The sequence below is a fragment of the Spermophilus citellus genome (assembly GCF_964194105.1).
Source record: "Spermophilus citellus genome assembly, chromosome: 1".
Classification (NCBI taxonomy): domain Eukaryota; kingdom Metazoa; phylum Chordata; class Mammalia; order Rodentia; family Sciuridae; genus Spermophilus; species Spermophilus citellus.
The window spans coordinates 37,828,852-37,900,940 of NC_138182.1; the positions used below are offsets into that span (position 1 = coordinate 37,828,852).

The 72,089-nt window shown below is 43.1% G+C and overlaps 1 protein-coding gene across 1 annotated transcript; it reads left to right on the forward strand.

Annotated features, from left to right (window-relative positions):
• Positions 1–5,435: 5,435 nt before the first annotated feature.
• LOC308646671 (guanylate cyclase soluble subunit beta-2-like) lies at positions 5,436–51,080 on the forward strand (the record flags this gene model as incomplete). Its single annotated transcript, XM_081289925.1, has 14 exons — positions 5,436–5,503; positions 18,133–18,227; positions 28,392–28,552; positions 32,325–32,424; positions 34,408–34,604; positions 35,672–35,783; positions 37,020–37,123; positions 38,819–39,035; positions 40,812–41,132; positions 44,035–44,183; positions 44,833–44,979; positions 49,128–49,282; positions 50,480–50,631; positions 50,977–51,080. The coding sequence occupies exons 2-14, from the start codon at positions 18,161–18,163 to the stop codon at positions 51,078–51,080; spliced, it is 1,986 nt and encodes a 661-aa protein (XP_081146051.1). The 5' UTR covers positions 5,436–5,503; positions 18,133–18,160.
• Between the last annotated feature and the right edge of the window lie 21,009 nt (positions 51,081–72,089).

Sequence of the window (72,089 nt, forward strand, 5' to 3'; positions counted from 1 at the left end):
GACCAAGGGCCTGCGTTTTAATACAAGCTCTGACCCCAGCTAATTTTGTAGCCTTCAGGAAGCTTCTTAGCTTCTTTGAACCTCCAAGTTCTCATCTTTCAAGGGGGTTAACAATAATAGCACCCACGTTACAGCATTGTGGTAAGAAGGCATGAATAGCAAGAAGGACCAAAGGTAAGTGACAATATTCTTTAGTCTGTGACCTGTAAAAACAGTCATTTCATGCAATTCACCCTTAAACAGTATAGGTGCCATTGCAGGCATGTACAGAAGCTTGGTAAAAGTGAACTATCCTTACCACAGTGGAGTACAGCAAGTGTTTACTGTGAACAGACTGCCCTTCCTTCTGGAATCCCCCGCCCCGGAGATTCTTACTGATATTCACCCCCTAGTTTGTGCATTCTGAAGTTCCAACTAGGAAAATATGTCTAAAAGAAATCAGTCTATTCTTTTTTTTTTTTTTTTTTTTTTTTTTTTAAGAGACGGGGTCTCCCTGTGTGGCCCAGGCTGGATTTTAAGATTCTGGTTTCAAAGGATCCTTTGCTTCAGCTGCCAGAGTAGCTGGGATATAGGTGAGAGCCACCGCACCTGGGTCAGATGATCACAGCTCTCCCTTTAGCCACATCATTTCCACCTGGAACCACCTTTCCATGGGAGTCCCACCAAGGGAGAAAATCAGCATAACTCAGTGCTACACAAGTAAAGTTGTGCTACTTTTCATCTTTTCCCTCCACTGTCCCTGGCTCCTAGAGAGCACTCTATGCCTTGGCCTGATGAGGAAACGGGCCCTGTCCGTGTGTCTGGTATGAGCACATCAAAGTTCATCTGTTCCATGTCTCCTGACTTCTTAGGTGAACAGCAGCAAGTCTGATTCATCAAAGGAATAGATAATATTGTTATTATGGCAGAAGTTTCCAAAGCTGTAGCCTAAAGGAATGAGAATTTCAGATGCTTGGAAACTGTGTATTGGGGCGGGGGTGGGGTGGGGGTGGATTTTGATCCGAAGAGCCTCTGGGACTCCACCTCCAGGCCTGGGACCCTGCTGCTGCTGCTGCAGGACTGGTAGGAAGCCAGGAAGTCGGAGGTAGACAAGAGGAACAAATCCACTCCCTGGGGCTCCCGGCCTGGAGGAAGGCAGCTGCTGTCCTAGGAAAGCAAAACGCACTGGGGAAAGGGGATATTTTTCTGTCCTGATGCTTCACCATGCATTTCCCCCTCTTGTTTCTTTCCTTAAATGATAGAGATTTATCTAGTGACCTCCGTATGGTATCTTGCCCTTTCCTGCTTTGTCCTATGAAAAATAAGAGGTTTGTGTTTTCCCTCTTGCATATCGTACATAGACTGCCTTGTGGGGGCTCCTTTACGTGTTGTGGAAGATGTATCAAAAAAGGCTGCATTGACTTACCCAGGTGTAATTTGGAAAATGATATCTGAATGCAATGCTCCAAACATACGTTAAAAGCTAAGAATGCAGACGCAGCAGAGAGCACACCGTGTGCTTCAGTGTATATGAAGTTCAAGAGCCAGCAAAGCTGATCGATGGTGACAGTCATCAGGACAGTGGGGAGCTGGGGTGGTGGGGCTGGTTGAGAAGAGGCCCCAGGAAACTTCCTGTGATGACGGAGATGTTCTGTATCTTCACTGGGGCGTGAGTTACATGGGTGTATGCATTTGTCAAGGTTCATGGAACTGTCCACTTAAGATTCATGAAGATAGCAGTGAAAAAACGTCTCTGAAAACCATGATCCCAGACAGGGTGGGCAGGAAGGCCTGTGATGTCATGGAAGAGAGAGGGCATTTCCAGATCGTCCAAGTTCCTCCCCGGCTGTTTATGCCATTGAAAAACATATAAAACGTCAGCCAATTTTCCAGACAGTTTCAAAATCCAGGGACGCTTTTCTTCATGCATATGCTGTCGATGTCTTTTCAAATGTTTACAGAGTATTTACGAAAAGTAGTCCTTTGGGTGGCAGTTGTAATTAGGGAAACTGGCAGGGAAAATTAACACATACCATAAAAGAGGGATAATTACTCCGCTGCCATATACAATATTATTATCAAACGGTATTCACCCAGGAATCCAATTGGTTCATACATGCTAGACCTCATTGTTATAGCAGAGATCCTCCCGTCCTTGTTACCCTGAGTATGAAGCTGCCACGTTCCACGGATGATGTGCCATATGGTACTTAACATCAGAATCAAAATGAGCTTGTGCTTTTTGTGTGAGATGCTGAAATTTATTAGAAAATCAGAAAGCCTAATTTCCACCAAGTTCCTGAGACCTGCCATCTGCTGCATGAAAAAGAAAAAGGGAGATTTTTTTTAACCATTTACTTATTGTGAAGTGTGAGCATGTGGGTGTATGTGTTTGAAAAAGCAGGGTGGGGGCTGGGGGCTGTAAGAGAGAGCCAGAGCAAGCCCACTTGGCAGGGCCAAAAGAAGGACTGTCAGCTGGATGGTGGCAAAGGCTTGGGAAGCATAATTATGGAAATCACCTATTCCAGAGGCTTTTTTTTCTCTTGCTCCAGACCACATGTCCCTTCCACATAGGAACAGCATGTGGAGAGTCCAGCTTCTGGGAGTAAGCAAATTCCCTGTTTCGGAAAAAAGGGAGGACTTATGCCAGGTGCAGTTGTGTACGCCTGTGGTCCCAGCCAATCAGGAGGCTGAGGCAGGAGGATTGCAAATTCGAGGCCAGCCTCGGCAACTTAGAGACACCCTGTCTCAAAATAAAGTAAAAATAAAAAGGGGTGGGGACGTAGATCAGTGGTAAAGCACCTGGGTTCAATCCTTAGTACCAAAAGAAAGGAGAGAGAGAGAGAGAGAGAGAGAGAGAGAGAGAGAGAGAGAGAGAGAGAGAGAACATGCAAGAGAGGCCCTAACCATCTCTTGTCTCTCCAAGAGGAGGTGGTAATGAGTTCAGACAGGACTGTAATCAACTAGGCTTGATGGATGGAGAAACCTTTCTAAGAGAAGCATAGAAGATGGGTTCAAGCAGGAAAGAGCCATGAAGGGAAGTCTTTCAGCAAGCTGGGATGCTGAGATAAAGATTCTGGAGGACCCCCAAGGGCATCTGATGTCCACACATGCATCCCAGTGGATTGCCTCAGTCTCTGGCTTTGTCAGGGTCACGAGATGCTGTCTTAACCATGAGTCGCCTCCAGATTCCTGCCCTACATCTCTCTACTGCAGCCTGGAGAGCTTACCACCCCCACTTGATTTTATGGTATTTATTTACTTTTACTCTTGTTTTTACACCAAAGCTGGCAGTCTGTTAGAACCGCTGCAGGCAACATTCATGGGACCTGGTTGGTGGCTGGGTTTCTCACCTCTGACCGCAAATGATACTTAGGAAATAGACCTCTGGCAATAGCCTACAGAGCCTGAAATGGAACAGTTGGGTTTGGAGGAGAAATGTAACAGTTGGGTTTTCAGGCACCGGAGGCCTCCACATTATAACATTATAGGGTCAAGTGCTGGTCCAGGCAGGCCTTTCTTGGCTGGTATCCAAAGTGGTTCCATTAAAGTCCCCTCAATAGACAATCTCATATAAAAGGCAGCTTCCTGCAGGAGTCTAGCAGTAATTTCCAAAGTCAAGTTCAGGGTCCCAGGAATGCTTTCAAGATCTGTTCTCTGGGAGCAGAACTGATACCTTTAGTTCCTCTCGTCCCCAGGTGCTCATGTTGATGACATTACACAGGTAGGTGACTAACAGTGATGTGTCCAATGGAAAGATGAGTGACTTTGCAGAAGCCTGCCAGGTTTCGGGAATCCTGGCTTCCCTCTTTAGCCAGCCTCTCAGTAGGGAATCGAGAGGGAGGGGCACAGGGAGTTTATGAATTTGTGGATGGATTCAGTGGGAGGAGCCAAAAAACCCCAGGGTCTAGCAGGACCAGGATGTTCCTTTCCTCCAAGCTGCCTGTCTCCCCACCCAGGAGGCAAACTGGCAGGACCCATCTCCCAGTGCTCTGTGGATCTCTGCCGCACAGGGCAGCAGCTCTGGGCTGGCACGATGAGGCCATGGTTTGTTGGCACCACAGGGAGGTGCTTCAGGCTTCAGGCTGGTCTCCCAAGAGTAGACATATGAGAGGTGCACCCCTTGGGGTGCCACTCACTCCTGGGCAGGGGCAACCTTACTTTTTACTCCCTGGGCGACTGAGTGTTCAGCTTGGTGTTTGCTCCTTGCTTGGAGGCCAGTGAGCACATCCTGATTTCCCTGTGGACTACCCAGACCGCTATAAGATGGGCTGCTGGATATGCCAATCCACTGAACTACCAGGTTGGGAGCTTGGGGCTCTGCTGTGATCTCTCAGGCCTGCAGAAAAGCCAGTGGCAACATGGTAAGCGGTTCTCTGCATCCTTCCTTCGGACTCCTCCCAGCTTCCGCATGTTAGCACTTGTTATTTGAGATGTATATTCTCTAAAGGCATGGTTATAAGCTTTTGGTCACTTACCATGTGCCATGTGCTCATACCAATGTTGTCATTTGACCCTAAGAGGACAGGATCATTCTCACAGCCGTTTTCCAGATGAAATAACTGAAAGTGAGTGAGATTTGGTGAAAGGCCAGAGTCAAACAGAGAATAAGGCTTGGGGTTAGCAATCAGCCCTCCTTGTCTAAATCCGGACCCATTCCTATATAACCCTACAATATTCTTCCAATAGAACAAGTGCTATTATTTCCAGTTTAGCTCCTGAGAAGACTGGGCCCAGAGAGGCTAGGCAATTTACCCAAAGACACACTGCTGTCAGGCACAGAGACAGAAACCCATTTGTCTCCAGAGCTCAAGCCCTTTCCTCTAAGCTGCATACCTTCCCTGGGCTCCCTGAGGCTGTATTACAATATGGAGCCCCATTCCCCAGCCAACAGATGGCAGGCCCAGTAAGCAGGACTGGGATGTGGCAAGTCTTCTTTATAAGAGAAAGATTTGGTAACCCTTAACATTTTCAGATATTTAGTATTTCTTTGGTGCACTGACATTTCTCAGGAGTGCCCCAGCTATGACTTGTGTGGCCCCTGGAAGATTCAAGTGTGTGCCCAGCCTCCTCCAAGTTTAAATATCTGCCTTGGTCACCTGTGTTTTTCAACTTTTCTTTCTAACCAATTTCAATTTCTAACCAATTCCCGGTTCCAGAGAGGATTGCAATGAGCCATAGCACCTTCTTCAACCTCCTGTAATAATAATCTGTTGGAAATTTAGCTCAAATGTTTTCTCCTTGGAAATAACACTAGTTGAGGGCTGCAAGGGTGTCCCTGAGTTGGGAATGAGCACAGCTATTGAGCAAATAAAGTCAAGAGAAACAAGGAAGAGGTATAACGGGTTTGCTGTAGGATTCCACTGCCACAAAGATGCCACTTAGATGTCTACGACTGCAGATTTCATGCTTCATCATACAGATTTCTTTGTACTTGCTTTGTGTTCTAGTATGGATTTATCAACACTTGTCTGCAGTCTCTCGTGATAGAGAAATTTGGTGAAGAGACGTGGGAAAAATTGAAGTAAGTATATTAAAGGAAAGATGAAGCATCCCTGGAGCAACAGGGTTTTGACAGTTACAACTCTTTACTCTTGATTAAGCCAGTTAGTTGAGTAAGATTCATTAAAATATTATCATTAGAACTCTCCAAGAGGTTCAGTTACTAGGGAGATGAATTCAAGTGCTTTAAACATACTAACTTGAAAAAACTTCATAAATCATACCTGTGCTTAAGGATACTATCAATCTCTATTCCTAAAATCAACCTTAAGACAGAGCCCCAGTGTAAATAATGCCAACGTCATTCTCATTTTTAGCTCATGAGTGAACTCTCATTTGCTGTTTTTGGTCCCTGAAGAGAAATCACTTATACCATTTCTACTGCACAGGACAGCAGCTGCTGGTCAGAAGAGGGGCATCTTTTCTCAGTTTGGCCAGAATCCCACTTTTAGATATTCTTTAGTTAATTCTTGATCTTTCTTCCAAGCCTGGTAACTTCTTGATACTGTCATTTACATCTCCAAATAGTTCCCTATATGATTCCTGTATCCTTGGGCTCTCTGGCTGCTCTTTGGAATCTTTCAGCCTTAAAATATTATAAGTTGGGATTGAAAGGGTTCTAACAACCTCCCTGGCCCTATGAAGAGAGGGGAATATAAAAATATGGAAAGATGATTGGCTTCCTCAGTTAATCAGTGACATGCAAATCAAAGCAATTAGGTGCCACTTTGCCTATTAAATCTCCAAAAATTTAAATGATAATGACCAATTCTGGTTAAGTTGCAACAAAAATGGGTAATTGCTGATGGTATTGTCAATCAGGGCAGCCCTTTTAGAAAGCAGTTAGACAACTAAAAACTACGAAAATTATCAACTCCTTGGAAGTAGTAAGTCCATTCTTGAGAATCTTTTCTCTTGGAAACACACACACACACACACACACACGCAAAAAGATATAAGGGAGTCTTGCATTTCTAAATAATAAAACAAAAACTGTCTTCCGTGGTGCAAAACAGACCAAAGAACAAATGGAATGACTAAAGAAATACGAATTGCTATATGTGGTGGCAGCTCACACAAATGAAACAAAAAGACAAAACTAAGAGAAAGGCCAAAATAATAACTAATAGGGATAGAATGATGAAATGCTGATTTTTTTCCCCTTTTCAATTTTTCCTATTTTCTCAACTTTGCTGTTGTAAAATAAAAACTTAATATGCTTAATGCAAAGTTTCCCTCTTTCCCCCTATGTTTCAAATAAAATAGAACTGAGACTGCAGTGATCCTCCGAGAACTCTGTGGCTGCCTTGAGGCAGAGCCAGGTCGGCCGGCAGCCCTGGGTCCATGAAGTACTGCAGTGTCCTGACCCCCTTGTGTTAAAGTCCAGGGCCGTTTCCTCAGCTTCTCCAGGACAGTTTACTTAGATCTCTACATGTTTGGATGAGAAAAAAGAACTTCTGGTGTCCCCGAGGCAAGAAATACTCATTTCTGAATATATCACTGAATAATTATGATTAAAGAGACCTTGGGCTGGTGGGCCCCTGGGAGATTGTTTAGCCCAAATCTTCATTTTATAGGTGAGAAAACAGGCCTAGGGAAGTTAAAGTGAGTTGGCCAAGACTGCACAGTCAGAGGGCCACAGGGCCAGGGTGAGATGGCAGTATCTTCAAGGGCTCCTTCTCTACCCCCTAAGCGGCCTTGGGGAGAGAAGGATCTGAATACTTGGGGCCTTTTATTATAGCCATTATATGTAAAGGGAAACGCAATAACAGGGTTCTTCTATTAAGAACTTTCAGCAAGGACACTGCAAGGCAAATTACTGTTTTGTTTTGCTAAGAAGGAGACTGAGTCCCAGCTAGAGGCTCACAGTAGGTGACAGGCCAGGGACACAAGCCCATGTGTGTGACCACAGACTCTTCTCTGTTAGGCCAAGCTGCCTGAGGAAAAGAAGCAGGACAGCCCCGGAATGCATCTTCATGTCTATCAAGTATCTGGGTGAATTAATAGGAGCATCTTATTAAACATATACTTATTGAGCTCCTGGTGCTGTAAAAAACATGGGAGAACCAAGAACCAAATAAGTCATCTGCCCTCATGGTTTAATTTTTTTTAAATTTATTTTGATCTATTTCTTGGCAGCACTGGGGATTGACCCCAGGGCCTCGTGCTTGTTAAGCAAGTACGCTACTACTGACCTACAGCCCAGGCCAGCCTGCATGGCTTTATGATGTGCACAAAAAGTTTACATATATACCTGGAACCTAGGAATTAGGGCACAGAGGACCCACGTTTGATGAAACAATGGGATTATTTGCTCTGCCACAAGCAGGACAGCTGTGCCCCTCTGCCTGCTGGAAGATCAGCTGTCCCTACCCAGGGGCCGTCAGTCTTAGGAGGAGGAAGAAGAGTTGGTGAGTGTAGGCAGGCTATGGTGTGGACATTGCAAGGTGGCATAGGGAACCATTTTAGGAAATAGGACATTTGTATTCTCAGAAGTCACTGGACATAGTTGCAAGTCCCTAGGAAGCTGTAGTTGAATTCAACAGGGGATCTGGGGCTACAACCTTTGGCATCAAAGCCCACAATCTTTTCTTCCTATCTGTATGACACAGGGCATGGCACTTAACCACTCTGTGACCCAATTGTTTCATCATAAAAGAATACTAGGTCTAGTTAGCCTTGTAGAAATTTTACAAGTGTTAAATTAAATTATACTAAGCAGACACACACACACACACACACACACACACACACACACACACACACATATGCCTGGAGTAGGCACTCAACAGATGCCAGCCGCTGTTTTGGAAACTGATGTTTGCTGTTGGCTTATTTTCACAATGTGGGTTCTTGACGGGGGGGGGGGGGTTGGGGAGAAGTGGAGGGTCAACAGGACGTGCATCCCACTGGATGGATTTGAGCCCGGCTCTGCTGCACAAGAACCGAGAATGTTGCTTCCCTTCTCTGCAGCTCTGACTCTCGTGGATAAAAGGGGAATAATGCCCCTATCTCCTAGGGCTAAGGGGAGGATTGAGTGGAACAATCTACACCAAAGAACCTCGTAGGAAGTCAATAAGCATCATTCTCCCCCTCCTCCAGTACATAGCTGCAACATCAGGACTCGGCTATACTTGATTTTTCTTCTGGGCAGATATAACTGCCTTCCATCCTGAGGAAGCAGATTTTTCTCAAAGTCTTCCTTCCTCCGTGCCCAGGGAGACCTGGCTTCCTGAGGTCAGCCTGATGTATTGATGGGTGGCTTTGTCTCTGCTCATCTTTTCAGACTCACCTTTCTGATGCCCAATGTGGGTCACCCTCCTGGAGGGACCTTCAGAGCCTCTGTGTGGGGAGGTTGTTTTTGTTTGCTGATTTTTGATCCGTGGACCTTGTACCGTCTGATTTCCTGATTCAGACTTTTAATCTCAGCTTAGCTGCCACTGGTCAGGAGTTAGTCCTGCCTGGGAGGGAGGCAAAGGCTGGCTCTGGAAATAGCCAGAAATAGGCAAATACCTGGAACCAATAGAACAGCAGCGTGTTCAGCCTGCCTATGGCCAGTAGCTGAGATGAGCATTATCAAGCAGGTGTAGTGTGACCAGGTACCAGAACTCCAATTGGTTGAGGAATTCAGCTTACTGTTCCAAGCCCAGGTTCCCATGTGTGATTTGGGTAAAATCACTTTTTCCTTTTTGGATCCTGGATGTGGACTCCTGAAAGGATAGAATACTATCCCTTCCCACCCTTAGAGATGGAAACCTGGAGTCCCCAAGAACTCCAAGGTGACCAAGGGCATTTGAACAAGGGTGCAAGCTTGCAGGGAATCAGAGAACCATGACTGGAAGCAGAGGACCCAGCAGGGCCATGTCCTGAGTCTGTGTGGCTAGCTTTTATCGCTTTAATTTTGAAGTATCTATTGAATTGAGTCTTAGAGTGTCTGTCCATATCTTAACACTAGACACCTATGAGATGGAATTGGAAATGCATCTTTAAGCCAAAAGTCAAGTCTATCTTAAAGTCCAACTAGCTATAATAATTGCATATTAGAACTCATTCTTAAAAAAAAGTAGAGTACAGAAAACTGAACTTATAAAACACAAATTAAGGCAAGATTATTTGCTGTGCAGCAGGATTTGCTTCAGGCTACATTCAAATAACAAGCTCCCTAGTGCTTTTAAAATAGAATTTTTGCTAAAAAGGAAAACCCATCAATTCCTACACAAATTTGAAGAAGAAATGATTAAGTCAAATGAACTATGTCTCCAGACCTTATGACATAGATTTTATTTTATATGAAACAATCAGAAACAGATGTTTCTTCTCCTTTGCCCACATTGTTGATTTCCCTCTCATAGAGTCTAGATTATAAATTTCTAATCAGGAACCACTCTTTTATAGTCTCCTGGCTAAAATCTTTATCAAAACTTAATCACGAGAAGCACCTAAGAGATTGGAAAGAGCAAGGTCTTTGGAATCCAATAAACCTTTACATTGCACCTGGATCATCAGTTACTAGCTATTTGACTTACGCAAGCTCATTGATTCAATCAATGCGTTTTTAGCTTCTTGTAAGCAGAGTGCCAGTGTGTGGGGATAGAAATGAAGGAAACAGATGAGGGAAGTTCTCTGGAAATGTATTTAAATGTGGGGGACAGAAAGTGAAAAAGTGAATAGGCAGATAAACAAAAGCCTTTCAGATTGTGCCAAGTGCTATTCAAATATGGATGATTTGATAGTGACTTAGGAGAGAAGATGCTGGTTTCCCAGAAGTGGTCAGAACAAGTCTTTTTGCAAAGGTTATGTTGAACTAAAGGGAAGGAAGGAGGCCACCTTGAGTCAGGGAAGTATGTGTGTTCCAGGCAGAGAGAGCAGTCCAGTGCAAAGGACCTAGGTAAGACTGAGATTGGTGAATTGGAGGCCCAGAAAATTATCCAGTGTGCGTGGGGTATCAGAGATGAAAATGTCTGATAGAAAATGAAAGTGGAAAAGTTATTGGGGACCAGAATAGCTACACTTGTAGAAAATGGGAAGGAGTTGATATGTAATTATAATTGCATTGGTTTGTTGAGGTCTCTGGCCTCCCTTGTAAATGTAGATAATCATGGCCTTCACCTCGTCCACTTGTGAGGCCTGGGGTGGCTAGGAGATGAGAAGGTTATCACTCCTGGCACTTTGGTAGTAGAACCTGATCCAGGATCTTGCTTGTAAGGATAAGCAGTCACCATATAAACCAAAGTATAAAAGCTTAGTGTAAGGGTTCTAAAGAATCTCAGAGCCTAGGAGCAGGAGGTACCCAGCAACTTGAGAGGAAATGGAAGGTCAGTGATCCCTGTGTCTCCGCATCTTTCTTCATGTTTACTCTATTTTCCTGGTTCTCTTTGCAAGTCTCTTCATTTCTGTTTCTTCCAAAATTTTCTACATGTCCTTTTGATTCAAGAGCTCACCATCATCTGACCTGCTCACTTTCTGAGTGTCTCCATCCAGATGCCTGAGACAGAGGGTTTGATAGGGGGCCGTGGTCAGGTGTCCTTTGTAGGACAGAAGAGGTTATGGGTACAACATCAGGGTTGGCGTGTGTTCCCCACTGTAGAAACAAATGCACGGAGAAGGGGTAAATAGTTGGGGGATTCGGATGTGTATGAATGGAGGTGAATGAATGAAAGGGAGCTGGATGGATGAGTGCTGAGCCTAAACCAGTTGATGTAGGAGAGTGGTTACTCAGTTCTCCCTGTGTCAGGGGGTCTTCACAGAGATTCATGGATAGGTCTGAGAGGGCCTGAGAATTTTCTGAAATCATGAATGAAAATGTTGTGAGCATGTGTTTTCTGGGGAGAAGATTCATAGTATTCATCAGCATCCCTAAGAGCTCTACAAGCTAAAAAATTCAAGGACCCTTACTTGTGCATGCATAGGATTTTTTATTTTTTTATTTTTTTGCTAAATAGGAAGTGCTATTTTGTTTATCTGCTTATTCGCTTTTTCACTTTCTCTGAAAAAGAAATTGACATTCTGAAAGGCATCCTTTCAAGTACAGTTGGTCCCCAGATTATGATGGTTTGACCTAGGACTTTTCAACTTTATAGCGGTACAAAAGCAATATGTGTCCAGTAGAAATTGGACTTCACATGTTGAATTTGGATCTTTTCCCAGGCAAGCAACATTGGGTGTGATAATCTCTCACCATGTGGGGCAGTAGCAGGAAGCATCAGGCCCCAGTCAGCCCCTTGATTCTAAGGGTGGACAACCAATACTGGACTCTACGGTGTACTGTATTCAGTAAATTTCAAGAGATATTCAGCACTTTATTACAAAATGGGCTTTGTGTTAGAAGATTTTACTCAACTGTAGGGTGATTTAAGTGTTCTGGGCCCTTAAGGTAGGCTAGGTTAAGCAATAATGTTGGTGGGTTGGATACATTATGTGCATTTTTGATTTAACAATATTTTTGTTTAACAGTAGGTGTGTTGGGAAGCAATCCCACAATAAGTCAAGGAGAATTTCTATATTGAGAAATGAGATGAGCCAGAACAAATCGAAACAGCTCCCATTCACCATTTCCCCCCTTCTTCATCCTGTGGACTCACCAAATTTCTTACCCCTTTCTCTCTTTTTTTTAAATTAGTTGCTCATGACAATACAACGATCTTTTTTTTTTTTTTTTTAGAAAGAGGAGAGAGAGAGAGAATTTTAATATTTATTTTTTAGTTATTGGCGGACACAACATCTTTCTTTGTATGTGGTGCTGAGGATTGAACCCGGGCCGCACGCATACAACGATCTTGACATATCATACATTTGAAACAAATGGTTACCCCTTTCTTTGATACCGCAAGTTTCCCTTTCCTTCACATCTCCTAGTTTTCCTCCAAATAAAGTCTAGTTTAAAAGTGGCTGGAAGCAAAGAGCTATTATTTTTTTTACTTGTATCTGAGAATGTCCCCTGGCCTTCCACTCCTGCTTCATTCCTGGCCATAAACAGGTTTGCTGGTTTCACCGACCTGCCTCAAACTCTGGGCCATCAGAGGGCCCTCAAGAATCCATTTGGCCAGAGTATTTCAACTGCAGGACTCAACCTCCAAAAGATCATATTGAAGCTTCCAAGAATATATGACATTTAAAAAATACAGTTCATTTTATAATATTACATACATAAAGTAGAAACTTTTTCTCTAATAAAAAATCCTCAAAGGTAAAGTTCGAGAAATATTTTTGTTTAGTGAGATTGTATGGAAGATATGTAAGAATGGAAGTAGATATTTTGAGGTCTAAAGTTTATATCCTTTAGGTATCTTTCTTTAAAAATCATATAAAACAGAGCCGGGCACTATGGCAAGTAACTGTAATACCGGTGGCTAGGGAGGCTGAGGCAGGAGGATTACATAATTTAGCAAGGTCCTAAGCAACTTAGAGAGACCCTGTCTCAAAATAAAAAGTAAAAAGAGCCTGGGATGTGGCTCAGTGCTAAAGTTCCTCTGAGTTTAATCCCTAGTACCCACCTTCCCCACAAAATATAAAATGGGGCTGGGGATGTAGCTCAGCGGTAGAGCATTAGCCTAACATGTGTGAGGCCATGGGTTCAATCCCCAGTATTGAAAAAAATTATAAATAGGAATTTAGCTACAAAAAATGAGTTTGTATTTATTAGAAGGAAGGAAAAAATTAAAGCTGACAGATAACAGAAACACTAAAAGCTCAAAGAGAATGTTTTTATTGTTACTGTCATTCATTAACCAACTGACTCACTTTGGTAATGTTACTTTGTATCTTTGGCTCCATTTAATTTCCTGTTCATATGGCAATGATTTTATGTCATTTTCTGTAAAGATAATAATAATTCCTTTAGCATGACTGGATGGAAATTGTGTGTATTGTATTTTATTTTTATTGATAGAGTAGAGAACTTATTTGTTCTCAGCAGTGTCTTGTGGAGGTGTTCTCACCTGGTAGCTGTTGTGATAGAACCTCAGCCGTGATCTCCCTCTACCTTCCACCCCTCCTCCCCACCTCCAGGGCAAGGTGGTACTCTGGGACCAGGTGGTCCCCACGGGAATCATGCAGCCTTTCCTTAGAAGACTTTCTTTGGAGGTCAGGGTCTAGTTGCAGGTTGAGGCTACCAGGGGCAGATGGTGCTAGGCTGGATGTTCGAGAGCTCCATCCATAGATATTCAGGACCACTGCCAGGACAGGTAAGGTGACTCCCCAGGCTGAGATGGCCTAAACTGGCCGGCCATGGCAGGGCTCTTCTTTTTTGTTCCCCAGATTCATTAGCTTTCAAAGAGAATATGACCCATTCTTGGTTTAAATCGGACATTCTCAAACATCTCCATCTTAGGAAACCTTCCTTCTCTTTAAGAATACTCCAAAGAGCTTTTTTTTTTTTTTAAAATCTATTGTTATTTAAAGTCATAGTAATAAAAACTGAAAAAATTTTACAAATGGTTGTTAATTCATCTAAAATAATACTAATAATAAGCCTATTATGTGTTAGCACAGAAACACATTTTAATGACAAATGACTTTATTGTCCCAGTAAAAAAATTAGCAAAAAAGAAAGGAATAAATGATGTTGCATATTTGGAAATCTCCTGAGTGTATGTCTGTCTTAATAGAAAATAGCTGGACTCTCTGTTTTGTATTCTGTTGTGCTGTGTGGTTTTATTTGAAATACATGAAGAGTATGTAGAAGGAAGGACTTTAATCCTCTTTTCAGATCATCATGGCTCTTGTCTCTAAGGTTCACAAAAGTTTGAAAAGTGGTAGTTTCTCAAAGGCCAGTTGCAATGTTGAACCCGAAACTGTGCCCATAACTTTCTTCATTGCATGTTATGCTAAAATGCCTTGGTCTGCATTACACTTTGAAATAAATCTGTTGCCATTATTTTGCTCCATCATGCTTTAGGCAGTGGGAAGCATTTCGTACTGTCTTGCATTGGTTAGGCTTTATCTCACCAAATTGGTCAGTTCTTACGAATATTATCATTTCCTTATTTGATATGAAAATCATGTTGGTCCATATCATCATCTCAATCTTACCAGAGAAGCTTGTAAGAATGGGAAGCTCGTTAGCTCACAGCAGCAGATGCATGTTTTCCAAAGTTCTCATTTCATTTGAAAGCTGGAGTTTTAACACTGGCAATACATTCTGCCAGTTATTTTCTTCGAAGTGATATGCTAACTTTGTTATCTCTGTCTTTTTGTACTGGGAGTTGAACCCAGGGGCGCTCCACCATTGAGCTACCTACAGTCTTCTTCTCTTCTTCTTCTCCTTCTTCTTCCTTCTCTCCCTCTCTTGCTCCTCCTTTTTTTTTTTTAAGAAAATCTTTGTCACATATCCAAGCCTGAGCAGCCACAGTTCATCCGTCAGTGGTTCTTTCAAATAGTAATGATGTTCTTAAGAAAGTTGCTAATTCAGCTCGTAGCTCATGATGTCAGTGCTTTCCCCGGAGGTGACCGTCCACATCCCTGTACGTAGTACTTTCCGGGTCCATATACTTCCTATTCATCCCAAAGTGGTCAGAAGATGTGTGCTGAGGATGCACACTTAATAAAATCGATCACCTCTTCTCCTCTACAAGAACAATCTGTAGAGAAACTGGCATTCTTTTTCTTTCTGCATGCTTGTGGCAGCAAAAGCGTCAATGACAATAAAGGATATAATGAAGACTCGATTCATGAGTCACCAGCAGTTTTACCCTCTCATGCTTTTGCACCACAACCAGTTAAAAAGGCAAAAAAAAAAAAAAAATGTCTGAGTTTTATTATGAAAATAGTTTTCACCTCATGGATCCTTAAAAACACGTTAGGGACCTCCCATAGGGGTTCTATAAATCATGCTTTGAGAACTGCTGTTTTAAGTGCCAGATTCTTTCTCTGTGAATCAGAGGTCAGGATTGATGTATCTTTATATATATATATATATATATATATATTTTTTTTTTTTTGAGAGAGAGAGAGAGAGAGAGAGAGAGAGAGAGATTTTAATATTTATTTTTTAGTTTTCGGCGGACACAACATCTTTGTTGGTATGTGGTGCTGAGGATCGAATCCGGGCCGCACGCATGCCAGGCGAGCGCGCTACCGCTTGAGCCACATCCCTAGCCCCAAGAGCGATGTATCTTTGGTGGTTGGCGCGGGAGCATTGGATACCATGATCTCCATGGAAACATTGACAGAATCCAATGCTATCTCTGCAAAGATGAGGAAAAAGAGGTGTAAGGAGATTTGTTCTGTGTCACCCAGGTCGTCCGTGCTAGAGCCAGGATTCACTCTCAGGTCCCTTCCTGACTCACACACTGTAAGTATGTAAGCCTCTGCCCAATTAGGTCTCTCATCTAAATTGCTAATTTCTCTTTTCAGAGTATTGATCCGGCTCCTATTGTGCACCAGGTACAATGTTAGGTATTGACGATAGGAAATCAAATGACGTTTCCTGATCTTTAGATGGTCCCATGCAGATGGGTGCATCAAAGCTCACAGGCACAATTGGTGCTCAGAGATGTAGTATTTGGAGCCTCAGAATCCAGAAGGGAAAAGTGTGATGACTAGACCCTGTGATTTTTCAACCGAGTCGGGAAGGAGGAAGGAAGGCAGGCAGCCAGGGGAGGAAAGAAGCAGGAGGAGCAGAGGATGGAGGGGCAGGGGAGCTGGCTGGAGGGAGAGCTAGGTCATGCAGGCAGGCGTGTGAGCCAGGGAATCTGGACTTCACCGTGGAGGTGCGGGGAGCTGGCAAAGGACAGGCAGGAAGGAGCTGGTGCTTTCTCCAACCTCCAGATAGCCATGACACCAGGACAGACCTTTGACTCTCTAGGCCTTCTTGTCCCCAGCTACACCTTATGTCACATAGCTACATGCAAGTTTGAGACCTGAATTCCTCATCCACCGTGAAGAACCTGGTGAAGGAACAATTTCCCATCACTTAAATTTTCTTGCTCTGAAATGTGCTGCGAAGGTTCTTTTATTTCGCCTCTGGACTCTTAGGAACCACAGCTTAGTAAGGTTGAACAGTGTAAGATCCACCATTTTCATAGTCTATTGCCTTGCAGGATTGAATCTAGAAGTGCTCCTGAGCAGTGGTTTCCAAATCTGGAGAGTCAAGAGGCAAATGGTTAAAACCTACAGACAAACCTCCTGGGGCTCAGGAGTCCATGTGCTTATTCTACTCCCGAAGTTATTCTGATTCAGGCAACTCCGGCCTTGGTTTCCTGCCCTGGTATTTTGGGTATCACTAGTTGAAACTAACTAAAGAAGAACACATTTAGTGCCTTATTCCAACTAAATATTGATTCCTCACTCTCATGCCTATGAGTGCATGAATACCTACGTGGCTGATGTTTTCATGCTGTAAGAAATATGCTCCTCTCTGTGTGAACTGGAAACAGTTCTTACTTCATTTCTCACCATTGTTGCTTTTCCAAATCCCAATGTCTTCAAAATGTTTTCGGATAGTCATTTTCCTCCCCCTCCTCCTCCTCCTCCTCCTCTTCCTTCTTTTTGTTGCGGGGGGGGGGGTACTAGGGATTGAACTCAGGGGCACTCAACCACTGAGCCACATCCCCAGCCCTATTTTGTATTTTATTTAGAGACAGGGTCTCACTGAGTTGCTTAGCGCCTTGCTTTTGCTGAGGCTGGCTTTGAACTCATGATCCTCTTTCCTCAGCTGCCTGAGCCACTGGGATTACAGGCATGTACCCCCATGCCCGGCAGATAGTAGTTTTCCTATCTTTCCCTTCTTCTTCACAGGAACTTTGCCATCTTATTAGAAACGTGGATTGGTCTATTTTTAAAGTAAATTCTTGATGAACATTCTGTTTTACCAAAGTGGTTTGAATGAGTCTGTGTATGTGTGCACTGATCCAGGGAGCTGTATGCAAAGGTCGTGAGGATCAGTGAAGGAGGCTAGAGATCCCTGTGTAGTGCTAACAGCCTGAGCGAGCCTGGCAAGGCAGCAACGTGCAGCACATAGACAAGCCCAAATAAATGTTTGACAGCAGAGAGCTTGCAGGAAAGAAGAGGCTGTCCAGCCTAGAGGGAGCGAATGGGTGGCCTCATCAGAGTGCTGGGGAAAGTTTGATACATTCCCAGGTGTACTGGAGATCACATCATTCTCTCTGGAGTCTTGAGAACCCATGATGACAATGTCAGGTTTAAGCTGGGGTCTTGCCCATTGTGTCTTTATTTTATTCATAGGCACCAAAGGAGGGCACAAGTTTTTGTCTGTTTTGTTTCACAAAGGACTACAGGCCCGTGGGGAGCCAGTAGAAGTTTCCTGTCCCAATATGACAGAGAGTACACCACTTAATGGAGTGATAGTTTATGACACTCCTTGTCTGTTCCAGGGTTCCCACCTGGCTCTTCTGAACAGCTACATCTAATAATGATTAGAAACCACTGGACCGAAACTAGAAATCTTACAGTTGGAGGAAAATTCAGAGAACTTCTAATCCATTGATTCTCAATTCTGGGCACAAGGTCCCTTAGACTGTTGGTCCATACTGGTGTTCAGGGAAGTCTTGTAGGAACACACATGAACTTCAGTGCCTCACGTGCCTTACGATTAGGAGTGTGTGGCTGTACCATGTCTTGCTGAGTCATTATATACATTCCTGAATTAAACTCCATTGCTGGGTGTTCATGGCACCTTGATTTGCCTTCCAGAGCTTCTGCAGAAGTTCAAGATGCCTTCATGACCTACACAGTGTATGATGACATCATCACCATTAAGCTCATCCAAGAGGCCTGCAAGGTTCTAGGTAAGCAGGAAAGGGCTCATTTTGGGTCCTAAGGGCTGCTGTAGCAAAATACAGGTGGCTGTCATTATTCATGGTAGTTATGTTCTAGGAGGTTGTGCAAATTCTGAATTAGTGAATACTGAATCAGTGCTCCTCAGTGAAATATAAAATACAGGGCTAGGTTCCTGAAAGTATTGAGTCACAATGTTTTTGTTAACTGATCAAAGTATAATATTAATTTATGTGTGCTTCTGTTTAAAGACACAATATTTAACATATATATACACACATACTGAGTATCTCCTTATGCCAACCATACTTGTATTTATCTGGAAATGGACCTGGAGTGCTGTGCTTTCTCTCATCTTCTCTACCATGGCTCATTTTGTCTATCTTCACAGACCCTCAAATGCCACAATAGGTTCATAAGGGGGTGCGGAGGACCTACATGTGCCTGGTCCTGCTAACAACGCACATATTCCTGGATGTTTCTCCCATAGGTTTATCAACAGGGATGGTTTATTTTATGAACCAGTTCACTCTCCACACCCAAAGGGAAGGAGGTACAGGACAAAAGCAAGTTTTAGCTTGATCTTTTTCTGCTTTAATGACCAAGGACAAGTTACTTAAGCAGTCATGGCTTTCTTGTTGGTCAGATGAAAATAGTAACATTTACCTTTCAGAGATGTTTCAAGGTTTGAGGCAATGTATGTGAAAATATCCAGTGTGATATCTGGCACATAGTAGTTTCTTGAAAGACATGTCCTGTCACTCAGGGCCTGCAAGCTGGTTCCTGTGCAGTTCACAAAGGGTCAAGGAGCAGCGACTCTGGTTTTAAGCTAGTTTTCATAGTGCCTCTGGGAGCCCAGCAAACTGACTGCTGTCTTCAAGAGCAATTTGTGAGATGGTTATCAGTTATAGCCAGTCTGAGCCTTTGCAATAACCAGCCCTGCAGGTGTGCCTCCCCTCAGAACCCACCTGGGAAAGCTAGTTAACTCTGAGTCCACAGGGACAGGTGGCTTCTCCAGAGCACAGCCGTGATGAGTAACATGCAACCTGTATTGGGTGAGGCATTGCACTTATTTCCCTCTCTTTTGAATTTCAGAAAAATTCTCTAATTAAAAAGATTGGACCAGTTTTAACTCATGCACCTGGAACTGATCGATTGGAGGGCTTTCCCCTTGATTTTCACATGGTAATTTGACTGACATCTGCATCTCTTCTCACGTTCCCAGTTGTCTACTGTATGCAGAATACCTTCCGGGGATTTGCATGCAGGAGAGGCCAAAAGTCTCTGCCAATCCAGGAGGGGGAAGGCACTGAAGCTTAGGAAGCTGGGTTCATGTGACAATCAGAGTCCTTTTCCAGTAAGAGGCAGTCACCTGCTTCTCTTGCCAACTTTGCCACCTGCTGCCCTGGCTCATCAGGCTGCTCTGATCTGTGGTGGAGCCATAGAGGGGCCAGAGGGGGCAATAAGGCCTGGCAAGATGATGGCGATTGGAGCTCGGAGGAATTCGGGCACCATTTGGTCATTAAAATAATTTCCGCCCAGATGTGTGGTAGCCCCTAGTCACTTGGCTTCTGCACCTTTCATAAAAAGAGACAAGGTTGGGCCTGAGATTGGAGATAGTGAACAGGAGTGAAACAGAGGTTTATTCCTTCAGCTTCTGGAACTCACACTCCAAGAGCACCAGCACCTTGAGGACCCTCCTAATGCCAGTGGCCTCCCAGCAATAATAGCTGGACATCCCGCACCCTCTAAGATTCCAAAGAATCTTAGAGAGAGAGATTCTAGGAAAAGCTGGGCTGGAAACTGTGGGCGTTCATAGTACCTGCAACCCCATCCCTTCCTGCCCAGCCTGTTTTGTTTCCCCCACAACTGACAGTGTGGGAGGTTTGTGCAGGACATGGGCTAGCAACAAGCAGATGACATTAGGCTTTCGACATGGAGCCTTGAATCCAAGATGCATGTTCTTTACAGTGCCACATTGTCCCCTCTGGGCTGGGAGTCAGGGGACCCGGGTTCTGGCCTCAGCTCTGCTTCCCAGGAGCACCTTCTCTCTCAACATGTAGTATCTGTCAGTCCCCTTGCTTGATGCACCTGCCAAAGAGCTTCTGCTCTATTTTCTGAGACATTGCTTTCTTACACAATTTAAATTGTGTAACTATGATGTCACAGATGCTTTTCCAAACCACACAGTCAGACTTCTTGATCTTAAAGTGCACCACCCCACATAGGCGAGGCCCAGGTGCTGCTCCTCTGGGGACAATTCTGCAGGTTTGTGATTCCCAGTAAGGGCTGGTGACCCACAAGCAAGTTCAATTATGTCCAACTATACCCTCTCATCTATGTTCTCTCCCTGGAAAGAATACAAAATAGTAGGTGAAAATTCTGCAACGAGAGGTGGTCATTTCTGATCTGAAAAACTGGAGTTCGGGCTGAGCTTAGAAAATAGAAAAGGGCAATAGAGGGCTGGGGATGTGGCTTAAGCGGTAGCGCGCTCGTCTGGCATGCATGCGGTCCAGGTTCGATCCTCAGCACCACATACAAATAAAGATATTGTGTCTGCCAATAACTAAAAAATAAATATTAAAAAATTCTCTCTCTCTCTCTTAAAAAAAAGAAAGAAGGAAAGAAAAGGGCAATAGATCTGGGAATGGATGGTAAAAATTAAGCCAGTTCTTTCTGGCTTTTATTTCAGGGGATTAAGCAACGGGAAGAGATGGGTGTCTGTATGAAGTTGACTTGGTTTGGTTTCTAGCCCTCTGCCATAGGGCAGCTTGTTGTTATTCTAGAAGGAGCAGGAGGGGTTGGATTCTGCTCTGTCACACCAGCTGTGTGACTTTGGTCTAGAATTTCCTTGAGAGTTGATCTCCAAAAAAAGGAACATACCTCAAAGTGTAGTGGGAAGGAATGAATTAAATCAGAAAACAAAGGTAAGGTGTATTGTAATGTACAGGGTGACAGCAAATATGGAATTCAGCAAATACAAGCTGACGTTGAAACTGAAAGGAAGGCAGGGGCTATTTCTGTTTTGTATCTCTTAATGCTGTCCTTGAGAAGTAGACACAGGCTTCACTGTTCCCTTCAAATGGCCGTGATAAAAAATAACATTGTGAGTCCTTTGATCCCGGGTCAGCAAACTACTTACAGCCAATGGGTTAAATCTGAGCCTCTGCCTGTTTTTGTAAATAAAGTCTTACTGTAACATAGTCATGTCCATTTTTGTTTTATAACGTATTGTCTATGCCCCTTATTGTGGTAAAATGGTAGAGTTGAGCCGTCGAGAGACCACTGCATGACCTGCAAGGGTTCAATTATTCTCTAATATTTTAGGTCTCCAGAAAGAAATGTTCTTTGTATCTTGTATCCTCCCAGTCTGTCTTTGTCATTGTGCATGCTTGTAGACACCGAGTGAGTGTGTGGTGGCACCTTTAGCAGAGAAATGCCCTCTCACACCTGCTGTATGGGAATCATAGTCCCAGCCCCAACAACACATTTAGAGTCAGCAGCAAGTTTTTAGACCCATGTGTGGACTGACTTTCTACCCAAAGCCAAAGTATATCCCTGTGATTTCTTTCTGCCTCTCTTAGAATATCAGGAACCTTTTCCTTGTTTATCTTCAAAACATGTTGGCCCATACCTAAAATGGCAGAACACATTTTTCAAATAAAAAGTTGGGATTTGGAATTAGGATGCCCGTAAGAAGCCTGGGCCATGTGGTTTCTCTGTGTATATATACAACTCTCATGATTTGGAGAGAGTGAGGCGTAGCCAAAGGAAGACTTCAAGAAGGGCATTTTACTGTTCAATAAAATATACTGGTCAGTGGAGGCCGACTCCTCCCTTGGACAAAGAGAGAGCATGCTTCTTCTCCCCGGTGGGTGCTTTGCTCTCTCAGTGGGCCCCAGGATGCGGTTTCCCTACTTTGAAGCAATTGCTGGGACTTTTCCAGACCCCTCTGCCACTGCATAGCTCTGTGCTTTCTAATTAGCATAATTCAGGATGGGACCAGATGGCAGGTTGAGCGTTGCATAAGGAATTGTTCTGTATGTGAATAAGTGCCTACTTAGTGTGTAAGTGGGTTATTAGTGATCTGAAGTGACAAAATTCAAAACAACACCCAACAGCCATTTGGCACAGCTGTGTCTGTCTAGACTTTGCCTGCGAAGAAACCCGTAGTAAAGTATGTTTCAACAGTTAGCCTTCAGCAAATGCCAACAGCCCGTTTTTGCACTTACTTCTTCAAAAACAAGAGTAATGACTTAAAATTTACAAATTTAAAATATACAATGACCGAAAGCAGGCATTCTGACATTTATTCTTTACTATAGCCCTCTGAGGGTGGGACGAGTAACCCAGACTGGGCAACCAACTGAAAGTTTGGTTCCAATCCGATTCCCAGGCCAGTTCTGAATTCCGCGCAGACGAGAGGAGATGTTGGTGATGTCGCTGGTGAGGGTTTTGGAATCAGGCCGACGTGGGTGGGCCTCCTGGCCATCTCCTCCCTTCATCAGGTCACCTGGTGCCAGTTCCCCTGGGGTAAAACAGCGGTGACGTCAGCGACCCCGCCCTCAAGCTTCATCCTTTGGATAGTAAAGCTATGGAAAACATTCTAAGATGTAGAGCATGTTTCCCTGTCTTGTGGAACAGCATGTGCTCTTTGGGGGGGACCTAGAAGGTCACATAACGAATAACTCCCATTGCCTATATTTTGGAGGTGGGAGCTGGGGAGGGGTTATGAGACATCCAGCCCCATGCAGACCCTTTGCCAAGAAGGCTGAGTGTAGGTGGCAGTGATTTTGCTGCATTCAGCCAGCCACATGCCAGTCCTCATTGGGGCCTTAGCAGGTGGCCCCTCTCTCGCTGCCCTGGACGGTGCACCTCTGCTTTTTCCAGTCCATGGAGCTGTAACCCAGCAAAAAATAAACATTTCCTGGCAACACCGAAGAGCCAAGCTTGTTAAGTCAGAAAGTTCAAGTTCATACATCATTCCAATTTAAAAGCCTGTTAGGAGGCTCTGCACCGCTCCTGGGAAGCCAAGCCTAGATGCTTTGTGATGGTTATTTCCCTTCTAACAAAGAAGCCTTTCATTGAAACAAAATCAAAACCACTTTTTAACAGAACTTTTAATACATATCCCAAAGTAGAGAGTCGTATACTGCAGGCCACAGGCCCATAGCCCGGTTACACTAATTGTCAGGATTTTGACAATCTTATTTCATCTATCTGGTCTCTCCACCCCTTTTCTGTTTTTATTTTTGCTGGAATGTCTGAAGGCAAATCTCAGGTTTCCCATAATTTTTCCCATAAATATTTCAGTATGAGTCTCTAACAAGATAAAGACATTTTAAAATGTAATGATAATGCTCTGATTATATCCAACAAAATTTATAATATTATGGAGATTCAGGTTCCAGCTGTATCTCAGCTGGCCTTGGATAAGCAGTCTTATTATATAAGATTTCCTAAGGTCTTTTCAGGGCAATCAGCAAAAACTTTTCATTTTGACATAAATTCAAACCCGCAAAAGATTTGTAAGAATAGCACAAAGAATTCCCATATACTTTTCCATCCGTGTTTCCCAGATGTTAGCATCTAACCATATTGGCTCTGTCTTTGTTCCATATCTGTATCTATAATCCATCTCCCCTCCCCAAATTGTTACTGTGTTACAGACATGATGCTTCTTTGTTGGTAAAAAAAAAATATCTTACATAACTGCAGTACAACATGAAACTCAGGAAATGGGCATTGATATGATTCTATGAAATAATCTACAGACTTTATGGAGTATTTTCCCCACTTGACACATATGTCCTTTAAAACAGAAGAAAACTTGAATGATGCCAATTGTCATGTGTTTTCATTGTTCTTTAACCTAGATGTGTTCCAGAATCTCTGTATTTTATAACATTAATATCTTTGGGAGCTTCTGCTCAGCTATTTGGTAGCATGTTCCTTCATTCAGGATTTATTTAAAGTTGATTATTTAATAGTTTCTCATAATATAATTTCAATTATGCTTTCTTAGTAGAAAGACCACAGAAGTGGTCTTTTTTGTTTGTTTTTTCTCTTTTGTTTTTGTGGTGCTGGGGGCTTGAACCTGAGATACTCAACTACTGAGCTATAACCATAATCCCTTTTATTATTTCTATTTTGAGACAGGGTCTCACTAAGTTGCTGAGGCTGACCTCAAACTTATGATCCTCCTGTCTCAGCCTCCTGAGTTGCTGGGACTGCAGGTATCCACCAGTGTGCCTGGCTCAGAAGAGATCCTTCCCAATTCATCATTGAGCTGTCCTATTATTACTGTCAACATTGATCACTCTGTGAAAGTGGAATCTGCCAGCTTGCTCCACTGTAAAATTACTATTTTTCCCTTTGTAATTCAGACAATGAAAATATCGTACTGCTTTTCAAACCTCTTCTTCTGGGATTTTCGTATTCAGTTATGATTTTTATCTGGGTCAATACTTATGATGTTGGTAAAATGGTTATATTCTAAGTACAGAATTTCTTGCATTTGTTAGTTGGAATTCTGTAAGGAAGAATTTTCTCCCTCCCGAGTTTATTTATATCAATTTAAATAAGCAAGACTCTTGAAACTTAATTTTTTAAAAAAATAGGTTGCAATCCTTTACTTTCACTATTTATTTTGATGCTCAAATTCTCCAAGATTTAGTTAGTGGGAATCCCTTTCAATTGGCCCCTGTGCCCTTTTGATATGTCCCTATCATTCTTTGATCTCCTCTTTATTTTCTGGAATGAAACAATGGTATAGGTTCATCTCATTCTTTCCACCATGCCCCATTTCTCTAAGTAGAGAAATGGCTTCTTTTGGCAGAGTGGTACTTAAGGACCAATATCTGATTGCTAGGTGAGCTCATCACGACCGAGGTGTCACTACTTTCAGGCTCTCTCAGTAAACAGACTTGGAAAACAGATGCTAATATACATATCTATCTATCTATCTATCTATCTATCATCTATCTCTATCTATACCATGATGAATTGTGTGGTCTTATTATGTTAATTTTTTTCTAATTCAACACTGCGGGGTTCTTTCTCTTCTCCTATTTGTAACCACTTTCTCAGGGAGAAATCTGTCTCCCACTGGCTCTAAGATGTTTACTTATATGCTCAGTTCTTGAATATTCAGGAAGTATTTTCAGAATTGTTAACCTAAATGATGGAAGAAAGCTGAACTCCAATTAAATATTTGTTCACATTCTTTTTGTCTATGGCCTGGGGACAAAGCAATCTAAATACTGTGTTCAAATATTAACAGGTTACTTTTTTTCCCCTGGGTATTTGTGTTATTCAAAACTGTTCAGTCTGAAATATCTTTCTGTTAATTTGTTTCTGTTTGTATTCCTTCTTAGGGTTTTTCCCTCTCCTTATTGATCTTGCTTATTTTAAGCATATGAAACATTAACATGATTCTTTAAGCCAAACTATTCAAAGTTATGTTCAGAGAAGTAGCATCCCCCATCACAGTTTTTCCATCCCATTCCCACCAAAATCCCATAGGTAGCCAATCTTCATAGCTCCTGGTTTATTCTTCTGTTGTTTAATTTTGCACAAATAAGCAGATAGATACACATTTCTCTATTTCCCTTTCTTTCTTACACAAAAGGTAGAAAACTATGCCTACTATGGATTTTCTCTTGCACTATCAAATAACATTTTAAAGCACCTCAGATGTGTGCTGATTTTGTTCTTGCATTTTCTTATCATTTTCAATATGTCCCTGACACCCTGTGACTTAGGAGGCCCTTGGAATTCTAAATTCACTGAGGTGAAACCGTATCAAAAAAACAAGACAGGTGTTGAATTTAAGAACAGGCCTTTGTCCTGTGCTGGACAAGCATTCTGAACCAAGAATCCTAGCAGCAGCCCCAAACCCAGCACAGATGGAAAGCACCACACCCGAGCCCAAGATTGTTGTTTAAGGAACAGTTAGTCTCTCAGCCAGATGTCCTTTCCTGTTAACAGAGCTGGGTGCCCAGAAACAAAATAACCAGGGTCTGGAACGAGCAGCTTCATGGATTTTTGTAAATTTTCAGATATAAAAGAAAAGTCAAGCAGGCAGCTTTTCTACACAAAGCTGCCACTGTCACTTGAACATAACTTTGCTTGGCCTGCACACAGCCTGGTCCTCCTGGGAGAGGTCCCGGGGAGAAGGAAGGCTTTAGGGACCTGGGCTTTTCCTGGTGGGTAACAGGATGCACCTGTTCAGAGCTCCAGGCTGCCGGCTGTAAGGAACAGCTGTTTTTCTTTTTCGTTTTTCCCAGCCAGAATAAGCTAGATTTAGAAGGAAAGGAAAGGAAAGGAAAGGTGGAAGGAGAAGGGAAGGAACAATTTCCCACCTGTTCATTTATTTTTCAGGAGTTCTTCCAGGAATTCAGAAGTATTGGAAAGAACCTGAGTAGAATTTATGTCAGTTAACTTAAGAGTTGGCATGGCTCCTGGTGTCGACAAGCCTGCCTGCATCCAGCTAGGATGGACCCCAAACAAAGGATGCAATGGAGGCCAGGACCACCTCCCACCCTACCATCCCAAGCTTTATCTAGATACAGATGCAGCTAACAAATTGTGAAAAATATGTATATAACTCAGTCAGACAAGACCAGACCAACTCAGTGGGGACTTTGTCCTGCTCGGATTACAGAACAATTATCTGCTCAGAGGTCTAGCTAAGGACAAAGAACTGTAGAGAAACTGCTGTTCCTGGCTTCCATCTTAGGAAGCCAGGACAGGCTGAAAAGTGCTCAGGACTCCTCTCATCCCCTGTCCCTTTGTATGACCCAGTTCCAGAGAGCTCAGCAGACCTAGAAGTCCCCTTGTTGTGAGTTCCAGATCCAGCTAGCATCCTAGAGTTCATAAGCATATGAAACACTAACATGATTTCATATGCAGTAGAGGAATTGTGAATCCTATAAATTTGAGTATTCTGGACCTTCTCCCTGGCCCCTAGCATGCACATGAGTCCCAAGTCCACCATAAGTAAGAGTGTTCCTTCCAGGAGCTCTAGGTCAGTAGGATGAATAGATGTCCTTCCTCCTTTGCCAATGGTGACAGTCCATAGGTAGCCATTGCCTTGGGGAGACACTTGTTTCCCTAACTGCTACTCCAAAGACTGTGGGTTATAGTAGAAGGAGGCACTGACTCTAGATTTATAGCCTCTTCAGCAAATCTGGTCTCTGCAATTCACAAAGATGACTTAACCTTAATGGGCTCATGTGGAAAAAGGGGGACATGAAAATAACATTATCTACCTTCCAAGAAATTGACAAGCATTGGTAAAATAACTTTGACAATGGGTGCTGCAGGAACTACGGACTATTCTTTAAAACTATTTACTACACAAACAGTACAGGTGGGGAGTGGGAGAAGTGGGCAGCATTTCTCACCTGGTGCAGCAAACCCAACCCCAGAAATTCATCAAGCACCCACTTTGTGTCCAGTTCAGAAAACATGGAAGGCGAGGTTGCTGCCTAACCCTAGAAATAGGAGGGAAAAAGTGCAACATTTAGGAAAAGTGAAGTCAGCAGGACATGGGATATTCAGACAGATCTTCGTGGAGAATGTGATGTGAAAACTGAATGTTGAAGGGCAACCATGATCTGGTGAGGCCCAGAGAGAGAGGGAGTCTTTGCAGGCGTTTGTTATCATCTTTTGGGTAAATTATGATAAAAACTTTGGTGGAATTGATTTTGCACTGCTACATTAGCCATTTATAAGAGCTGAACTTTGCACTTTAGACCATGTATTTGAAGATGTAGGAGTGGTAGAAAAGATTGCAGAGGGCTGCTCTGTGCCCTTGACCTGACCACTGGAGGCAGTGGTCAAGGGGGAACAATAGCTCTGAATCCCCTCCTGGACCATAGGAAAATATTTGCCATGGATGTCATGAAAAAGACTGGGATTGGGTGGGGTTGGAAAGAACTCATGGTTAATGAGCACCCAGAAGGTTCCAGGATTGCACTGAGCTCCTCACAAGGGCCTCATGACATTGACGTTATTGATGACATTTCACTGATGAGGAAGGTGAAGACTTGGATGGTGGCTCAGAAAGTCTCACAGAGCCAGGATTTGGACACTTTGAAAATAAATGAATACCAAGGGAGGACGAACACCTTGCAGGGACTTTATGGCAGGGTATGCTTTGGATTTCACAGGTGTGTCCATGGAAGCCATTCTGAAACTCTTTGGAGAATACTTCTTTAAATTCTGTAAGATGTCTGGCTATGACAGAATGCTGAGGACCCTGGGAGGAAATCTCACGGAGTTTATTGAAAACCTGGATGCCCTCCACAGTTACCTTGCACTCTCTTACCAGGTAAGACCACCTGGGCCTGGTAATCTTGGTGATCCTGAGAAGAAGCAAATTCTGAGCCATCTCCTCCCTCCCTGCAAAGAAGAGTGGGTGGAAGGGAACTGCTGCTTGTCTGTTGCACTGCAGAACCCTTGGTCCCTGGTACAAGAGTTCTCATGGGAAAGAAAAGGAAAATAAATACCTGTTGGCCACCTTTATAAACTGCCTGGCCCAAAAAAAAAAAAAAAAAAAAAAAAAAAAAAAAAAAAAAAGAGAGAGAGAGAGAGAGAGAGAGAGAGAGAGAGAGAGAGGTACAGTTTTTTGTGATGGGGGAAGGCCTCTGCAGTAGAGCTGGCTTGGAATTCAATCTAGGAGGCTGATCACAATGGCAACAAAGACTGGAAAACAATCAGGTTTCAGTGGATTTGCAAAATCTCTCCTAAGGTTTCCTGGTCTGGATGGAGCTGATAAATAGCTTATGCAGCCAGATTCGTGTTATTCAAGTATCAGAAGGAAAGACAGGGCCAAGAGCCAGAATCGGAAACCATCCAACTCTGATTAACCCATGGGGTGACTGACGGAGGTGTTAAGAAACTAATTTCCCTTCTGGGATAGGTCCTTCTGGAGTTCGTGCCTTGCTTTTCTTCTTTGGAGAGATCATTGGAAATTCAAATGCCTAGACCCCCCACCACCACCTTTTTTTTTTTCTTTAGACAAAGTACTTTATGGAAACGATCAAGTAGCATTTCACATAGCATGATAACAGTTTCTTATTTTATGTAAAATATTTTATTTTTAGGACACCTTTACTTTACCAACCTCGTCACTATTTCTAGACTTAGCGTTCATAGTGACAACCTTTGCAGGGTTGTCATGAGGATAAAAACGTTATGTATATTAAAGCACGTCACTATTATGTGCACTTGTACGTATCTGTAAAATTGGGGGAAAAAGGTTATTTTCTCTATATTTTGAATAAGTAATCAGAGGCTTGGAAACATCCTACTTCAGGAAGAGTGAGTTTGTGAGCCTGTTCTATTGTTGTCACATGAACTTCTTGAGGTGGTGGGAGTGGAAAGAGTCTGGGCAATGAGGCCAGATGTCACTGTCTGAGCAGAACTGCGACTTACCAGCTGTGTGATCCCGGGCAAGTTGCTGCCCACTTATTTATTTAATTAAATTTATTTAATTAGCACCTAGTATGTACTAAACAATTTTTAAGTCATTAGACACAAAGACAAAAAGGAAATAGGAATAAATAACCTACCTCATAGAGTTGGGCATATTAAAAGAGAGAGCATATAAAAGTCCTTAGTGTTATGATGGGCTCAGAACAGGCATTTCATAAGCAACTCTTTCTTCTCCTTTTCTTTCTTTCTGTTCAATAGGAACAGTTTTAAAAGTCTGATAATTTGCATGGCAACTTTCTATCAGGTTTCTTAGCTAAAGGCACAACTATTAGAATAGAAAGAAATACAGTTAGGATCCTTTAATAAACTTCCATAATATTTTTAATATCACCTGAAATTTGGTTAATATATTGAGTCATGGTTCTGGAGGTGTCAATATTTAATTTATTTATTAAATAAAAATATTATGGAATGTTTTTACTGTTTCAGATATTGTTTCCTTGATATTACTCTCACTTTCATGAATGAGAGTGAAAGGAATTGAGATTCTGAAGTCCCATGGCTGTGATTTTTATACCCAACACTGATACCCTTCCTATACTAGTTAACCACCTCTTACCCCACATATGCCAAAACCATACTAATAGAGAAGTATTAGACTAGAACCTCTCTGGGGTATGTCAGGACATTTAGCCTATAATCGGATAAATAAAATATTAAATTGCTATAACACACAAGTTAGGATGAACTTTATGCAATGATACCTGATAGCTATATAGTGGTTTATACTAGACAAAGGATTAAAGATTGTCTCTTTAGGCAAAAATAAATAAAATGATTCCAACTTTAAGGAACACATCCCTGGTTAAAACTGTGCCTTTAGTCTTGTTATTTTTTTTTTTTTAAGAGAGAGTGAGGAGAGAGAGAGAGAGAGAATTTTTAATAATTATTTTTTTTATTTTGGCGGACACAACATCTTTGTATGTGGTGCTGAGGATCGAACCCGGGCCGCACGCATGCCAGGCAAGCGCGCTACCGCTTGAGCCACATCCCCAGTCTTGTTATTTTTTAGCTAACCTTCATTGACTGGTAATTATTGTACTAAATGAACTGTCCTCTTAACGCCTGTAAGATTAAGCACTCTTATTTTCCCCACTATACAAATAAGAAAACTGAGGCCCAGAAGGGTCAAGACACTCTCCAAACTCACCCATACTGTGGGTGGTTGAGCAATAACCTACACCCAGCCACGTCTGTCTGAAAAAGGCCTTGCTTTCGGCTGCTTGGCATCATTTTTTCCTTTGCCTTATTCTCCATTTTTAAAAAAATGTTTTATGTTAATCAATAAGTAAAACTATAACTGCATTATTTAGAAACTTGGAGACATCAACCATAAGAACCAAAAGCATGAACTTCTGGAAATGTCTGGGAAGAGGTCTGGCTTGGAGATGGCTTCAGGGGGATGTTGGCAGGAGCACGTGGATCTCTATTTCAGCCCCTCTGTACTGAATTGCTTTACTTTCACTGTAGAATTTGGATATAGTTTTTAAATGAACTTTTAATTTCCTCTTTATGCATACTTCATCAAATCCTCTTTAGATTTGGTAATGATATAATAAACACACATACCAACAAATGTTTTTATCTATATACATACTTTTGGGAATATGGAAATTTATTTGGAAAGGCAAAAAAAAAAAAACATTTTAACTAGCAACCCTCTACTAGGAAACAGGACAAAGATCTCATAAAAAACACATCCACCTTCTTCATCTCATCCCTCTCTGAGACCAAAAGCTGTGAGTCCAGGGTGCTGAGTTGCCTGCTAATCAAGCAGGAGAGCGGGGCATGGTAGCACATGCCTGTAGTCCCAGAGACTCGGGAGGCTGAGGCAGGAGGATCTCAAGTTCAAAACCAGTCTCAGAAATTTGGGAGGCTGTGAGCAATTTAGCAAGACCCTGTCTCGAAGTGAAAAATTAGAAGAGGGTGGGGGAAGCAGGAGAGACGGTTGCTTCTGTCAGCAAATTCTCCAGGCAAAGTGTGTACCTTTCATTCCCAAGACGTATCTCACCTTCATGAGATTGGGCATACGTGAATGTCAACACTCATTCCTGAAGAAAGAGAAGTTTTTCTGATGTCTCCCTCAGGGTTCTGTTTTCCAAATGTGCGATTTGATACCACAGCAAGAAACTCATTAATTCGTTTCACTTGCAGATTCCTCTGAGCCCCTTGATCTTTCTGTGAGTGAAGAGGCCCTTGGTCACTTAGTCACAGGCCAAGGTCTACAGAGACTCACAGAGGCCTTCTGGTGCCTTCTGGCCAGCACCCCTTGGAATGCAGCTAGAAGAGGCCTGGCACATGACAAAGGCTCAATCTGGGGGTGGTCCATTGTTCTGTTCATCTAGGTTTAACTTCCTTGGTCCTCAGGCTCCTCCTCTTGAAAATGGAGACAACAGTTGCCATAAAATGCTGTTTAGGGAATTGGGTACAGAAGGAAATTCCTGATACATGGGAGCTGAGAAACCGTGGTCGGTATTGTGTGACTGGAAAGAGGCCGGGATATAGTTCTGCATGCTATGGCGGAAAGTCCTGTTCCCAGAGACTTGACGTCATAGCTTAAACAATTTATTTTCCCTGGGAAGAATCGTGTTGTGTCTTCTAATTAGGAGATGAACGCACCATCGTTTCGTGTGGAGAGAGGGACGGATGGAGAAATGCTTCTGCATTACTACTCAGACAGGCGTGGTCTGTGCCACATCGTACCAGGTAGGCAGTGGCTTAGTTCTGAGGCCTCTGGAAGAAGGAAATCTGCCCACAAACTCTCTAGGACAGCCACAAGCCAGATGTGGGCTGGGAGCTCTGTCCCTTCTCATATCTGATTCCATGTCATCTTGATCATTATTTCCAAAGCCCTCGAGCTTTTTAAATAAGTTTCCAAAATGCCAAAAGAAAGAATAATTTTTATTTTTGTTGAACGTTTTGAATTATGCAGGTGTTTACATAATTATGATATATATATATATATATATATATATATATATATATATATATATATACTATTTTGTATTGGCTCTTTCTAAAAAAAAATTGAGCATGGTAGAAAAAGCATGCTTCCATGTTTTCACATGGCCACGTCTTAAATGGATGAATGATATTGCATATTGTAGTTATCTTAGCTAGCCCTCTATTGCTGCATTTTTTCATCAATACTAATCTTTTGCTATTGTAAACAAGACTGTGATGAACATCTTCACACATCCTTTCTCCACACTGTGTACTTTAACCCTGGGATAGATTCCCAAAGAAAACTTTGCAAACATGATTCTTAATGCTTTTACAACCGATTTTTTAAAATTTATTTATTTTTATTATTTTATTGTTGGTTGTTCAAAACATTACATAGTTCTTAATATACCATATTTCACAGATTGATTCAAGTGGGTTATGAACTCCCATTTTTACCCCGTATACAGATTGCTGTGTCACATCAGTTACATTTCCATTGATTTACAAATTGCCTTTCTAGTGACTGATGTATTCTGCTGTCTATCCCATTCTCCACTGTCCCCTCACCTCTCCCCTCCCCTCCCCTCCCCTTCTCTCTCTCCATCCCCTCTACTATAAATCGTTTCTTCCACTTATATAATTTTTCTCCTACTCCTCCTTTCCTCTTATATGTAATTGTGTATAAGCCTGAGGCTCACCTTCCAATTCCATGCAATTTCCCTTAACTCTCACTTTCCCTCCCGCCTATCATCCCTGTTTAATGTTATTCTTCTTCTCCAGCTCTTCGTCTCTACCCTGTCCTTGGTTACTCCCCTTATATCAAAGAAGACATTTGACATTTGTTTTTTAAGGATTGGCTAGCTTCACTTAGCATAATCTGCTCTAATGCCATCCATTTCCCTCCAAATTCTATGATTTTGTCATTTCTTATTGCAGAGTAATACTCCATTGTGTATAAATGCCACATTTTTTTAATCCATTCATCTATTGAAGGGCTTCTAGGTTGGTTCCACAATCTTGCTATCGTGAATTGTGCTGCTATGAACATCGATATAGCAGTGTCCCTGTAGCATGCTCTTGTTAGGTCTTTAGGGAATAGACCGAGAAGGGGAATAGCTGGGTCAAATGGTGGTTCCATTCCCAGCTTTCCAAGAAATCTCCATACTGCTTTCCAAATTGGCTGCACCATTTTGCAGTCCCACCAACAATGAACAAGTGTACCCATTTCCCCGCATCCTCGCCAGCACTTGTTGTTGTTGGACTTCTTAATGGCTGCCAATCTTACTGGAGTGAGATGGTATCTTAGGGTGGTTTTGATTTGCATTTCTCTGACTGCTAGCGATGTTGAGCATTTTTTCATGTACTTGTTGATTGATTGTATGTCCTCCTCTGAGAAGTGTCTGTTCAGGTCCTTGGCCCATTTTACAACCGAATTTTGCATACATTATTTTTAGTTTGTTTGTTTAAGGAGGTTACATGCCTTCCTGAAATAAAAACCAAACGAAGAGATGCTGAACTAGAAATGGGAACAGCAGGATATATTTGGTATCCAGGCATGGACAAATTAAATCTCTAAGTACTTCTATTTTACTCATCTGTCATATGCTGTATGTCTTGAGGCAGGTCCTGGGCTTTGTGAACCCTGGAAAATTCATCAGAAGTTGTATGACTGGATTTTTGGTTGATGTTTGTTGACACACTGCCTTCTGCCATCCCTAACCGCTAAGTGTCCTTCTGCCGCAGGTATCATTGAGGCTGTGGCTAAGGACTTCTTTGACATGGACGTGACCATGGATATCCTTGATGTGAATGAAGAAGTGGAGAGGACAGGGAAAAAAGAGCATGTTGTGTTTCTGGTTGTACAGAAGACTCGCAGGCAGACTAGGAGGGCAAAACCAAATGGGTTGCAGGATGGTGAGGACATCAGAAGAGAGCAAGAGGTACTGGGTTTGTGGTGTATTCAGAAAGCAAAATTCTCCCCAAGTAGAGATACCGGTCTTGGCACCATCTATGCAAACAACACAACCAACTGGACCTTCTAATAGTGGAGTTGAGGCAGGGTGTTTTTTGTTTTTGTTTTTGTCATAGTGGAGATTGAATCCATGGACTCACACTTCTGGTAAGCACTCTGCCACGGAGCTACATCCCCAGTACCTTATTTTATTTTATTTTGAAACAGTTGTCACTAAGTGGCTCAGGCTGGCCTGGACCTGTGATCCTCCTGCCTCAGCCTCCTGAGTAGCTGGGATGGCAGACCTGTGCCACCAGGTGCAGAACTACTGAACTTTTGGATTAGAAAATTCTTTGTTGTGATGGGCTGTCCTCTGCATTACAGGATGTGAAGCAGCTTCCCATGTCCACCCACTATATGCTAGTAGAACCCTGCCCTCTCAGTTGTGGCAACCAAAAGCCTCCTGGCATTACCAATGTCCCCAGGGTGGGTGTTGAGAACTGCTGGGTTAACTGTAACTGGATATCAGAGACTCTCTGCCATGCACCTTTGCCTGGAAATATGTTCACCCATAAAAATGCCAGGATAAAGGCTTTGAAGTTTGGCTTACTTTACAATCCTCCTTAAATAAGTTGACTTCACCTCTTCAATGCTAGTCACAGACCCAAAGTCCACTCAAATTCTGTGCTTGGTCACCTCAACTGCAACTCATAAGATGATCATTGCCAGTTTAGGTACCATATATATTAGGAGAACAACTCTCTCTGTCCATGTTTCTGGTACAAATATCCAGATAAGTCTGTGATTCCGGAAGCACAGCCAGATATCACCCTGGTCTCCTCTTGAGATGTAAATCGCTCTTGCTGCCTTTGGTAGAGAAACAATATGAGGATTAACTAGATTAAAAAAAAAATCTTGGTAGCATTGATGTCACAAACCTCGCACTGTCCCACCAGCCATGGACACTGTTCTACTGTACAGATGGGCCCCATCACAGCAAATGGGGCTGTGCATCTCTAGTCATGTGACTGGGCACCTGTGCTTCTCTCTCTGCAGGCTCTTCAGGCAGCTTTCCTTAGGATGAAGGAAAAATATTTAAGTGTCTCTGTTTGTCCTGTGAAGAAATCCAACTGGGATGTTGTGAGAAGTATAGTCACTTTTGGAAAAGGTAGGTGGGCTGTTCTCCTAGCCTCGGCTCTTAGATCAGAAAGACTGCCTGGTTCCCAGGGGAAGCAGCCTCCGTGCACAAATGGGACCGAGTTCTCTGTGATTGATGCCCCCTGATTTCTGCAGAGCTTAGATTTAGTGGTCAGGTTTTTTTTTTTTTTTTAACTTTAAAATATCATACTAACTTGCCATCCATTGGGTAATACTATACATCTGGATAATACACAGACATCTCTCCTAAGCCGCTGGAGAGAGGATTGGAATTAGTCCCAACTGGTGACTGCTGAGGAGGAAGATGGATAGAGGCTGAGTTATTGTCAAGAACAACGGGGTTTCCTTAACTCCTCCTCTGGATCCAGGCCTTCTTGATTGGTACACGTTTCTGGGCTGGAAATCTGTGTATAATAACCATGGTCATCCAGTAATGTAAAGGACACTGGATCAAGAGCCAAGAAAGATTTCTGGCTTTGTCCCTGAGAGCTATATGACCCTGGATAAGGTCCTCAATTTTCCATTTGCAAAATGTGTGTAGTAGGCTCTCTCTGGCACTCCCATGGGTACTAAGCTGGCCTAAAAACCAGCACCTAATGCCAGAGCTGGAACAAGGGCTCCGATGCACAGTAAGAATGGAGCTAGATGCTCCTCATCATGACCTCAGGGTCAGGTGACATGCATCTGGGAGAAGGTCTGCAGGGCTCAAAGAGCTGCATTTTGAGTCCTTCAAGCCGTGGCAAATGAGTCAAACATGCAATTGACATCCTTTGTCTAGGAGATTTTCATATCAAAAAGGCTCCATTTCGAATCTCTACCCCCTGCCAAATAGGACTGTTGGTTAAATTTTCATGTGCCACCCAAAACTGTCAGTCTAAAAAGCTCCATGGCAAATGTCCCTGATGCTGGGCTGGGCACACTCATTGTCTGGCTGTCACCATTTCAATGCCGACTCTGTTTTCATGGTGAGACACACTCAATTGGCCCAGTAACTCTTGAGCGGCGGGCAGAAACTTGGCAGGGGGCAGAAGGGTTTCTCAACCTGGTAGCAAGTTTTCTGTTTGTTTTAATTTGGAAGAAGAATTGCTGGGGCCATCTGGAGACGCCGAGGGAGCCTGGGCTAAAGAGTGGGGATCACACTTTGCCTGTGAAACACTTAAGATTCTATCCCCGTCCTGAGCTGGGCTCTGTGCAAGGGCCACAGCAGGAGCTGCTTCTCATTAGGACTTTCTCTTTCTGTGTCCAGGGCACCTCAGGGACACCTTCGAGCCCATTTATCCTGAGAGTCTCTGGATTGAAGCAAAGACGTTCTGTGAGGCTTTTCCTTTCCATATTATCTTTGATGAAGCAGTAAGAGCACTATTCCCTCGTGGGGTTGGGAATAAGCCAGGGAAGGGGGGGGGGGGCGGTGATTTATAGTCTTAGGAGACTTTTAAGTTCCCAGGGTTTTTAGCTTGGCAGAACCATTGTCTTGGATTCTGGTTGTGGCATCTTCTGGAAACTGGGATTCAGGATCATCTAGGTAGATATGGAAAGGAGGTTTGAACTAGTGAATGAATGGGAAAGTTTACCATTCAAATAAATAAATGCAAAAAGAAGTGACGCTAGCATTCACTATGCACACAGACATCAGTAGCAACATTGGGTGATTCTAAGCATCATCTCCCACCATCCTTGGGACCACTCTCAATGTCTCAGTCCTACCATGCTTGACTTCCTGCATCTTAGTTGGGGAGAGGTCTCTGCTGGTCTCCTGCCATGTTTTGAGGGGGTTGTGAGCATGCCTTTTAAGTTTGATTATTAGAAATTTCTCTGGATAAATTGATTCTGGATAAATCAGAATTGATTGTGAATTTAAAGGACAAGTAGGCAAATTGATTTGACCCCAAAAAATCAGTTAAAATGCTTTTCAGCTGTTGGGCATGTTGGCATATGCCTGTATTCCCAGTGGCTTGGGAGACTGAGGCAGGAGGATTGTAAATTCAGAGACAGCCTCAGCAACTTAGCAAGGCTAAGCAACTTATTGAGATCCTGCAAACAAACAAAAGGGCTGGGGTTGTAGCTCAGTGGTTGAATGCTCCTGAGTTCAATCCCTAGTACAAAAATAAATAAAGATCTTAAAAAAGGCTTTTTAGCCACTATGATTTTCTCTGATAATTTATTGCTACCAATAGATATATTAAATCATCATCACCTACCAGTTGACTTCTAAATACAGAGTCTATGAAGCGTATTCATTTGAGTGGACTCTTCATTCACAAAGAAATTGTGAATTCACTGAGTTAAAAAAAAATACCCCTATATGAAACAACTTGGTGGTTATAAAGTAATGCACCTTGACTTTTCTCCAGTGTCATAAAGCATAATTCTTCTTATTATTATTATTATTACTACCACTATTAATATTTTAAATTCTGGTCTACTTAGAAACCCCCTTTCTTTTTAAGTTTTGGGTGTAGAATATATACAAGTTCATGATACATGTGTGAAAAGATGAGGCTGATTTCTATCACCTAGTAGATTCCCTGTGGTTAGTAAAGCTACATGTCCCTGAACACTCTGCTGCATTGGACATTTTATGTAAAGGATACCCATTTTACTGCTCCCTTCTGAGTGTTCTCTGGAGACAGCAAGATGTGTCTCCACCCCCTCAATAGACTCCTTCACCAGGCCTGGGTGTCAGATCCAGTGCTACAGAACTTGCTAGTTGCTTTCTTAGTGAGTGAGACAGAAGGACCCAGAGAGGTCTTAGAGAGTGAGGAAAGGACTACTGCGTCGAGTTGAGAGCCTCCTGTACCTGTTTTTTGTTTTTTTTGTTTTTTTTTTTTTGTTATTTTTCTGCTGAGCCTTCCTTTCCTCTTGCCTCCCTTCCAGCCACGAGCTACAAATTTGATTAAGAAAAACTATCTGTGATGTTTATTCCATTACAGACCCCCTTTTCTCCCCAGCGAGTCACAAAACAAGGCCAAATGTTATTTCTAAAGGAGAGTTTATGGTGGAGGTTCCTTTGTGTTCCCCAGTCTGACATCTCTCCTCTGTGGATAGCTGAGGGTCAAGCAAGCCGGAGTGAATATTCAGAAGTATGTCCCAGGACTCCAAACCCAGAAGATTCGATTAGATGAGTATTTCTCCATCGTTCATCCTCAAGTTACCTTCAACATTTCCAGTATCTGCAAATTTATCAACAGTCAATTTGTCCTGAAGACACGAAGAGAAAGGATGCCGGAAGCTTGGAAAGATCAGCCCACACTCAAACTCCGTGGTAACAACTCGCTCCAGCCCTTTGCTCCCTGCGGGTTTGGGGGGGATTGGTCAGAAAGGGAAGAGGCCAGCCAAATTTCCAATCTCCCAAAATCTGGGCAGGGACTCTGGTTGAGTGCAAGTTTTTTTTTTTTTTTTTTTTGACATTTCTATTTAGCTTTATTTTTCAACAATATTTTTCCTCAACTGTTTCTGGTTTAGACATAAATAGAATACACACGCACGCGCGCGCGTGCACACACACACACACACACACACACACACACACACACACACACAAGCTTCTAGTGCCTCTTTTTTTCCCATTTCCTGGCAATCACCTCCGGTCTGTGGTTTTGACTACTCTGGGTAGTTCATAGAAGTAGAAGAGCATACCATCTTTGTCCCTTTGTGACTGGCTTATTTCGCTGACATGTCCTCAACGTCTACCCATGTTGTTCCATGTGTCAGAATTTCCTTCCCTCTTAAAGACTGAATCATATTCTGTTGTATGTATATACATTTTCCTCATCCATTTATCTGGCTATTGAATGACCACATTTGGCTATTGTGACTAGTATTACTGTGAACATGGGTATGTAAATGTCTCTTTAAGTCCTTATTTTCTTTTTTTCTTTTTCTGTTTTTTGAGTCTACCCAGAAATGAAATATGATCCAGAAACATATCACATGGATTGTGACTCTGCTTTTATTTATTGAGGAACTGCCATACTGGTTTTTGTAGACAGGGCACTATTTTCCATTCTCATCAGTGATTCACAAGGGGTCCAATTTCTTCACCTCCTCATGAACACTTATTATTTTCTGTCTTTTTTTTAAAAATAATATCTATCATAATGCATAGGAAGCGATCTTATATAGCCTTGTTTTGCATTTCCCTAATAATTTATAACATTGAGCATCTTTTCGTGTGCTTATTGGACATTTCTACATATTCTTTGGAGAAATGTCTGTTCAAGTGTTTTGTCTATATTTAATCTGGGTTTCTTTATATATTCTGGATATGAGCCCCTCATCAGATATATGACTTGCAAATATTTTCTCCCACTCTGTGGGTTGCCCTTTCATGCTGTTGAGTCCTTTGGTGCTCAGAAGTTTTTAATTTTGATGTTGTTCAATTTCTCTGTTTCTTTTTCTGCTTGTGTTTTTGAGGTTACATCCAAGAAATTATTGTCTTATCCAATGTCATTTCCATTTCTTTTCTTATTATTAATGCACTGATTAGGCTGAGGTTCCCATAACCCAATCATTACATCTCTGAACTTTCTTGCACTGTCTCCCACATGAGCCTTGTGGAAACCATTACACAGTATAATGCTAGAGGATTCCAAGACCAACCCCAGGGGAATGCCAACATTTAAGGAAGGAAATTTAAAAAACAAAATCCTAGAGGGAAAATTCAAAGAAGTAGGGGGAAATTTTATAGAGAAAGCAATGCCAGAAATCCTCAAGAAAAGGAAGTTCAGGTTAATACCAACAGAAGAGTGAGTAAAGATGAGACTGAGGCTTGTGTTGGAGCTGGCAACTTAGAGGCCATGAATGAGCCACCTCAAAGGTAGAGAAGCAACCAGAGAGAGCTGTTGTGGAGAGAGGGGAAATGAGGTAGTGGACACAGGAGTATGGACCATTCTCAAGACATCTGGCAGAAAAGGCAGGAATATGGCTCTGACGGTGGCTAGAAGGTGGTCAGTGTGGGTGAGGCTTACTTCTCTGGAGGACTCAGCTAACCCACCTTGGAGATAGACTGTGTTTCTGCCTTTCTCTCCGTGACATAAAGGCCAGATGATCTGGATGGAGTCCCTGCGGTGCATGATATTCCTGTGCTCTCCGAAGCTCCGCAGTCTGCAAGAGCTGGAGGAGCGCAAGATGCATCTGTCAGACATTGCCCCCCACGACACCACCAGGGATCTCATCCTCCTCAACCAGCAGAGGCTGGCGGAGATGGAGCTGTCCAACCAGCTGGAGAGGAAGAAGGAGGAGCTGCGAGTCCTGTCCAAGCACTTGGCCATAGAAAAGAAGAAGACAGAGACCCTGCTGTATGCCATGCTGCCCCAACACGTGGCCAACCAGCTGAAAGAGGGCAAAAAGGTGGCGGCAGGTAGGGCATCCCTTCACGGGGACCTCAGGGCAGGGGAGAGTGTGCCTTCAGGGTTGAGGACATGGGCTTTGAAGCTGAGCAGATCTGGGGTTGAATTCTACTCCATCACTTGTAAGTGGCGCCATCTTGGGTCCATTGCTCAGCCTGCATTGCCTCAGTCTCTCCCCTCTACACTGAAAATAAGAAAAACCACACGAGAGTGAAATGTGGAGTAGAGAAAAATGCTTGTTAACAACGTGCACATATATTAGGTTCTCTAAGAATTTAGTCTGTGTCCTGAGACTGGCCTCATTACTCAATGTCCAAAAGTAGGGTCCTTAACTATAACAGGAAATAATATATCCACACATTAACTGAAGCAGGGGGTACCTTTGAGGACCCTTCTGGAGGGAGGAATGATGTGTTTGCTCTGAACTCACTTTTCATTTGCCTGGTGTGTGTTCCTTCACAGCCATGCCCAGTGAGCTGAGTGCCCTGGGCTGTACCAGATCCAGGGGCCCCAAGGAGTTCCCAGCCTTTGGGTTTGACAGATATGTGTAGAATATATTAATGGGATGGGACTGGCTAATGGAAAGGAAGTGAATGTGCAATAAGAAGTAATTATTGTGCCAGGAACCGTGTTAGGTATTTTACACATGCTGTTTGTTGAACCTGTTCTACGTTTCTCTAAGGGAGGTGTCATCCTTTCTGTACAGCTGAGCACATTGACATTCAGCCCAGCTTATGAGTTGGAAACACATCGTGTTCAGTCTGTCTGATTCCAAGAGCCATACTCGTTCCTCTACAAGCTCTTTCCAGGGGTAGTGGGAACACAGATGTCACAGAGATGGATAATAAACAGGTATCAGAAGAGAAGGAGATGGGGGGCAGGATGAAGTTGTGAAGGCATCTCGTGAAAGTGTGTGGCACTCGAGGTGCCTTGGGGTTGAATTTCAGCAAGGGAAGAAAGGGAGAGCGCTTCAGGAGAGTGGTCTGGCCAGAGCCCAGGTAAAGCAGCCTGAAATTAAGTACCAGATGCAGGACAAGGTAGGACAAGGACAAGTGATGTCTGAGGAAGCTGGGGAGGAGGGATGAGGCTCAGGAGACAGAGTGATGGATCGGGATTGTCAAGGGAAAGGAAAGTGTCTTTGTTTTGCAGGAGGTGGGGAGCCATTGGAGTTCATTTCTCTTACAATGGAAGTGATGTGGTGAATTTATAAAGGCCATTTGGGCTGCAGTGTAGAGGGAGGTTGGCTGAGAGCCTGACAAAGTAAAGTTCAGAGACAGTCAGAGCCTGAACCCAGGCAGCCTGGTGAGGAGCCAGCATGCCAATATGATAGGGAAGATCAGAGACAGGCGGAGGTACCCGGCTTGGGGGCTGGTGATGCTTTATCCAGAAAGATGAGTTCTAAAGGCAAGTGATCAGGTCAGTTTAGAACTGTTGAGTTTGAGATGTCCGAGGGATGCTTCACACAGCGTGATCAGCAGCTGGCTAGGGATTGTAGGGAGAGCTCAAGGGAAGTTCTAGCGTGGAGCTGTGGGTCTGGGAGTAGCTTCAGTGTAGGTGATGGCTAATCATGGACCCCGTGAGGGCTGGTAAGATCATCCGAAAGGTTCAAGGTGAGAAGAGGGTGGGATATTGAACCTTAGGGAACACCCAATATTTAAGAAGGAAATTTAAGAATCCAGCAAAAAGATGTGAAACAAGATCAGAAGGGTGGTAAGAATTTGAAAAAGAGACTGGGAGGTCTGAAGCCAAACAGAAGAGAAGTTATACAAAGGGGGGGATACTACAGAGACATAAATAACTTAAAGGCACCAATTTGTGTTTCAGGAGTCATTAATTCACCCAGTTAATACATATTTTTTGAGCATTTACCTATGTCGGGCCCTGTTCTAGGTGCTAGGGGTACAGCAGAAAGCGAAACGGTCTCTCAATTTTTGAAGTTTATATTCCAATGGGGAAGGCAGATAATAACTAAATACAGAATTTTATTTATAAAATCATGACACATAGGTCTTATGGAATGGGGGGCATGTAATAAGGCTGAGAAGATGGAGAGTCTTGGGGTTGTTATTTTAGACAGGGAGATCAAGAATGTTCTCACTAAGTTGGTTGCATCTGAGATGGGAGGGAAGAGCCCTGTGGATGTCTGAGAAGAGTATGTCAGGCAGAGGAGAGAGGAGGTGCAAATGCCCTGAGGCAGGAGGCACCTAACATGCTAGAGAAACCCCAAGGAGGCCAGTGAGACTAGAGTGGAGTAAACCACAGGGAGAGTGTCAAGACATGTGGTCAGAGAAGTGGCAGGGACAGAGAGGGAGTCCCTGTGGCAGGGCATGGTAAGGATTTGGGATTTTGTTGTAAGATTTAAGGTTCTAAGACTTAAAAGAGGGGTAAATCAGACTAAAAGAGGAAATCTGATGACCATTTAGAAATTAGTATGAGTTTGGACAGAGTGAAAGCAGGGCACAGGTTAGGAGGACACAGGTAGCTACCACACTGTACCAAGACAGAAGAATGCACCACTTCCTGGTGATTAGTCCCCATCAGCCTGATTCTGAACCTCCTGGAGCTCAGGCTCAGCCTGGGCTCTCATGGGAGGGTACATTTCTGTCATCCCATGGTACCTGTCACATGCTATTGGGAATGTTGGCTTACTCTCATGTCTCCTTCACTCACTGGGAGCTCCTTCAGGGCAGGGGCTCTGTCTGCTCATTTCTCTGCACACGATCTCTATGCACAGCAGAGACTCAAGAGATGCGCTTGTGGCAGGTGCTCAGTTGGTGTCTGTCTAGTGACTGTTGAGAGGTCAATGTCACTCAGATCTTCTTCCCCAAGGTACAAGCAGGTTTGATTCCAAAAGGGCCCCTGAAGGCAGAACCCTCTCTCCTAGGCTCTCATGGATTCTCATTTCTATCGCAGGAGAGTTTGAAACCTGCACCATCCTTTTCAGCGACGTGGTGACATTTACCAACATCTGTGCTGCCTGTGAGCCTATCCACATAGTGAACATGCTGAACTCCATGTACTCCAAGTTTGACAGGCTAACCAGCATCCACGAGGTCTACAAAGTTAGTGTCTGTGTGGTGTGGTGGTTGTGCATGGGTTGTGGCTAGGCAGAGTCTTGATTCTTTTCTCTGTAGGCACTAGTCTGGGGTTTGGTATGAATGCAAGTTAGGAGAAGAGGCAGAGATAAAGGAGAATTGGGAGTATTTTAGGAATCATATCTTACTAGGATTTTTCACGAAGTACCCATGCTAACATGGTCCCCTGGCGCAACTGAGGGGAAAACACTATTTTCTAGGAAAATTTTCTAGAAAATTTAGCAGAATTTATATCCAAATAATACATTATCTAATATAGTATCATATGACTACTCCAGAGGCCTGATTCTGAACCTCCTGGGATTTTTTTTCCCATGGAAAGCAGAAAGGGGGTTGGGGGTGTCAATCAGGGAGACAGCACCTGCCTAGCATGAGCAAGGCCCTGGGTTTGATTCCCAATATCAAAACAAACAAACAAAGCAAACACCAGAAAATCTTTTTGGCTGTCTCATGGTTGTTCCCTAAGTCACATTTCTTCTTACCTTCCCCCTCATCCTCCTCATACCCCCGAATGCAGTCACTAGCTTTAATATATTGCTTACAGAAATAGATGGAAAATGGCTGATGTAGTGCATAAAGAGAAGCCTCTGAGTACCCTTTCTTTTCCCTTCGGCAGGTGGAAACAATAGGTGATGCTTATATGGTGGTAGGTGGTGTACCTGTGCCTATTGGAAGCCATGCTCAGAGAGTGGCTAATTTTGCACTGGGGATGAGAATTGCTGCAAAAGAAGTAATGAATCCTGTTACTGGAGAACCTATCCAGGTAGATAGCAAATGAGTACTTTGCTTAATACCACACATCTCATGCAAAACTCTGGTCTGCTTAGGAGGTCACGGGGTCTATTGCAATAATTAAAATAGGTAATTTTTCCCAGCTCTTTTTCTCTTGCATATGTTCCTAAGGAACTGAGATATTAGTAAGGATATTATAGTCTCAGTTTCTTCCAAATTTCAGAAGAGGCTGGGATGCTAAGAATTTTCCTGTGATTCACTGCATCCTTCCTCTGTGCATAACTTAGGATGATACCGAGTGCATTTCTCTACTTTCCTTGTAGGGCTCAATCCATCCTGAAAGCTCATTTATAATTCCTGGGTTTTTTTTTTGTGTGTGAAGACATTTCAACAGGTGGTTCAGGTTTACTGAACTGCCAGCTTTTCCTATTTGGGGAAATTGTGGCAGTTCAGAGCTCAGGCTGAGGCATAAAACTGCCTTCAGTGAGCAGCCCAGGCACCTGGATGCCATAGATATTGAGAATGGTTCCTTCCACCATGTGGCCATTAGCAAGACATCTGCTCACCTTTCTTGTAGGAGCTGCTCTTCCAAGCACCATGATAGAATCTGGGCAGTTTGGGAGAAAAAAGTTAAATGTCCTCTTCTGTCAACTGAGCAGATCCTAATCCCCTGAGCTAGCTTGGAGCTGTACCTTTTGCTGTTTTACATCCAGATCCCTCCCCTGCTCATTTCAGTCAAAAATTCAAAATAATGGTTAACTAAAAATAAATAAAACCAATTATAAGGTCAGATGTGATTTTTCCAAGTTATGATCCCTTTGTAGGAAGTTCTGAAAATATATTCTACTTGCTCTCTCCTGTGATTTGGAGGCTAAGAAATAGTGTAGGTCCCGGATCTAGTGTCCCCAATAGTCTTTTAAGAAAAAGCTGGGGGGCTGGGGATGTGGCTCAAGCGGTAGCGCGCCCGCCTGGCATGCGTGCGGCCCGGGTTCGATCCCCAGCACCACATACCAACAAAGATGTTGTGTCTGCCAAAAACTAAAAAAAAAAAAAAAAAAAGAGCTGGCTTTAGGCCATCACAAGAACAAAACATCTACAATACCATAATATATACATTGAATAAAATCTCTGATGTCATAAATAAAAATCAGAATGGAAGGTAAGAGGGAGTAGAGATAAGGAGGTCAGACAAGAGATGAGGACTTTAGTTAAAGGGACCTAAGGTAAGTCACTGAAGAAAAATGACTTAAAATATTTGTTTGTGTAAATCGAAAGTTTGTGTGCTTATGAAAGATGTATAGATGAGAATAATGCCATACCAATAAGAATTAAGCAATGAACTCCTGGTAATTCTTAAGGTGGATTTACCAAGAAAAAAAGAAAACAAAACAGGAAAGGATGTTAGCAACTCTAAGGTAAGAACATAGTTAAATACCCACCAGCAACAGCATATCATGTAGGTTTTATTCAAGGCTGTTGGGGATAAGAACCAGAATCATGTCCCTTTGGAAAACTACCATTTCTACAGTTTTTAAATTAGTGCATATTGGGATCTGTTCTTTCATTCACAGATTATTTAATGTGCACTTATTGAGGTCCTTGAGTATATGCAGCAGTTCTAAGAGGTGCTTTGAAGGATTTAGAGATGTACTGACAGTCCCATAGAGCGCCAGGCGAAGTCTGGACCCATCCACCAACTCTTTCCCATAGGCCTTTCCCCACGTGCATAGAGTTCTTTGTTCAGCCAAAGGCTAGGGACAGGGGAAGAGCTGAGAGACCTCGTCATCCCTGAGTTCCTGGGGTCCTCCCCAAATGCAAGGCAGTGGCCTGTGGGATGGGCTGGTGTTAGTGTGTGAGAACCAAGAGAAATTCCTCTGAGGCATTCTTTGTAGTACCTGCACAACAATGATCCTCTGAAATGGGGCAGGGGGTGGGCAAGGAAGAGTGGCAGAGAGAGAAATCTCCCAAGGTGCAGAGAGTGGGACTGGCCCGAGAACCAGCCCTGAAGAGCTCACTGTTGGAATGTGTTGTAAAACCAGATCTCCCATTAAGACAGGAAATTGAAAGATGAAATAAAAAATTAAAAAAAAACTATTTAAATTCATGGGACTAAATCTTTCAAAAGATACACACAACCTCTATTCTGATAACTACAAACGATTACTTAGAGAAAATAAAGAAGACCTAATTAAATGGAGGAATGTACCATGTTCACAACTGGAAAAAAATCAATATGATTAAGCTGTCCATTGTCCCCAAGTTGATGTATAGATTTGATAGAATAGCAGTCAAAAATTCCAGAAGGCTTCTTTGAAAATATTTACCAGTTGATTTTAAAATTTGTATGAAAATGTAAAGAATCTAAAATAACTCAGTCAATGGAAAATAAAATTATAGGGCTTACACTACCCAATGTCAAGAACTATTCTAAAGCTATAGTAATAAACAAAGTAGAAATGGCAGAAAGATAGACAAATAGATCGTTGGAATAGTAGAGAGTGTCCAAAAATAGACTGTGCCTTAAAGATTAATTGATTTTTAGTCAACACACCAAATTGATTCAGTGGGGAAAACAATCTTTTTTTTTTTCAAAAAATGGTTCTGTTACAACTGAATATTATATGGAAAGAAAAAAATGTACCTCAATCCTACCTCGATTCATATATGAAAAATAATTTAACATACATTAGCGAGCTAATCATAAAAGCTTCTTGATGGAAATGCAGTAGATTGTTTCATATCTTTGGGACAATGATTTCTTAGTACATAAAGGTACTAAACGTGAAAGGAAAAAAATCCCCCAGAATTCATGGGTCTTGGACCTCAGTTTCTTAGTATGTGACTATGTTTGAAGATACATGGTTTAAAGAGCTGATAAAGTGAAAATGAGGCCTAAGGGTGAATCCAATGTGACTGATGTACTTATAAGAAAAGGAAGTGAAGACACAGAGATAGTAGGGATGCCGACCAGGTGAGGACCCAGAGAGAGGCTGTCGTCTGTAAACCAGCAGAGGTCTTCAGGAGAAATCAAACCTGACCTTGCCTTGATCCTGGCATTCCAGCACCCACCACCATGAGACAAAAAGATTTCTGTTTAAGCCACCTAGTCAGTGGTATTTTATTATAGCAGCCCAAGCAAATTAATATATTCAACAAAATTAAAATCTCTGCTTATTAAACACAATGAATATACAAAACCATAGACTAGAAAAAAATTATATATATATATATGTATATATATATATTCAAATATGTATAGAATTCATGTACATTAACAATAACTGGTAAACAATACAATTTCTAAAGCAGGCAAAACCTTGCACAGACTTTCCACAAAAGAGGGTATACAGATGGATAATATGGGCACAAAATGTACTTAACATTATTAGCTAGGGAAATGCAAGTGAAAACCACAGAGAGATATCATTTCACACCAACTAGAAGACCAAATGGTGAAAATGTGGAGCCATGAGCAGTGTCACACTGCTGATAGGAATGGAAAATAGAGAATGAATTCTGGAGAATTATTGGGTAGTTTTGTTTTGTTTTGAGTAAAATTAAATTGGAATTTCCTTGTGACCCAGAAGTGGAATTTCTACTTCTAGGAATTTACCCAAGAGAATTGAAAACATATGTCCACAAAAAATATATGTACAGAAATGTTCATGGCAGCCCTAATTATATTAGGTCCAAACTGGTAATAACCCAAGTGAAGAGGAGAATGGATAAATGGACCATGGTGTACTTTTAGTGTTCAGTAATAAAAATAATGAAATACTGATCCATACCCTATAAATGAATCTCAAAATTATGTTGATCAAGTAAATCCTGATATAAAATAGCATATACTAGATGATTACATGTATGTGACATTACAGAACAGGCAAAATAATCTTTGGGAAAAGATATTTTAAAAAGTAGTTCTCTACCTCTATTGGGAGTGGGAGGGGAAAAGAGTTTAACTGGAAAGGAGCACAAGATAATTCTGTGAAATAGTGGAACAATTTTATATCTTTGTGGAATGTTTTTAGATGGAGGTTCTAGGGACATAGGCAAAATTCATGGAGCTAAACACATTAATGGCTGTGGTTTTCCTTTTATGTAAAATAATACATTAACTTAAAAGCAAAAAGCAAGAGGATTAGATGGTTTCTTTTCAGGGAGGTTCTCTCTGTGCAGATCCGAGTGGGGATCCACACTGGACCAGTCCTAGCAGGTGTGGTTGGAGACAAGATGCCACGGTACTGCTTGTTTGGTGACACTGTGAACACAGCCTCTAGGATGGAAAGTCATGGGCTTCCCAACAAAGTGCACCTCAGCCCCACAGCCTACAGGTAGCCATTCATTTTTCTGTGCCTTCTTTCATCCATCCCCTCATTCCAGAACTTATGGAATGTCTACCAGCCATGGGGTGGGGGAGTGGAGGAGATTCCTGTTTGCCCTTCCATGCTTCACTGGCTCACAGAAGACACTGTGCCAGACAGGATTGTGGAGCTTCCACTATGACATAGATTTTGCTCTCAAGGTCCATGTGGCTTAGTGGAGAGAACAGCAAGTTATAAAGCCCCATGGGCTTGGGTTTTTTTTCTTGTAAATAAAGTTTTATTGACACACAACCATGCTCTCTTATCACACACTGTCCACGGCTAGTGTGATACAAAGACAGAGTTGAGATTATATGGTCCACAAAGCCTGAAATATTTACTATCTAATCTTTTATAGAAAAAGTTTGCTGGCCCTTGGTCTAGGGGAAGAAGACAGAAAATTCACATTTCAATATTTTTAGAGTGGGACAAGTACAAAGATAAAGATAGGCTCAAAATAATACTCAGAATGTCTAGAGTATTTCCAATCGTCCACACTGGATTCTAAAATCTTTTACGTATATTAATTCATTTAATTGCAATGACTCCATGAAAGTGTACTATTATTATTCTTATTTACAGATGAGAAAAAAATAAGACATAAAAAGCGCTAATAACTTGCCCCAGGTTTAGGTAGGTCAGGAGGGGAGGAACCTGGAAGTTTCCAGGGCTCAGGGCTCAGACTCCCCACTCTTCGGCTACTCTATTCTCCTGCTTTGGGAATTCGAGCAGGTCATGGGAGCCCAGGGGCAGGAGCCTGACCCTGGAAAGAAAGGCTTCATGAGGTGGGAGAGAAGATGCCATGCTGAATCTTGAATGAGGAGTTTCAGAGAGGGATCTAGCCAAAATCGGGGTACTGGGAGTGAAAACCAAGCAGTCAGTAGAAAAGAGGGGCTGTGTGTGTGAGGAATGTCTGGGAGGAAGAACATTGTAGGAGGATCATCAGGGTTTGGGAGGGTTCCCTGTGCCCTCTCTTGCTCTTTGGCACCCTACTCAGAACATCCAACCTTCGTACCTCCCTCTTCTCCCCACTGCCTTTGCCCCTCGGGAGGCCCTGACCAGTGGCTTGGATCCTCCTTCCTCCCTGCTGTGTGTTCTGGGTCCGGGACTCTCCTCTTGCACTGTAGCCAACCTGTGGTCTTTGTTTTTCTTTTTCTTTCTGTGCAGAGCCCTGGAAAATCAAGGGTTTGAAATCATTGAGAGAGGTGAAATTGAAGTAAAAGGTAAAGGGAAAATGACCACATACTTTCTGATCCAGAACTTGAATGCCACAGAGGATGAGATCATGGGCAGACCTAAAACTCCACTTGATCACAAGGGTAAGCCCCAAAGCCTTGTCTTTAGCATTGGGTATCTTTCTACTCTGCACTTCAGATGTGTCTGCAGTAGACTTGGTCTGAGAGTGGACACAGGTGGCTTCCACCATGCTGCTGCCTTTGCGGGTGGAGCCTCCATCCTCCTGCCCTGCACACCCCTCTCTTATATTCTGGACAGTCGGATACCCCTTGAGCTGGGCAATATAGACAGTGTTTACCGGGATCAATTGAGCCTTTGGTGTTGAGCTGGTTGGCTCCAGAATCTGAGAGAGGGGGAATGATCAGCACCCTTCTGCTCAGTTCAGTGGAGAGGACACAGAGTAAAACTTCCCTAGTTCTGACTCCTAGGTCATAAGAAGTTGGAAGCAGATTTCCGCCATGACCTAGAGGTGTTTCCTACTCCTGGCGCCCTGCTCTCCTACAGCTCAAACCTGAAGAGTTGTCCAGCCTAGTACAGGATAGGATTATAACAGCCATGGATTATTCAACAATCCATTTCTTGCTGCTCTAGTGTTGTAGGGACAAACGAGGCAAGGCACTGAAGATAGCAGGAAACAGTTTTATTTGGCTGCAGCCAGGTTCAGAGGGCACAGCTTTTGCTATAATCAATTAATCCCCTGAACCCCGAATTCAGGGAGTTTCAGAGTTTTATACCCAGCATGTAAGGGGAAGGGCTCAGAAGTTCATAGTCTGTAGAAGTTCACATAAAAGCAGCTTTTTCTTTCACTGTTTTGGGCAGGTTAACTCTTCAAGGACAACACCTGAGAAGGGGGGAGCTTCTTCTCCCCTCTCTTTCCTCCCCATGCCAGCTGTTACCATGGAGCCCAATTGTAACTTATCTTAAAAATGTAGACATCTCTGTGAAGCCCCAGCTCAAGGCCAGAGGCCTTGTTTGCACATTTCTTCAAAGTACTATACTGGATATGTTTGTGAAAAACTAGTAAGGGGGTGTCCAGCACCTGGAGTGCTGGTATCTTCTTAGCCAGTGGCCAAGTAAACAGGGCAACATGAAAATAGGAAGTTTATCTACAATGGACTCTTTTTGCTGACAGTCCTAAAATCAGCCATGGTGAAGAGGGCTTTCAGTGGAGAAAGGGGGTGCCACATCACTAGGAACAAAGGGTGACCCAGCGGTGCTACTGAACAGAACATTCACACAGCTTGTGTTTTGATAGAATCAGACCCTTCACATGTAGCAAAATAAATAAGATATTTCAGGTAGGGATGAATGCTACAGAAAAAAATAAATCTGAGTAGTGGAGAAGAGGGCCAACAAATTCTTCCTTGAGGCAGCCACACCTAAATTGAGACTAGGATTCAGGGAAAGAGCCGGCAGGTGTCAGCCTGGGGAATGGGGCTTCCAGAAACGCTGGTCCCAGAGGCAGACAGGTTGGGCAAGTGCAATGGAGACCAGGCCAGTGTATCTGGAGAGGGCTGGAGGAGGAAGGGAGCAGTAGGGGATGAGGTCAGAGAGGTGGGTAGAGCCTCCAACAGTCTTGGCCTTGAGCTTCCTTGTCCACATGCAGAATGTATGGGCACAAAGTCTGGGGTGAAGTGCAGAGCTGCTGGGGCCTGGTGGGCACCTTCAAAGGAAGCAGATCTCTGCTGTTCCAATTCATATGTAGCTGCTCCATAAATCACTCAGAAGATGGTTTATGATTTATTAAGGTCTAAGAATTCCTTAAGCTCCATGAAGTTGAAGGAATTCCTTTCTTAGACACCTGCTGCATGGTGCACAGGGGACCAACAGGGCTCGGTGGGGTTGGGCACGTTGCTTAGAGGAAAGAGGAACATCTCAGATGGTCCCTGATTTAATACTTCATCTAACCTTTGCTTTCCTGGACAAAACCCAGCATCATTGGCTAGAAAAGGAAAAACAGAGGGCACCTGTATATCAAAGGGAAATTGGAAGGGTGGAAAAAGGGTATTTGTTGGGCAGCTATTTGGTGCTGGGCATTTTATTCACATTGTCACATTTGACCCAGTGATCACATGGACACAACAATCACATTACCAATCCCACGACAGAGGTAAGGCACTTAAAGTTCAGGAAGGCCATGTGATGCATATAAGGTCCCACAACTAGAACATGAAGAGGAGCGTGTGATCTCTAGGCTTGGTTTTCTTGGACAGACCACGTCCGTGTGAGATGGCTTCAGTAATGGAGCAAAGCAATTCCATAGTTTCCCACGTGCAGGCTGCCGCACTTGGACTTCTTGGCATCATGATGGCCCAGCCCCATTTCTCTCAGATTTCCTGTCACTGAGAGTGATGAGCAGGTGTGTCGATGGTGAATCACTCTTGCACTGTGGGTGAATGATAAATTTTCAGGTATGTGCGAGAGGCTTGAAGCCAGGTAGACCTTGGGTGAAAAGCTACCCAAATGCACATCTTTTCCCATCCTCCCCAAGCAATATGAGTTTGAGTTTCCCCCTGTGTGGGCTTCTTTCTTATCTCTCAGGGTTGACAGCAGATGTGACACTTAGCCTTATAGGATTCGCGGCTCCTGCTCATAGACCCTACTTCTCACCCTAGTTCCAATGCCAGTTCCCATGCATTTGCTGGCCTAGCTTTGCTCTGAGATAATGAAGGCTTCTAGAGGGTCACGGCAAGAGCCCCCACCCTCACCATTACCCTGTCTCCTGTCTGGACATCATTATGGGGAAGCCTTTCTATCAGTCGCCAAAGCCTGTGAGACTCCTGAAGTCAGGCTGCGGGATTTCATTGCCTTGGAGATCTGGTAGCTTTCCAGTCTCTCGGTAGTTGGCTGAACATTCAGGACCCACCTCATTGATGACATCGGCCACCCTCCTCGGCAGGTTGTCACCTGGCTGCCAAATATGGTGGCTCTGCAGTTCTATGCCTTTCCATCTGACTTGACTCCTGGGTGTAGGTTGTAGGCATTCCCCTGCCTCCTACCTGCCTGCTGTGGTTACCATTGTTCCTGGCAAAATATCTAATGGGGACACCATGCAGATGTCTCTCGAGGGCCAGCTGAGGCCTGGTGCTTACCCCTTCTCTTGGCCTCCTTTTAAAAGTGGCCTTGTTGAATCCCTGCGGCACCCTCAGCAATAGGAGAAGGAAGCAGTGGGCAGGATGGGAACCTCATTTGCACTTCTATGACACATTTTTCTTTCACTCCACTATGTATTGGGGTGTTAGATGTATCCATAGGGAGACCCCCCAGTGCAATTAAACAGGAGTATTGAGCAGGAGAGAAACCAGTGTAGTTGACTCAGATATGTAAGCAACCACCTTTCAGTATGGGCTGAAAAATTGGCCTTCCAGCTGTCCCTGCTGGCAGACTCTTCTGGCATCTCATCAGGTCCCTGTTAATGTGTTTTTCAAATTTCAGTTTGCTTCAACTTTTCTCCTAACCGATTTTCCCGACGATTACAGTAATGGTTTCCAGACTGACCTGCACACAGCACTTGGGCACGCAGCCCAAGCCCCTCTCCGGAAGTGACCCCTCCTTAGAAACCACAGTCAAGGGTGTCCACTTGTTGGGTTCGTGGTAGGTTAAGCCAGCTTGGGGGACTTCTTAAACCAGCTCCTAATTGTTCCTCTGGAGAACTTGTGTGGTGAGAGTCTCTCCTGAATTTCAGGTTTGGTGGTCTGCCTGCTAGAGGTTGCTGATTCCCTCTGAATTTGACTACTCTTCCAAACAGAAATAACTTTCCCACCATTTTCAGACCCCTGATGGGCTGAATTCTTGGATGGGCTTGTGATCCTTTGCCAATGTCTTGGCTGGGCACAAGATCACGAGCCACCACACACCTTGTAGATTCAAACAGCAATTCTTTATTCCCGAACTCACACCGGCCTCTACACACACGTTCTGGGGAAATCCAAGTTCTGCCCGCCCAATTCACCTACTCCATGAGACTTTTTTTCAAATCCCATTTGAATCTCACGAGAACTCCAGGGGAACAAACAACAGGAACACCCTAATCCCAGCAGCAATAATCTTCAACCTCCAACTTCCCTAAAACCCCTATTGTCTTAAACCGGGAACGCCTTAAAACCAAATTATCTTAAACCCGGATACTTCCTAAAACCTGGATCCACCCTGGTCATTGACCAGGGTCACCTTTCTCAAACACACATGCAAGGTCACAGCAAATTTCCAAGGAAAGTCCATTTAACATGGGGTATGCTGGCAAGGAAATATCGATGCGTCATTCCTACTTGGCAATGGCCCTCAGCATCTCCCCCCTTCTGATTAATTAAACAACAAGCAGCAGGAACACCCTAATAATCTTCAACATCCAACTTCCCTAAAACCCCTATTGTCTTAAACCGGGAATGCCCTAAACCCAAGGACCAGGATACTTCCTCAAACCTGATCAGCTCTAAACCCGGATCCGCCTTGGTCCTTGAGCAAGGTCACCTTACGTGCAATGTCAACAGCGAAATCCATTTAACATGGGGTACGCTAGCAAGGAAATTTTGATGCGTCATTCCTACTTGGCAATGGCCCTCAGCACCTCCCCCCTTCTGATTAATTAAACAACAAGCAATGTGGCTTAAGGACCGTGCCTGGTAGGTTGTCCAATTCAACATATGGTTCTTACCCGTCATGGGAGAACTGACCTTTAGGCGTCAGCTTCCTGTCTTAGGTTGATACCACTGCAATCAGATCAACCCGTCACTGACTACCGGTCCAGCATTCAGCCATGCTTGTGGATAGGCCTATGCACCAGTGGGGGGGGGGGTGAGGTTCTTGCCTCGCCTCTGTTGGCCCCCAAATTTAGCCTTGGTGCCAGTGGGGGGGTGAGGTTCTTTGCCTCACCTCTGTTGGCCCCCAAATTTTAGACCATCACTAGTAGAAGGGAGGAGGATACAGAAATGCCACGACACCAAGCCAATTGACGGCTCCTTTGGAAAAATTGCATCACTGGTGACACCATCAGCAAAGATATGCCAGCAGTACCACAATTTGCTGCACCAGACGATATTTCACAATGCATGCAACTGATATATAGTCCAGGCAAGTTCTGCAGGCAGTTCAAATCGGAGGAGTCTATCAATATGTCCATTTCCTCCCAAAGTAAATCAAGTCCTTGATTGAGCATTACTTGTTGAGTTATATTCATTGATGCATCAGTTTATACAGTTTACTGTGATAGCTATCATAGAAGCTGTAGTTTGGTTTTATCTTAGTCTTCACCGGAACTGGGATGGAGATGGGAATTCTGGCAATGATGCTAAAGAGACATTATCCTGAACAGAATTATTAAATATAATGAAAAGGAAAGGTGAAAGTAAACAAACAGATCTGTTAACCTCCTTTAAAAACAATCCTTAACAGCTGTTTACCTAATTTAAATTAGTAAGCAAACAGATCTGTTAACCACCTTTAAAAACAATCCTTAACAGCTGTTTACCTAATTAAAATTAAACCATTTAAATCAGGTGAATAAAAAAAAAATTCGGATCCATTTTTTTATGAGCGCTCCTCATATATGAAATATGGACATACACACATACAGACATACAACACAAAACAGTGCACACATAACATACAACACATAAGACAATAAAGGCCTTGTAGCTTTACCTAGGTGAAATCTCCATTGCAATGTTTAAAACTCCACAGTCAAAAAATAAAACACAGTCAAAAAATAAAACTGATCAGAAAAACATTAACCTAGGTTTGTATGAGCTCAAAAATAAAATAGAACTTTATGATGTGGGAAAAATGCAATAATAAAATAGATATTGAAAAAAACACCTTGGTTAATCACTGTCACAGATGTAAGAATAGCCAAGCTGGAGCTCTGGATATCAGCTGTTATGGATTTGAGTCAAATCATCTTCTTTTTCTGTAGAAATTGCTTTAGTTAATCTCTCTGGAATCCAAATCAGCTGCTGTTCTCCCTGTGGAAAAACACAGACAGAGCCCCGACTCCAGACAATAACTGGATCAGGACCTTTCCATTGTCCTGTTAGAATATCTTTCCAAAGTACCTTAGGCTTATGTACATTTTTCGGATACATATGTCTTTCCGCAGCACTAAGTCCTGATGAATCCAAATTTAGAAAGTTTAGAGTAAAAAGGTTTATTTAAGTTTATCTTTGGGGGATATATACCCCCTTACCAACTCCCTCTTTTTGCTTTAATAGGTATGTTTTAATAGTTTGATGAGCTCTTTCAACTATGCCTTGTCCCTGTGGATTGTATGGGATTCCTGTTATATGAGTAATACCAAATGATGAGCAAAATTGTTTAAAAGAGGCAGAAGTATAACCAGGACCGTTATCAGTTTTTAACTGTTTAGGAACACCCACAGTGGCAAAATTTTGTAAGCAATGAGCTATAACATCTTTAGTTTTTTCTCCGGCATGAAGGGAGCCCATCAAAAATCCAGAAGAAGTATCAACTGTAACATGTAAATATTTTAATTTTCCAAATTATGGCAAGTGTGTGATGTCCATCTGCCAAATATGGTTAGGTATCAGTCCTCTAGGATTGAATCCAAGATTAACTTGTGGTAAAAAGGTCACACAATTTTGACATTGTTTTATTATATGCCTGGCTTGTTCCTTAGTTATTTTAAAACGCTTTTGTAAAGTATTAGCATTAACATGAAACCTTTTATGAAAATTTGTAGCTTCTTCTAATGTAGAGAAAATATGTACGTCATGTGTAGTTTTATCTGCTAAATCATTGCCCAAACTAAGGGCTCCAGGCAATCCTGTATGGGCCCTAATATGTCCTATAAAGAATGGATCTTTTCTGTCCCAGATTAGACTTTGTATAGTGGAAAACAAAGAGAAAACAGTAGAGGAAGGGGAAATCCTACCAGCATCTTCAAGGGATATAATAGCATTAACTATATATTGACTATCAGAAAATAAATTAAATACAGAATCTTTGAACATCACAAAAGCTTGTAAAACTGCATTAAGCTCTACCTTTTGAGCTGATTGTTTGGGTACTAAAAATGTAAAAGTTTGATCAGGGGTAACTATGGCTGCTGTACCATTATTAGACCCATCAGTGAATATATTTGGAGCATTCATGATAGGTGTTTTCCTTGTCATTTTAGGAAAAACTACAGGATGCTTAGACCAAAAAGACAACAAAGGATTCGATGGTAAATGATTATCAAATGAAACATTAGATTTACACATGATTATTGCCCAAGTATTTAACTCATTAGCTAACTCATCAATTTGATCCATAGTATATGGAGTAATAATTTTATTGGGAGAAATTCCAAACACTCCCTTTGCTGCTCTTATTCCTTTGAGTATTAATTGTCCTACAGCCTCAGGATACCTAGTAAGAATAGTGTTAGGAGAATAAGATAAATGTATCCACAATAATGGACCTTCTTGCCAAAATACTCCTGTAGGAATATTTTTTGTTGGTAGTACAATAAATAATAAAGACAAACTTATATCAATTCTATCTAGATGCATATTTTCCATACATGTTTCAATAATTTTTAATGCCTTTCTAGCTTTAGGAGTTAACATTCGGGGTGAATTTGGATCTGATGGACCTTTTAGAATATCAAATAAAGGTCCCAACTCTCCTGTTGGTATGCCTAGATAAGGCCTTATCCAATTTATGTCTCCCAATAACTTTTGAAAATCGTTGAGTGATTTGAGTTGATCTACTCGTATTTGAATTTTCGGTGGACGGACCATGGTTGAGGATAATAGAACTCCTAAATAATTAATTGGAAAATTTAATTGTACTTTATCTATTCCTATCTCTAGATTATAATTTTTTAATAAGTTCGTAAGTGTGGCATAACATTCCAGCCATATGTTTTTATCTTTATGTGCTAATAATACATCATCCATATAGTGAAATATTTTTAGTTCAGGATTTTGATTTCTAAGTGGCTGGATTGCTTTATTAACATAGATTTGACACATAGTTGGACTGTTAGCCATTCCTTGAGGGAGTACTTTCCACTCATATCTCTCATCAGGACCTTCATGATTTAATGCAGGGATAGTAAATGCAAAACGTGGACTATCCTCGGGATGAATTGGAATTGAAAAAAAAACAATCTTTAATATCTATAGCTAAAACATGCCACGTTTTTGGTAAAGCAGACAATTGAGGAATCCCTGATTGAGCAGGTCCCATAATAACCATCTCATTATTAATGGCTCTTAAATCTTGCAATAATCTCCATTTACCCGATTTCTTTTTGATAACAAAAATGGGAGTATTATGGGGAGATACGGAAGGTTGTAAATGTCCTTCCGCTAATTGTTGTTTGACCAGATCATGGGCTACTTGTATCTTTTCTTTAGTCAGGGGCCACTGAGGAACCCATACTGGTCTTTCTGATTGTCTCAGTGGCCCTTTCTGAAAATCCGACCCATGTCTGTCTGTTCCTTGATCTAATTGAATTGGTGCTGCTAAACCTTGTTCTTGTTTTCCTAATCTTTTTTCTTTCCTAACACCTTGTCTAGCCCTAGTAGTGGGCGCATTAGAATTGATGTTATTTGTTAACATCAAACCTAGTTGATCCAGGACATCTCGTCCCCATAAATTAATAGGAAGGTGATCCAAAACATATGGCTGTATAGTTCCTTCACATCCTTCAGGATCCTTCCAATCTAATACCGTAGCACTTCTATGGGGATTAGTCACCACTCCTAGGCCTCGAAGCGTTTGAGTGGCTTGTTGTAATGGCCAATGTTTTGGCCATTCTCGACAAGATATGTTGCTAAGGTCAGCACCTGTGTCCAGTAGCCCATTAAACTCGTGACCTTGAATATTTAGTTTTAGCATTGGGCGAGAATCTAAATTTAAAGACAACATAGCCCAATCTACACCTGTGGAGCCTAATCCCTTAGAACCTCTTTCTACATTACGACTAGAGAACTTATTATGTAGGCTGGGTATTATTAACAACTGTGCTATTCTATCTCCAGGTGAAATTACTGATATACCTCCTGGAGAACTAGCTATAATTTTTATTTCACCTACATAATCGGGATCAATTACCCCAGGACTTATCATAAGTCCTTTTAATGTAGATGAACTACGTCCCAATAATAAGCCTACTGTTCCTTGGGGAAGAGGTCATTTTACTCCTGTAGGAATGATTTGAACTCCCATCTCTGGAGTTAATATTGCTGTGGCAGAGGCGCAGATGTCCAACCCTGCACTCCCTCGGGTTTGTCTGATGAGGGATTTAATGGACAATGTGTCCTGGGCACCACCCTGATGGTGTTGCTGGGTTCCTCCACTGCCCCGTATATTTGTGGTTGTGGGCTCCAGAGCATTGGGCCCCCCAGTCCGTTTTTTGGCAATGAAGCCTGATGCCTTTCTCCACGATATCGTGGGTAAATACCTGATCCTTGTCCGTTTTTGATAACGGAGTACCTTCTATGGTGGTTTGAGAACGGCATTCATTAGCCCAATGTCTCCCTCTACGGCATCGTGGGCAAATACCTGGTATTCTATTCCTTTGATTTCTAGTTTTGTTAAAACCTCCTCTTATGGGGCAACTCCTTTTAAAATGTCCTGTTTGTTCACAATTATAGCATGTTTCTGGCCTGGCATCTAAAGCCTGTTGTACTGTAGCTGCCAAGACTTGCCCTTGTTCATTAATATCTCTACATAATTTAATATATGTATTTAAGTCTTCATGTCTCCATGGTCTAATAACCTCTCTGCAGCAACGATTTGCTTGGTCATAAGCCAGTTGTTTTATTAATGGCATTGCTTGATCTGTATCCCCAAAAATTTTGGCGGCTGTTTGAATAAGCCTATCTACAAAGTCAGCGTAAGGTTCATTAGGTCTCTGTATTACCTTAGATAGCTGACCTTGTAAATCTCCATGTCCTTGTAAAGTCTTCCATGCCCTAACTGCGTCTGCAGCAATTTGTGCATATATAGCAGGATCATATTCAATTTGTTGCCGTTGACCCTCATAAGGTCCTTTTCCTAAAAGCATATCTAGATTTCTTTGAGGGTAACCGGCTGCTGCATTTCGCCTAGCTGTCTCCGTGCAAAATTCCTCATTGGCAACTTTCCATAACAAATATTGTCCTCCATTTAGCACAGATTTACACATGCTAGCCCAATCTGCTGGTGTCATGTCCAAGTTAGTAATGGATTCAACCATGCTTACCGTGAAGGGAGCTTGGGGACCGTAGGTTGTTACAGCCTCCTTTAACTGCTTCACTGTTTTAAAATCGAAAGCACGGAGAATTTGCTGCCCTCCTACCTGCTCAAGTACGGGGCATGCTAATCTTTGAGGTCCTGTCTCAGGATCCCACTTATCAACTACTGGGTTTGAGGGCCACTCAGCTGTTTCCATCGGTGGGGCTGTTGGTTGAATTACGCCCTCTGGTATTAAAACGGAGTTAGTAACAGCCTCTTGTTGTGGCCTTTTTCCTAATAACCCCTTTTCCTTTAAATTTTCTTCCTCTCTCTGACTAGCTCGAGAGATCTTCTCTTTTGCTTGATCTAAAATGTCTTTCTCCATGGTCTGAATCTCTAACAATTTACTTAACACCTTTTCAGTTTCTTTTTTACTAATTTCTAATCTTCTATAAAGATAATGCAACCCAATAAGATAACACAAAACAAAACCGCAACTGAATGAAACAAAAACTAAATGAAAAATCGTTGTATCAAATTTCTCTTCCTCAGGGCGGACAAACTTCAAACCTGGAGCCAACCATTTATCCCAGTTTGCCTGATAAATTTCTAGGGATAGGCAGCTTGAAACAAAAACGAAATAAATCAAAACAAGAACACATTGTTTTTTAAAATGGTCACCCATTCTCTCGCCTTCCCTCAGGGGCAAGCAATTTCACTTACCTCCAAGTTTCAGACGCTCCCCGTACGGGCCACCAAATGCCAATGTCTTGGCTTGGCACAGAATCACGAGCCACCACACAGCTTTGTAGATTCAAACAGCAATTCTTTATTCGCGAACTCACACCGGCCTCCACACATGCTCTGGGGCAATCCCAGTTCTCCTCCGCCCAATTCACCTACTCCACGAGGCTTTTTTTCCAATATCCCATTTGAATCTCACGAGAACTCAATGGGAACAAGCAGCAGGAACACCCTAATCCCGGCAGCAATAATCTTCAACCTCCAACTTCCCTAAAACCCCTATTGTCTTAAACCGGGAACGCCCTAAACCCAAGGACCGGGATACTTCCTCAAACCTGATCAGCTCTAAACCCGGATCCACCTTGGTCCTTGAGCAAGGTCACCTTACATGCAATGTCAACAGCGAAATCCATTTAACATGGGGTACGCTAGCAAGGAAATTTTGATGCGTCATTCCTACTTGGCAATGGCCCTCAGCAATCATTTAATTTGCCAGGCTCCCTGCCCCTTACTTTACAGAGTCCTGACTATTCAAGAGTCTTTCCAGACATGTCCAATTAGCTGGGGTCTAGCTGATGTGGATCTAGCTGCTGAGGATGGCTGGGTCCTTATGCTCAGTTCAGGAGCCTGTTGGCAGCTGTTCTGGGGCCTTCCTAAGCTTGGCTGTCAAACTGCACTCCCTTTTCCTACCTGGGATCAAGGAATGGCAGAATTGTTTTTAACCTTGGACTTTCTAGAAATTGTGCTGTTAACTCAGGAAGGTTCCATAGAAGGAAGATACTTGGAGGTGAACATGGACTTTCACAAATAAGCAGGTTACTAATGGAGGAACGTAAGATTTTCAGGGTAAGGACATATCCCTGGATAACATGGACTAGCATGTTTCATGAGAGCTGGTCCTCATGGGAGGTGTGGGGGCAGCAGAAGCATTTCTGGAGCAACTGTGGATAGTATGATGGTTAGGCTGCATCCCAAGGACGATTGGAAGGTTCAGAGTGGGGCCCGTGACTCTAGATTGTCAAGCAGCTTATCGGGGTTCTGATGAGCTCAAATGGGTTTGGGAACCTCCATCATGGTAGAAAGTGTTGGGTTGAAATCAGAATTCTGAAGTCTAGGTTCAGGTCTGCAGTGAGTCCTCCTAATTAACTTTTTTTTTTTCTTATCCCAGAATGTTAGAAGGCCTGTTCATAGGGGTGGTTTGAGGCATATGAGATAGAACATATTGCATAAAACGCAGAGTACTGAGATATTTGGACATGCTAACTGCTTGCTCACTTGGGGACCCTAACACTGAGAGTCCATTCAGAAAAAAAAAATGTAGGTCTTAGCACAAGACTGTACAGGGGCTCTAGAAAAAGCCTTGCTGTACGTACACACGAGGAACTTCAGAGGAGGACAGAAGGATCCACACAGAGACATCAGAATTCCAGCCTCCCACAGGGCACCAGGCACCCACAGGGAGCAGGAGAGATGCTGGCTTCGGCAAGGACTGAGAAGAGCTCTCAGAGGAGGTGTAGGAGACAGTAGAAGTGGGCAAAGGCAAGAATCTGCTCTGGTTGCTGGAAAATATGGGGTCTTCTGGAAGCTGGTGACATTGCCTCCACAGTGAGGCCTCTTTTGCCCAAGGATATAAACAGGAGGGAGCTGGAGATGGTTCTGCAATAGCAAACCCTCTCAGCATTCTGGAGATACCATCACATCCTTTGTATCACTAGCACAGAATTCCCTGGAAAGCTGAGACAGAAGCAGGTGGGAAGGCAGACAGGGGAGACCATGCAGAGTAAAGGTCAGGCCAGGCAGAGGTCCACGAAGGCCGCAACAGGGCCTATGCAGCCAAGTGCCAGGATGGGATGCAGCTTCCCAGGGGGTGAAGCTGTAGTCCTTGAGGGTGACAAAGACCCAGCAGAGAATGATTTCAGGCTCAGCACAAACTTTTACCCCAGCTATGGAGACTTGGTGTTGAAATGAAGATATGATCTTCCATATATTATTATCTACCTAGGAGGTTAGAAACAGATGCAGGAAGGCAAAAAAAAAAATTGATTTTATTCACAAATGTTAGAATTCCTACTTGTAAACACATGTCGTTTCCTGTATGACTCACAGAGCCCTAGAAGTAACCAGGCAATAGTCCAAATCCCACCTCTCTTCTCCAAGACACCAACGTCTTCCAAAACTCCATGTTGTTCCCACTGCAGACCCTATAGCACCCCATCCCCCCAAACACTCTCAAGTTCATAATCGACAATGTGGCTTATATCATGTCTGTTTCCCAAATGCAGAGCTGTCTTCTGCAGCCATCATCTTCATTTAACCTGTTTTTAATTAATTTTGAATGGGTTTTTGTTCTGCTTTGAATACTGAGCTGTGGGGTTTGCCTTTTGATTTGTATCAGAGAAGGACTATTTACCTATTAAAAAATATAAAAAGCAGATTAAAAAAAGAAGGAAACAAAAGCACCTGTAATTCCATCACCCAGAGATACTACTAGAGATACTACTATTAAAAATTGGGTGCATATCTTCCCAGACTTGTGTGTATAGGTGTGTGTATAGTACATACATACTGTTATGTTCTGTTTTGTAACTTTGCAGGTCATGGATTTCTTTCCTTTGAATATAAACACATTTTAAAACAAAGGAAGGAAGATGTATTTGACATGGTACCTTATTTCCGTGTAGCCTGTGCTATTACATACCCAGACCCATATTTATATGGCATCCAATGTAAATCCCAATTATCTTGTACACCTGCATATATACAATCCATCTGTGATGACCCTGATATTCTGTAAGTCCTGAAGTTTCCTCTGAAATTTCCAAAAGAGAGTAATTTCATTTAATTAAGCTTTAGTGTTTTGGATTATTCCAGGTGTCTAGATGTCAGTAAACCACAGAAGATGTACCTTAAAATTCCCAATTAGAGGGCTGGGGATGTGGCTCAAGCGGTAGCACGCTCACCTGGCATGCGTGCGGCCTGGGTTCGATCCTCAGCACCACATACCAACAAAGATGTTGTGTCCGCCAATAATTAAAAAATAAATATTAAAAATTCTCTCTCTCTCTCTCTCCCTCCTCTCTCACTCTCTCTCCAAAAAAAAAAAATTCCCAATTAGAAAATGTAACTAACCGGAATGCTACATTTCCTAATTGTGCACAATAATGAGCATTAAGTGTAGCAAAATGATGGTACCAATAGGCCATCTTGGGAGCTGTGAGCAATGGTCTTATGGGTGTGAAAGATGATAGATAAGAATTCATCTCAAGTAAACAAAGACATTTTTCCACCATCTGGGTTATGGAATTGAATTGAGGATGTCAAACATATGTGTGGAAAAATCCCAGAAAGTCTTGCAATTCTGAGCTGACCAAGTCTATTTGAATTGTCAGGTGGCATCTACTCCAATGGATCTAGTCACGTCTGGCCTGTCCAGCTAGCAGCATGATGTCTCAGTTCAATTTCCCAACACTATCCTAGCCAGTTTTCTTTTTATTGGGGACCAGGGGATTTTTCCTCAGAGAAAGAAAAGAGAAGGAAGAAAATGAGTTTAAGGGAAATGGGAGTAGAAATGGAGGAGGTGGAAGATCAAAGTTAAGCTACTAGCAAGAAAATGAAAAAAATGGGCAGGTTAGAAGAGAGAAAAAAATGTGTTATGGATAGAAGAGATGAATCAATGATGAAAAGCAAAGTTCAAAAATTTTCACAAGGAAAAATCAGAAAAAAACATGAAAAGGTATTGAATAAAAGAGGAAATAGGAGTTCTATGAAGTGTTATTTCCTAGCATCAAGTGTACTTATAAAATCCTTTGTGAGACTTTGAGTCAGAAAATATATTATTCACGTTGTTTCAGAAGACTCATGGAAGTCTCTGGAAGCAGAGCTGGTCACCACCGACAATCAAAGGAAGTTGCCTTTGCTGAATTCCCTCTACTTTTAGCAACTCCAACTCCCTTTAGCTCCATTTTTCTTTTAATTAGAATAATACTCCCTTATGGTAGCATTTCCAAGATTCCCAGCACATTTTGTGATCAAGATATTGTTCTGTGGAGATTTTTCTCACAGATTCTTATATAACAAGTCTGTAAATTGAGTGGGACGTGGATGTGTTGTTTAGTATTCTTGAACATTTGGAGAAACCAAGGTATAGAGGGATGTTCGATGGGGACATCCAATTGCCCTTCTGGGCTGACATGTGGTGATGGATGAGGAGGCACCCGGCCAAGGGTTCTCAGTCAGTGGGAAAAAAATGACACTTCCCTCTGTAATCAACTCCATTCTCCTCTATTTGCTACAAAACTGAGACAAACGTGAACTCAAAGCTTTCAAACACACTATACTCTGTCATTTAATGGCAGGTTTCCAGTTTTGAAAAATTTAATGCCTTTTAAAATTATAATAATGCCTGACATTTCAAAGAAATGTAATACTCTAATAAATTCTATAATTAAAAATGAAAGGCATAAGGAATAATAAAATTTGTAGAGAATTAGCAAGGAAGTACAACAACTTCATATCTGAATAAGTAACACTTTCCAAAGAGCATAAAATGTGATTGCACATGATTTGATCTTTATACCTGTGTGTGTGTGTGTGTGTGTGTGTGTGTGAGAGAGAGAGAGAGAGAGAGAGAGAGAGAGAGAGAGAGAGAGAGAGAGACATGGAGAATATGGTATGGCTATCAGATGAACCTGTAACTAAAGACATCTGTATTTAGCCAACTCCAGTTTGTCCAGACCTATAAAGATGCCACACTTGAGAATTTTATGGACCTGGTTCCTGGTCATCTTAGCTCCAATTGTGCATGAGCTAAATACTCCTATGACTCGTTTCTCAGAGTTGCTCCAGGGACGTGATTCTAGGTGACTCAGGAACTCCTCTCTTACCTTCTTGGCTCCAGGGTCCTCTCCCCAGTTTTCACCTCTTCCTGGGCTAAGACTGAGGGGAGTCTGGAAACCAACTGGTCCAGTAGCCTCATATGTCATCATATGTCATCACTTATATTCATTAGTGACTGGTCATTAGCAGACGGAGCTCCTCTCAGTCTGTTTGGGCTGAAGGCTACCTTTACTCTTAGGATCTTGATGCAAAACCCATCATTGACCTAAGGTCGGAAAGAAGCCTGAACTGCAATAGACCCTAAGGTGAAGGAAGCCCATCATTCATGTGGGGAGGGAGAGCTGAAGAGGGAAGCCCCTCCTGACTGCATGCTTTATGGAACAGTAGGTGTACATGAACCTGGGATCTATCATGGGCGCCTCTCTGAACTTGAGTGTCTCTGGAAAAATGATTAGTGTCAAAAAGGAAATTCGGATGATATATGGCTCTAAGATCTCGGATGCTGGCTTTCCAGAAAAAACCGCAGGGGGAGCAGGAGGGGATAGAGACGGGTCTTGTGGCCAGCCTCCCTCTCCATCGCTCTCTGATCCTGACCCCTCCCTCCCCAAGGCAGTTGCTTTCCTGGGCCTCCTCCTTGGGCTCCCTTGCATACTTAGGAAGACTAATTGGCATCTTGGAATGGGTACCCTGTGCGGCCGTTCTGTTAATTACTTGATATCAATCATCTAATGTAATTATTGATTCCCACTTACAGATGAGGAAAAATGAGACCCAGAGAGATTAAGTAACTTGTTCACTGTCACAGGGTGGTAAGTGGCTTGCCACCAGCACGTGGCACCAGGTGTGAACCTCAGTCCGTGGGACATGGTAGCTCAGAACTTACAGATGATCCCAGTCTGGGGAGAATGGAGACTTGGTGTTATTATGTAGCTTTTGCAGAAGTAAATATTTGAGGTGTGACAAGATGGTATCGTGGAGCACAAGAGAAATGGTAGAGTCACAGGACGCAAGACATTGTCCTGCCTGAGATCTTGCAGAGGCAGGAAAGTAGTGTAGAGCGTACCCATCCTGGTGGAGGTGAAGGCTCAGAGGGAGTCCCTGGCGGGAGGTCAATGTGACATTTGATTGACCTGCTCACCCTTCTGGTTTTTTTTTGCAGACTCTGATGTAGCCACACCCGCCTGGAGTCTGGGGACAAGGCAGGACTCCGTGGAGGCCGCTGACCGACAGTCATCTTCAGATCCCACCAAGACTGGCGACTCGGTGCCCTCTGGTTTCTGTGTCTTGTTGTAACAGAGGAGATAGGAGCCCCGGAGATTAATTTCCCCTCTAGTTGTAAGGCGACAAAGAACAGTAACTTGGCGTCCCAGCTCAAAATTTCTTAAGTCGCATCTTCCTCATCGTCCCTTTGAGAAGAAAAGTCTAGAAATGAAACAGGATCCTGACAAGTTTGCAGAACGTGCGCAGACGTTAGTTGAGAGCCAGCTCTCAACGCTGTTTGCCAGCGGCGCAGGCTCTCAGCCAGGGCTGTCCAGCAGGAGCCCTGGGGCCGACTTCAGAGGACACCTTGACCTTGGGGGCTCTCCGTGTGCAGTGCTTTAAGGGGTGATCAGAGGGAGAGGAGAAAGGAAGGAGGCAGGGAAAGGAGGAGAAGGGGGAGTCGAGGAAAGAGACCCAGATGCTGCAGTTTAGAAATCACTGTCATAGTGGAGATGTGAAAGGCGCCCAGCCAGGGGTTGTGAAAGGAAATCATTTTCATTCCCAGCCCTGGGAAATATGCAAAGCCAGAGAACAAAAGCTGCATTCCCCAGAGATTTTGTGAAAGGAAAATGGAGGAGAAAATGTGAGGGTCACTGAAAAGGCTGAGTTAGGAAAGATACAGAAACAAGTGGGGTGCAGCCTGACCGCAGGGCCCCCGCCAGCCCGGCTGCTCTGGATAGAGCTGCCTGCCGCAGAGGAGAGCGGGCAACCTCAGAGCCTCCCCTCTGGCTCCAGGGCTGGGGAGACAGAGTTTTCTGTGGGCTACTTGTCTGCATTTGTGATGATGAGAAAAACAGCTTTTGGACCTAGGTAATAAAAGAAAATCTAAGGGCACATGAGCTTGTTGTGATTCCTTCTTGCTCACCCCAAGAGGCATTGACTATCTTTCTGCATCTCCCATGAGGGCCTGGGCAAGACCTGATTCTGTCCCCAGCCAATCTCGGGAGCAGGAGAAGAAGGAAAGGTGACAAGAGCTAAAATTCTTGCTCTGAATGTTCTAGGTGGCAACCAGGTCTTGTATCTAGAAATAGACAGATGTGGCCCATAGTCCAGCAGGGCAGAGAAAATTCAGGTTAGAATAAATGGAGAGGGCAGTGTCATGAGATCTGTTCTTAAATCTCAGGATCTATATCCTTCAACAGATGAACAGGTAAAGAAAACGTGGTGTATATATACACAATGGAATATTACTTTGCCATAAAGAAGAACTGAAGACTATTTTGCTAAGTATAATAAGCCAGTCCCCCAAATCAAAGGCTGAATGTTCTCTCTGATATGTGGATGCTAACCCACAACAAGGAAGAATTAATCAGACATAGCTTTCCTAGCCTTGTATTTGAATACACCACCACAAGAATAGGATCCTGATTAGAATAAGTCATGTTCCATGTATGTATAATATGGTAAAAGATACTCTACTATCATGTGTATCTAAAAAAAGAATAAATAAAAAAGGGAGAGAGGTCTGCTCTTGCCAGCTCCACCACTTCATGCCTTGTGTTTCAGTTTTCACAGGTGTAAGATGGGGTTCATGACTGCTGCCTTGCTTACCTCACAGTGTTTTTGTGAGGATTCAGTGAAATATAAGAGCACAGAGACGACAGCAATACTCACACTAATAGTGACTAGTAACACTAATTGAGCATCAACTGTGTGCCCTGCATGCATGGATGTTACATGTTTGGCTCCCGACAAAACCCTGTAAGACAGCTCATCTAGCCCAACTGGGTGGATGAGGAAATGGGAACTCGGGAAGATTCAGCAGATTGAGATGACAGTGCTGGTGAAGAGCCAAAGCAGGATGCCTTGTGCTCAGAGCGATTACAACATCAAGAGAGGCAGGACAGCCTGAAGGTATGGACCCAGGAGCCAGATAGAGTTTTAATCCCTGCTCTACCACTCACCAACTGTGTGACTTTGACAGAGTTGCTTAACATCTCTGTGCCTTGGCATCCCTTTTGCAATATGGGGATGATCATAAGATCTGCCCCACAGGGTTGTCATGCAGATTACATGAAATATACACAAGGTACTTAGATGAGTTACTGACACATCATAAACCCTCTCTAAATACCAGCATTTTAAAGTTTTTAAACATGCTTCTATTTAGCAATGGATCTTCCTGCCCAAATGTGGGAAAGAAAGAGGGAACTCAATACTCTTACTTCCCCTATATGTCTTCCTTCAAAACCCCTAGCTCAGTTGTGAGAACCCCACCTAGAATAAGGAGTCCTGTTAGGTGGTGGCATTGCTGGGCAGAGGGAGAGAAAAGCAATTATTTGGTAGTGGGGTGCCTTTGGGTTTTTGAAAAGGAAAACAGCCAGAGCTGGTGGTCTCAACACTCAGCAGGTAGCTTGTTTGCTTCCTGGGCTCCAAGAATATGGCAGTTCTGATGCTCAGTTATACCTAAAACTGCCAAGGTGGGTGAAGCAGGTGCCCTAATCCTGGCTGAAAATGGAGAGGATTTTTGCTTAATGTTTATTATGATTTAAATAATCATTTACAGATGCAAATGAATGGCGATATCTCCCTGCATTTGGTATCACCCTGGAGTGTGCTATTTGTTCGGTTAAGTAAATCCTGCTGGAGACAAATTTCAGGTACTCTGGAAACCGAGTCCAGTGCTCCCAGAGCCCTGGTACTCCCCAGAGCACCTGCCTTCTTTCTTGGATCGGCCTCTCAGGAGGGAGACCTCACCAGCCCTCTGTACCCACACCCGGTGCGTAAACAACATTAGCTTATGGGATGCTGGCACCTCTGCGCACATCCACAAATGTTATGATCTAACTCCAGCACCTGGTGGTCTTTCTGATGACCATCCGCTGGATGTTGGGCTGTCACTCAAAATCACAGACTTATTGACGAGCAGCGAGTGCTTTATTAGGCAGGTGGGCAGTGTGACTCCAGGGGGAGCCCCTCCCAGGCTCAGAACATCCAAGAAGAAGAGCCCTCCCCACCTACTACCTGCCAGGCTCACTTTTGTCCTGGGACCCTCCTCACTCTGGTGCCTCCGACTTCTTCCGCCTCAGGGCACCTGTCTGGGGACACGGCATATCCAAGCTGATCTACAGGCCAAAGGCTGACAACTTGCATGCCTCTAGCAGAGGGAAGTGGACACTTTCATTGGGAAGAACTTGAAGACCCTGTCCACGTCCCTCCCCAGTGGGGGACAGAGCTTAATCCCAGGGCTTCTCAGCCAGCCCCTGCCCTCCTCGAGAGTTCTTGCACACCAAGCTCTCTGGATGACTCTGGGGTCATGGAGGAAAGTTCATGGCTGACATGATGTGTGGGCCCTTGCCTGCTGCCTCCTCTCTCCCACCGGGCGTTTGCCTCCCTCCTTGGGGCTGCGACTCATTCTCTACAGCCAGCTGGTCTCCCCTTCTTTTTTCACCTTTTCTCTCTTTCCCAACTTTCCTTCAGCTCAAGTTGTGTGTGAGAGGAAGAAGGAGAATCACTGGTGGCTGAGGAATGAGATCATTTCTCTCCCCTCTGAGCCGGCTCCCTGTTTGCTCGCTGGGGTGACACCAGCTCGCTCTGCAGAGAGCCATCTGGCTCCACCAGGCTCAAGCTGATGCTAATCTCTGGGTTCTTTTTCTTTCTTTCTTTCTTTTGTTTTGTTTTTGTTTGTTTGTTCCTGAGACACACTGCATCTGCAGCTGTAAATTCAGACCTGGTTCCTGTGAAGGCGGGTGTTCATTTGGCCTAAGTGTCTGTTCCCCCATTATGCCCCCCCCATCCCACTGCCAGCCCCCACTTCCCTCTTGTAGGTGTCAGGAAGCCATTGTTACCATCGGTGGGTCTATGTGGTTTTAATGTCAGGGCTGCACTTTCAAATGGAAATCAGGCAATTATGTGCCACATGGAGAAATCTGACAGATGCAGAGGTTTTACACCACTGGTCGTGTCTCAGGGACAAAGGCACCCGGTGTTCTCAAGGGACCGTTAAATAAATAGAATATGTTTCAAGAGCCCTGGAAAAATTCAGAAATAATTAACTGTGTGATGAGAGTTCATAGATCCTGTGGCTATTCAACTTCAAAATGTGATAATGATATGTCAACCAGCCACTTAGCTCATCCTGGTAAAGCCTGCATGAGGAAAACGATTACAATGTGCATTGAAACAGAGGCAGGCAGCTCTGGGCATCTGCTTTCTGGGCTCCAAATACAAACTGTCAGAGGATCCCCCCCCCCACAGGGGCCCCACCAGGTGTGAGGATAGGAGGGATGCTAGCAGGTACTCGATGGAGTGCCTCATGTCTATATTTGGTGCTCTCGTTAGTGATCTGTATAGATTAGTGGTCTCTACTACCCCTGGTGATATATCCCCACGGGCTACTTATTTCTGGTGCTGGGTTGGAGCCCAGGACCTCATGCATGCTAGGCAAGCTCAGTCACTGAGCCATACCCCAGCCCTTCACTGTGACTACTATTAATTGACACTCTTAGGTGTCAAGTGCCCAGCTAAGTACTCTCTACACTGGCCTTCGGCAGTCCTGTGAGAGTGGAGTAGGTAGTTATTATCCACATTTCACAGG